Below are 69,266 nucleotides of genomic sequence, written 5' to 3' on the forward strand. Positions count from 1 at the left end.
TGTCAGTGTCTCCTCTGTGCACCAGGTCCTGGTAAAGATTACATGGGTGTCAGGGGCTTGGAAAAAGGCCTGGCGGTTTAATCAGCTCTGCGGGCAGAACCTGCCTGCTGCCCCCACTCCCCAGCTCCATCACCCAGGGCACACATTCCTTTTCAGGAAGTCACCCTGGGAGACTGCACCCCAAACCTGGGTACTTTCTGTGGGGCGGGGGCGGGGCCTGGGCCGCGGGCTGGGGGCGGGACAGGGGCGGGGCCTGATGCGGGGACGGGGCCCTACCGCCACTCTCTGCGCTTGCTCAAGCCGCCATGCTCCGGGTGTCCCGGGCCGGCGCGTCGCTGGCGTTCTGCTGCCACCCGGTGTCACCGCGCGAGCGTGCACCCTCTGGCCCTCACCTGTGGACTTGCAGGAGCGGTGAGTGTTCCTGGGAGGCCAAGTCCGCGGAGGAGCTTCCAGGCACCCTGACGCGAAATGGGGAGAGGGTGGGGGTGAAGGGGAAGCTGGTCCGGCCTCTGGACTCAGCTTTTGTGCCTAAAGGGGTCCCTGACAAGTGCACTGCCACCTGTGACGTGGAACCAGGGGCCCTGCACCTGGGGGGCTAGGAATGGCTGTGCGTTCACGAGCTGCTCTCCTCACTGTCCTGCTGGGGAAACTGAGGCTCCAGAGGCTTCTCTTGTTCAGGTCCTGGGGCCCACCCGTCACTGTCGGAGAGCCTAGGGAGAGCCCCAAAGGTCTGGTCTGTAGATGGAGCCTATACCCCAGTGTGGAAGGCGAATAAAGAAGGAAACAAATGCCAAAAATTGTAACAGTTAACACACCACAGTAGTGAGGAGTTAATCTTTCTGTAGCAACGGGAAGTGCGGTTACTAACAAAGCCAAGGGAGAGGTCGGGGACTGGGGCGCCGCTGGCTTGGACGGGGTGGCGTTTTCCTGGACACCTGAGGGAGGACAAAGAGTGGAGATCACTCCAGGCCAGGAGACAGGGGTCCAAAGGCCCTGGGGCGGGAGCCACTGGGAGGCCATCGCTGGAGTGGCTGTGGGAGCCCAGGGAGCATGGAGGAGAAAGTGGGGTGAAGAGGAAGAGATTCCCAGGCCTCGGGCCATGGCACACATGTGGACTTATTCTAGGTGTGTGAGAAGCCTGGCAAGGACCCAGAGTGTAGCAGGGAAAGGGGTGGGCATGGTGTGATTCCAGAAGTCCCACTCTGGCCAGCACGGGCAGCGAGCAGGTGGGGGCACTTGTTGCCTTCAGGGCTCGGGGAGAAGGCTGAAGGTAAAGCCTGGAGGAGTTGCCGTGGGTGAGGGCTGATCCCAGGTGTCAGTCCCAAATTACCCACAGGTGTGGTGGGAATGGCGCCAGGTGACGTTTTGTAAATGGTGACATTGCATGCATTATCTCATTATTTAGCACAATAGCCCCGGGCGTTCCGCGCCTTATCTGACTTGATTGGCACAAGTACCTCGTGAGTCAGGGTTATTGCCCCCATTTCAAGCACAAGGAAGCAAAAGCCTGAGAGGGACGTGCTCCCAGTTTCCATTGCAGTGAAGGGCTGAGCCGGGCTTTCACCGAGGCTGGGGGTGTGTGTGTGTGCGCGCGCAATTTAAAAACTGAAATATAATTCACATAGCATAAAATTCACTATTTTAACTTGTACAACTCAGTGGTTTTTAGTATATTCACACTGTTGAGCAGCATATCTAAACCCAGAACTTTTTCATCACTTCAAAAAGAAATCCCTCTCCCGTTAGCAGCCGCTCCCCAATCTCCCCTCCCTCCCCTTCCCGTGGCAGCTTCAAGTCTGTACACGTTTGCCGAGGTCCTTCATGGGAGCAGACCTCCAACACGTGGCGTGTGGTCACGGGCTCCTTTCACTTAGCGCTTTCCAGCCTCGTCCATGTCTTAGCAGGTGCCTGCACTGTGTCACTTTTTATGGCCAAATAATATTCCCTTGTAGGTAGTGTGATGTAATGTTTGCAAATCGATCAGTGTAGGCGACCATATGAACAAAGCAGCAAAGAACAGCCACGTAATTATCTCAGTGCCAGAGAAGAATCTGACAGAGACTAGTATCTGCTTCCAATACAAACTGTGGGCAAATTAGGAACAGAGGTGAATTTCTGTCTGTCCCTTCCGTTCCTGTTCGTGTGGCTATTAGTTGCTCTCCTGGCTTTGTCCCCCTGGATGGTAGCTGGCACCCTCGTCCTGCTCGCAGTCCAGGCGGGAGCCTCCCTGCTGGTCTGAGTGAGGGACCCCAGCATGTCGCTAACGCCCTCTGTCTATGTGATGCCTGCAGGACACCGTCCGGATGCGTCCGTTGTTCGAATGTACTGTTTTCCTCTCGGTGTGGCCGGACGGTGCCGTTCAGGTCCTCTTGGAGATCGGGTTCCCATCTGCGGACCTCCTCAGCTTCGGAAAGGGACGGCCTCCAGTCTCAGCCCTGCCGCTGTGCGTCTGTCTACTGTTCCCTTCCGGGGTGTTGTTGTGTGCGTCTGGAGCCGCAGGCTGAGTAAGGGTCTGTCACTCTCAACTGTCCCTCTTAACCTCTGGAGAAGTTGTTTACTTTCGTGTCCACCTTGCGTGACACCACCCTTTACAGGCCATTCGGGCCCTGGCCCGGGTTCTGGCTGTTGTAGGCTGGGGAGTGAGCCTTGTGTCCCTGGCCCCTCATGGATGATTCTAGGATGTATGTTATTTCAGGACATTTGGATAGTTCTCATGGCCTGGCCCATGTGTATGACTGAGCCTGGGTCTGGCCTTTGGAGGCCCCAGGGCTGAACCTCGTGTCCCTGGCCCGGTTCTGGCTGTCTAGACCCCGGTTCTGGCTGTCAGAGGCCCAGTTCTAGCCATCGGGGGCCTGGGTCTGGACGTTGGAAGCCGGGGGCTGAGCTTCCTGTCCCTGGCCTGGTTCTGGCCATCAGGGGCCTAATTCTAGCTGTCGGAGGTCCAGGGCTGAGCCTTGTGGCCCTGGGCCTGATTCTGACTATCAGGGGCCTGGGTCTGGCTGTTGGAGGCCCGGGGCTGAGCCTCGTGTCCTTGGCCCCTCATGGATGATTCCAGGATGTGTGCTATCTTGGGGCATTTGGAAATGCTCACAGCCTGGCCCATGTGTGTGACTGGCCCACGTGGGTGACTAAGCCTGGGTCAGGCCTTTGGAGGTCTGGGGCTGAATCTTGTGTCCCTGGCAGGGTTCTGGCTGTCAGATGCCCAGTTCTGGCCATCAGGGGTCTGGGTCTGCCTATCAGAGGCCAGGGGCTGAGCCTCGTGTCCCTGGCCCAGTTCTGGCCGAGGGCCCTCTTCTGGTTGTCTGTGGCCCTGGTCTGTCCATAAGAGGCCCAGGGCTGAGCCTCACGTCCCTGGCCCAGGTCTGGCCATCTGGGGCTTGGTCTTCCCATTGGAGGCCCAGGGCTGAGCCTTGTGTCCGTGGCCCATTTCTGGCCGTCGGGGGCCTGGGGCTGAGCCTTATGTCTTTGGCTCGGATCTGGTCATTGGGGGCCCGGGTCTGGCCGTCAGAGGCCCAGGGCTGAGCCTCGTATCACTGGCCCCTGATGGATGATTCCAGGATGTGTGCTATCTCGGGGCATTTGGAAATTCTCACGGCCTGGCCCATGTGTGTGACACGTCCTGGGTTCTGGTCAATACCACAGACAGAGGACCAGTGCGGGCCACACTTGCTGTCTGGGGAGGCTGCAGAGCCTCCTCCAGGGTGAGGGGCCATCAGTCTTGGCGTGATTATGGACATGATTCCTTCCCGGTTCCCTGAGTGCAAGCGACCGGCGTTGCCCCGCCCCAAATTACATCTCAATCAGTGTAAAACGGCACTTGACATTTCCCTTGATTTATGTACTAACCTTTCCATCCAGCCACGGTTGCACTGATTGCTTTCCCCGGCTGCGTGGCGGCGGCTCCTCCGGGAGCTTCTCAGGGCTTGGGGGCTCCCTGAGCGGGCTCACGGTGGGAACCCTTGGCGAGACCCCAGCCACCACCTGCCCAGGGAAGAGACGTTCCCACAAGGTCTGGGCCCAGACAGGTGCCACTGCCAGCCAGGGGGTCTGCAGCTGGTCTTGCATAGGTGGCCTGAGCCAGACTTGGTGCAGCAAGTGCCTCAGAGGGCACCCAGGGGGCGGGGAGGGTAGGCAGGGAGTGCGAGTTCAAGAGCACCAGAGAGTCAGGACTGTCTCAGCTCAGACATGGGGCTGAGGGGGCAGGAGGCTGAGCTGGGTGTCTCCATACCCAGCCCTGAGGGTGGAGAGCTGCCAATGTGTGGGGACACACAGGACGCAGTGCCCAGTTCCCTGCCCCCGTCTCCTCCCCCCACCCCCCCGTCTGTGCCTGTCCGGCACACCCCTGCTGGGCTGGTTCTGAGCCACTGGCCCCCCATTCTGGCCCTGCCCTTCCCAGCTGGCTGCCGGGGTCCATATGGTCCTGACCTCAGCAGTAGGGTTCTGTCCTGCCCCCTCTGGGACAGAAGGTGTGGGAGCGTTGTTTGGGCCTCTCCCTGGAGTTGGCAGTCTGCAGACCAAGCCCCCAGCCTGAGGCGGGCCACACGGGGGTCTTGACTACCTGCCTGTGTGCCCTCTTGCAACTGCCCCAGCAGCGGAGAGACCCACACTCTAGTTCCCAAACTCTGATGCATCAGAAGGTGTATGAGAATGCGGATTCCAGGGGCGCCTGGGGGGGGGCTCAGTCCTTAAGATTCTGCCTTCTGCTCAGGTCTTGATCCCAGGGTCCTGGGATCGAGCCCTGCATCAGGCTCCCTGCTCAGTGGGAAGCCTTCTTCTCTCTCTCCCACTCCCTCTGCTTCTGTTCCCTCTCTCGTTGTGTCTCTCTCTGTCAAATAAATAAAATCTTAAAAAAAATAAAGAAAGCAGATTCCAGCATCCTCCTCAGCTGTGTCAACTCAGGACTTGTCAAAGACCCTGCATTTTTTTCCTAGTGGGTTCAGACCAGGTCTAAACCTGTGGACCAGGTTTCCACATTGTGCTTGAACAGGGGGCCTTTAAGCTGTTATGTCGGTTTTACTGGTCATGATTCCACCATTAGGGATATATTTCTTGGGTGAAAGCATTTATCCTCCATTGTAGAACAAATGCTGAAACACTTTTGTATAAACAAGGTTCTTTCAGTTGGGAGTCTTAGAACCGTAAGTCATACTGCCTTGAGCTCAGTGGAGTAGTACCGGCAGAGATAATTGGAAAGTAATGGCTTCAGGCATGGCTGGATCTAGGTGTTATTGTGCTTTCAAAAATCTGTCTCTCCCCACCTTTTGGGTCTATGTCTGGCTGTGCTATTTATTCTCCAACAGGCTTTTCTTAGGCAGTAGCAAGATGGCCACCTACAGTCCCAGATTTCCATTCCACCAGCCCGAGAGTGCTCTTTTCCCCCTGTTCCAGTGGAGACCCTGGGGTTGGGGTTTATTCAGTTGTTTGGGGGTCACATGACCCTCCCTGCCCCAATGTCTGTGGCCAAGGGCAAGGAGTAATCTGACTGGGGAGATTTGAATCCTTTCAAGGATGAGGGGTATGCCAGGTGGCCCTGGGTGGGAGGGTCTGTCCCCAAGGGAACAGTTGGGTGGGGACAGCTGCAGCCACTGATCCCATTTGATTCCCTGGGCAGAACAGACACTATTCCATTGAGGGTGGGGGCTCCTCTGGTTGTCCTTATGCTGGCTTCAGTGGGGGAAGGTCCCATGCCCCTCGGTCTGCTCCTCTTACTGAAGCCCAGGTATTGGGGAAAAGCTCAAGAGGCAAGACCCAGAAAGAACCAACACAGGATGTGAAGGCTCCAACCCGGGGTAGCCCAGAAGCATCGCCTAAACCCACAGACACGTCCAGCCAACCCTTGTCTCGTTGACTGTGATGTGAGACCCTCCGAGGGCTGTTGATGGGGGACACAGAGCCATGGAGGCCCATCTCTTCTCTTGGCTTCCATCTCTCATCTGTGGAATGGGGATCCATCCCCCGCTCCATCATTTTTTTGCTTCGAGCTGTAGATAGTGCCTGGGAGAGTCCCTTGGCTCTGGGACTGGACTGTGGGATCCCTGTGTGCTGACCCTGATGGGGGCGGCAGGAGGTGGAGGGCAGGCATCCTCGGGAGCCCAGTCAGTGCCGGACGTGTCCACATCCCATGTTTGGGGCACTGGGCTCCTTAGGCTGGGCCTGGCTCAGACCCCCAGCCCAGCCCAGACTACCACCTACAGGGGGGCAATGGCTGCCCTTTGTGCCTGGGGAGCTGGAGGTCTGCCTGTCTGCTTCTCTGGGCTGATGTGAGACACTCTGGCCAGGTTCCTGGACAACATCCAGCCAAGTCAGTGATTCTAAACAGAAAACAGTGGGGAAAAATCGTTGCCAGCTTTTCAGAAACTGCAGACACGTGGGGCTTGCTTGTCTCCATGTCTGGAACGTCTTGCTCCGTGGGCCCAAGACTTCCCTGGAGACAAGGACATGTCCGAGATGCGCTGACCAGGGTACCTGCAGGATGTGGGATTGCCAGAAGTCAGAGGAACACGGGGTGGGTGGGGGGCAGGGCCAGGAGCAGTGTGGGCTGGGAGCTCCTGCCTCCTCTGCTCCATCATGTCCCTGCCTCTCTGGGGTGGGCGATGCCAGGGACCCTGGGAGCCCACATGACCCTCTCTGAGCCATGCGGTCCCGGCATGTCTGTCCAAGGCCCAGCTCCCCGCTCTGTGCCCCCATTAGATGCTGATTGTTCCATGGCCACCAACTGAGCCTGGACCAGATAGCCATGTCTGCCCATGGACGCTGGGAGCCTGGACAGAGGTGGGAATTTTGCACCATGATTTGAAAGCCAAATAGGTTTTTATGAGGTCATGAAGATGGAAAAGACGTTGTGGGAGAGGGTGTGACACTTGCCAGGGCATGCCAGCGGCCAATAGGTCCAGCCAGCAGCGCCCAGTGAGACTCCTGTTTCCTGGCTGAGCCTGGAGATGAATGATGTGAGAGTGTGCATTTCACATGCTGTGTGCATGTGTGCAAGTGCCTGTGAGTGTGCGTGTGTCCATGAGAGTGTGCCTATTTGCCCATGAGTGTGCATGTGTGCCAGCGCCCGTGAGTGTGTGTCTGTGAGTGTGCATGTGTGCCAGCGCCTGTGAGTGTACGTGTTTCACTGAGTGTGCCTGTGTGCCCATGAGTGTGCACATGTGCCAGTGCCCATGAGCGTGCATGTGTCTGTGAGTGTGCACGTGTGCCAGTATCTGTGAGTGTGCGTGAGTCCATGAGTGTGTGCCTGTGTGCCCATGAGTGTGCACGTGTGCCAGTGCCTGTGAGTGTGCGTGTGTCTGTGAGAGTGTGCTTGTGTGAGTACATGCATGCACGATGGCCCTCTCTGCTCCTTCCATCTGTGAACGGATGCGGTGGGAATCTGAGGCCCCAGATTTACACGTGGCCATGGCTGCTCCAAGCTATGACCTCTCTCTGAGCTCAGGGTCCCCCTTTATCAGGCCAGAGTGTCCTCTGCCCACCCCTCTGAGGATGCTAAGATGGTGACTGTCAGAGGCCACCAAGGAAAGCTCCCCTCCTTCCACAGGATCTGGCACGGGCACATCTGATGGGTGAATCTCCCTCAGGTGTGGAGATGCACAGGAGGCCAGGCCGCGCGTGGGTCCCCACCCTCACCCAGTACCAGAATTTCCCTTGAACAGACCTCCCTAGGTCTCAGTGGCTCTGGCTCTTGTCTCATTGCACCTGCTTGCCCAACAGAGACAAAGTGGCTTCTCCTGGACTTCCCGGCACCTCCTCTGCACAGGAGCCCTCAGCCTGCACCTGTGTCACCAGGGGAGGCAGCGGTGGGGGTGGGGCACTGATGCCCAGGCTCTGTGGCCCGCTGGGTTCAGCACGGGCACGGCCCCGCCACCTGCCTCCTCACTGGGGAACAGAACTCCCTGCTCTCTGTCCTGCAGGGTTCCTGCCCCTGGTGGCCAATGGCATCCGTGGTCCTTAAGAAGAGGTTCTAGACCAGGAGCCACCAGGGGCCCCGGCTCTAAGGGTATCCATGTTTGCTGAGCGCAGCACGGGGCTCCAACACACGGGGCAGCCCTGGTGGGATAGGGGCGGTGACACAGCTCAAGTCAGGAATGTGTGTGACACGCTGTCTACAGCTAGATCCAGAGAGAGCTGGTTTAACTCTCTTCCTCTGGCTCCACACTTGGTACAGACACCATGGTGTCTGTCAAAGCCAGAAGTCGAGCGACTGAGGGGTGATGGTGGGCGATTCAGGTGTGTCCTGGGCTCATGGGGACCCAGGGACCAGCAGGTGTGGGTGGGGCATGTGGGGATGCACGACGGTTGTTGGAGCATGACAGACCTCACGGCGGCCGCTGGGAGGTACAGGGGTGAGGTGTAAGGTGGTGGCCTTCCTGCAGCGACTCAGTGCCCAGCGAAGTTTCATCGGTTCCCACGTTCCCCCTCAATCTCCTTTCCTTCAGAACCGGTGTGACTGCATGACCATGCTTCATTATAAATCTAATTCCGCTGTCACAGTTGAGCGAGCTTGCGACGACGTGGATGGGGTCGGACGTGGCCTAAAGCTGGGGAGATGCGGCCCCACAGGAGCGCAGGGGCTGGGAGTTTGTAGTCGACTGCCGTGAGGCCTGACAGGCAGCACCTTTCCTTCCAGGAGCCCATTTCTCTGGGACGGCAGGCGCCTGGCTTGCCTGCACTAGACGGACTGGGTATTTTTAACGGGACGAAACATTCATTGTTGCAAATGTTTATGGGTTGCTAATTTGGCTGAATGCAAAGTCAGGTTCCAGGCGACAGATAGCCTGGGCCCCTCAGCAGCCCAGTTCCATTCAACCTCCAGCCAAGAAGGTGTCCCTCCACCTTCAGCCTGGCATCCTGGCGCCTGGGGGGACAGGATGGACCAAGGACCTGCCTCTGCTCCCATGAGCTCTGGGCGGCCTCTCAGAGCCTCAGTCTCCTCCCCTGTGGAATGGATCTGTATGTGACCCCCATACCAGCCCTCAGCTGACATGGCGTGCAGCAGGTGCTGGGGTGTGTGTCCATGTCCTTGGCTGTCACTATAGTAGCCTCTTGTCCAGGGCATGGAGCTAAAGTGCCCCGAGAAGAGGCAGGTGGAGGCAGGTGCCCAGGGAGTGTGGGGAGCCCTGGCCCTCCCCTCTAGCACCTCCCAGAGGGACCCCCCGTGTCACGCTGCTGCCAGGCCAATGACCCTGGGACCCTCTAGATAGACTGTTGACTGGTACGGTTGGACCCCTGTGACCTGAGGATCCTCAGAACCAGAATAGATATGCTGAGGAAGCTGTACATGGGGGAGAAGGAGAGCCCCCCCACACAGTATCCTTCCCACCCTGGAGGCTGCAGATGGCCCCATCCCAGCCTGCCTGGTGGGGAGACAGGAAGCTGGCAGTGCCCAGGGCAGATGTGAGACCCCAGAGAAGGAGAAGGGGCCCTGGGGGTTGCTTCAGGAAAGGAAGGTGCTCTGAGGACTTGCCCAGCTTGGTTTCCGTGAGACCCGTCATAGCCCAGCAAGCCAGGCCCTTCCCTGCCTCCCTTGCTGGGCATGGGCTGAGCAGAGAATTGGGGGCAGGTGGCAGACATGAGAGGGGAGACGAAGTCTGCCTCAGTTAAGTCCCTGGGGGTTCTGTGTGGGGCCCATCCTACAGATGAAGAACCTGGGGCCCAGGTGGGCAGATGGCCTGTCCAAGGACACGCACCTGCAAGGCTCCCAGCCTGGGGCTGCTCCCCGCCCTGCCTGGGAGGCCGGGACCATGGGCCCAACAACCTCTGAGGTCAATCTGGGGCAGCTAGCTGAGGCTTAGAAGATGCCAAGGAGGCCTGGTGCCAAGAGGAACTCTAGAAGACCCTTCTCAACTTTCCGCACTGTCCTCTCTGGCATCACCCACCCAGCCAGGACCCACCCAGCTAGGACATGTGTCTTGGTTTCATGAGCACAGGATGGGATGGTTCAGGAAGAGGGGCTTGAGGACAAGAGTAGGAGACATGCAGCATCCATCATGGAGGCCACATTAACCAAGGTGAAGTGCCCAGAACCCAGGAGGTGATTGTCCTGTAGGAGTTCCATGTGTCAGAAAGGACAGTGACAAACTAAGGCAAATGCAGGAGATGCACTTCAAACCTCAAAGGCTAAAGACATGGTGTTTGTCATGGACTTGGGAATTGGGAGAGTGTTTCCCCCTCCCTGTGCCTTCCTCCAGCCTCAGTGGCCTTCTGCAAGACACCACCCCAACTCCTTCCCCCCTCAGGGGCTCAGCTTACCACCCCCCCACCCAGAATGCCCTTTCCTCTTGGCACATGGGCACCTGCCTGTCCTTAGGGCCTCAGCTTGAAGGTGGCCCCCGGATGGCCCTGTCCAGCCACCCTGTCTGAGTTGATGGTTGTTCCCCGAGCCACCTGCTATCTTGGCTCGCTGGGCACAGGCTTCCTTCCTGGCCTCCTGATGTGTGAGCACTCCAGGCATGCTGGGGGGACACAGGCTGGTCCATGATTGCCCCATAGCACCTAGCATGGGGCTCATGGATGTTTGTTGGATGAATGAACAGAGGCACAGAACCACTCAGTCAAGGAGAGAGGGCATTTGAAGAGAAGGGAGGCTTTTTCTCTGCTTCCCCAGGGACAGACCAGGGGCCAAAGGGTGGCTTGATAGGGAGGACACTGTTGGCTGTGGGAGGCTTCTGTGGGGACACATGGCGATGCCAGACCCTGAGGTCGGACATGCGGAGGGGAGGGCACCGTCCAGGGCTGCTTTGCACCCATAGACCTGCTCGTGCTCCCATCCCAGGGCTGTCTCCCACCTACACAAATGTGGTCATCATGGGTCTCTGGCTGGGGCGGAGCGCCCAGGCCCGGCCAGCTGCTGTGAAGAGGGCACCCTCCCTCGGAGTCTGGTTGAGGAACGGCTCAGCCTGGGCGCAGGCAACTTCACTCTGCACGATGGCGGTTTGCACGAGCCTCCCCTAAGTCCCGCACGGCAGCGCCTCCCAGCTTTGTTAATGGAAACGCGGTGATCCATAACCATGTGGCAGACATCTGCTCGGGGGTAACGCGCGGGTAATGTACGTATCGGTGATCAATCAGCGGATTTGCAAGAGAGGCATAAAGTATTTAATTAGACGTGCGCCGGGCGAGTCTGCATGCTGCTGGTATTTGAATAGGTCAGAGCCGGCCCTCACCCCTGCAATGTTGTTTGGTATGAAATGCCACTCACTCAAAAGACTAGAAGACCTGCCTGAGTCGTGGGCTATCACATTCTGGCAAATTGAAAATGTCCCTTTGCTTTTACAAACATGATTGATATCCTTTGCAAAGCAAATGTTAGACCTCCGAGTACCCAGAGCTCGCCTGCCTGGCACCCCTTCACTCCCCAGCAGCCAGTGGTCACCTGGCCCGGACCCTGTACCCAGGGAGGACGTGCTGGTCGCCAGGCCCCCTCTCGCCCTCTAAGGCCGGGGCTTCCAAAACCGCCCTCTTTACGACATGGAACTTTCTGGTCCATCAGGCTTTGCTTACCACAACACAACGCAGGAACACAGCCAGAACCCAAAAGATAAAATGCAAATTGTATTTGCATGATGGGTAGCAGAAAAATAGATCTCCAACGACTCTGTGTGCTATCTACTTACATACAGCAGTACAACCTGCATTGTACCACCTATGTCTTATTTACTATCGTTTAAAACAATGCTTTCAGAACAACCGGCAAAGGGATGTAAATAACGGGGATGCGCACAGACATCACAGCTACGACACACACAGGCACAGACATGCACACAGACACTCGGAGTCTGCATGAGCCATGGCTTGGAGGGCATGTTAGCAGCCCAGCCCCAAAGCCACATGCCTGGGCCGTGGGCCTGGGTCCACCTGCATGCAGGTCCGCATCTGTAAAATGAGGATGAGAAGTAATGCAGTTCACCAGGGCTGGTGTTGCAGCCATGGAGACAGACCCTATCTGGGGCTCAGCTCCAGGCTTAGCAGTTGGTGAGGGCCCACCGGGGTCGGGCGCTTTCCCAGTAAAGGGTTCTGGTAGCTGGCATTTGCAAAGGAGAGATGTCATCTTTGTTGCAGACTGAGTCCTGCTTTCCAGAGGTCTGTTAGAGGCAGGGCTTGCCTCCCCCCATGAGGCCAACAGGTTGCCCCATTGGCAGGGCCTGGCCAGACCAAGAGAGCGCTGGCGGGCAGGCCGTGGGAACACCACCACCAGGATTCCTCTCTGGAATCGGGGATCAGGCGTTTCACCACATCGCTAAGTAACAGCCTTCTCCCCTCTTCTCAAAACGATTACATCAATCCGGGGAGCCTCTCCAGGGTGGCAGTTTAAGGAAAGGTCAGGTTGTCCGAATCAGAAGCGAGCCAGTCTAAGCGAGTCTCTTGGAAGGCTCTGTCTCTACCTCCTGCCCGCCTTCCTTTACCGGCCTGGGTTTTTCAGAGCCCGAGAAAGCACGACTGTGTAATTCCCAGTCGAGACAGTCAGCCTCCTTGGGTGTGTTTTTGTTGTTTATAAAATTAGCCAATCATTGTCACCTAGTGGATCAGATTAGGTGTAATCCATACTAATGTTCAAATTAAGTCATTGAAAACAATTAACGCCGCAAAAATGGGCTGGTGAAAAATGATAAGGTTGGTCAAATAGTTTCACTGTGCATAATGGTGTTTTTTAAAATGCCCGTCTTCGTGCAGTAATTAAATCATTTACATTTCAAATGGAGTGCACCCACCTCCAACGCTGGTGATTGCACACTCCCTAATTGCACACCTCTCCGGGTAGCGGGGAATCTATCAGCCGCTGCTACGGAATGTCTGCTTCCCCGGGGAAGCCAGCTGCCCCATTGGAAGCGTGTGCCTGGCTCAGAGGGACCCAGAAAAGTGTGCTTTGCCTCGTGTTGTCCCAAATTTGGACCTGTCCCTCCTCCCTCTCGCTCCTCCCTTCTTCCTGCCTTCTTTCCTCTATAAATAAGTACACAGGATTTCTCAAGCAATCGAATCAAATCGAATGGAATATTCTGCCACAGCACAAGATTCACTTACACTTTCGAGCCCATCATCTGTAACAGGGCCACAGTCAAAAACTTTGGGGCGACATCCGCGGGTTCAGCTGATACCCGACTTCTCTTTTAGCCCTTTTAGCTCGAGGGAGGATGCCCACCTGCTTCGCCAGCTGAATACTGACACCCTGGCTCCTTCCCGGGCATGGCTTTCTATGCAGCAAACTCTCAGATGATGGAGGGGTGAAACGCTGCCTTGGATCTAAGCGGACGTGGCCCTGAAGCCATGTTCCTAGTCCTCAGAGGAGGGTTATTCAGTGAATCTAGAGCAAATGCTTCGGTCAGGCAGGACCCCATGGGTCTTCTTGCAAAGGGGACTTGGAGCGATGAAGCCAGAAGACTGACCTCCCATCTCTGCAGCCCAGGGTGTTTTTCAGCCTGGAGCAGGAGGAGTCTGTGGAAGTTAGTAGGATGTGGCAAAACCTTGCTTCTTGGCTTGAGCGGGGGCTGAAATCCTCTGGAAGACCCCAGGCTGCCTGGGTGCCAGCCCTGCCTTATGCTGTCCAAAGGTGGAGGTTCATTTGCTGGGTCCCCGGCTGGGGGTTTCTGCCCTCCTGGGGGCCGCAGGGACATTTGAGCCCCGGAAAAGGGTCCGGTGAGGACAGGATGTAGTCAATGCTGAACTTGATGCCCCTGGGCTCCTCCTTCCCCAAGGCAGCGGGACTGGTGGGGGCCGGGGGCTGGCGGTGGGGGGCCGGCTCAGGCGGCCCCGGAGGCCCCTCCGCGGCCCCTGTATGCGCCTCCCCCGCCCCCTCGCGCTTGGGGCCACGGCGACGGCGTCTCCGTCTGTAGTTGCCGTTCTCGAAGAGGTCCAGCAGCGACTCGCAGCCACCCGCGAACGTCCAGTAGTTGCCCTTTCCCTTCTCGTGGCCCTCCGTTCGGGGCACCTGCGGGAGAGGGAGGGGCTCCACGAGGGTCTGGCCCCTGGTGCGTGCGGCCCACCCCTCTCCGCCTCTAGGCAAGCGCTGGAGAGGTCCCTGTCCTTGCGGTGCATGGCGTTGGTCATGGAGCAAATTGGAGGCACTCCGATTTGCTGAAAACGAACTTTCCAGCAGCTGTTGCTGCAAAACCTGCCCCTACCCCGAATCAGGGATGCCTTGGTCCCGGAGCCCTCAAGCCCGAGACACTCAGGGGCCTTTCCCGGGAGCAGGGCAGCGGGCTGGGGCCGGGGCTCACCTTGACAAAACAGCTGTTCAGGGACAGGTTGTGGCGGATGGAGTTCTGCCAGGCGCGCTGGTTGGCTCGGTAGTAGGGGAACTTGCGCATGATGAAGTCGTAGATACCGGACAGGGTGACCCTGCCCGAGGGGCTCTGCTGAATGGCCATGGCGATCAGCGCGATGTAGCTGCAAATAGGGGCGTATGGGGCCATGCGGGGCGGAGGAGGGGACGCCCCGGAGTCTGGAATCCCCTCCAGCCAGGGGCGGCTCTAGGAGCGCAGGGCTCCTCCGCCCCCAGGGCTCCGTGGTGTGTGGGAGGTGCAGACAGGAAGGGGCTGCTGGGGAGCGTGAACCCTGGAGGCCCCCGCCCGCTTCTGCTCCGACCCAGGAAGCTCATCTTCACACCTGGGACTTTGCTGAGGGAACGCGTCTCCTCCTCTGAATCCCCCCACCGCCCCAGCCCCCGCCCCCCGGAGAAGCAAGCCCTCCCTCCATCCCAGGCTGGCCCTTGAGGAGGAGGGTCGCTGGCGGGGAGGCTCTGACCACGCGCCCCGCGGTCACCTGTAGGCGGGCCGTGTGAGTCGCTTCTCCTCGTCGGAGCTGCCAGCTGGGTAGTCGTCCGCGTCGTAATTGAAGCAATTGTAGGGATACTGCGAGCTGTCAAACATCTTGGCGCGCCAGGCGCCTGCGGGGGCCACCGCTGCCGTTGCCGCCGCCTCCGCGCAGCCCGCCAGCCCGCCAGGTCGGTGCGAGGTCCTCCCTGGCGCCGGCCGGCAGCGTCTGCACTGCGGGCTGCTCCAAGCCCGAACTGGGAACCTGGGCTTCTGGGGTCCCCCGCCCGCGCCCACCCCATTCTCTCGCATCCAATCCCAGCGCGGGGGAGGCCCCAACCACTAGTAAAGCGGCTGAGGGGAGCCAAGCGGGGCTCTTGGTGACCCTCTGACCGCCGCGGACCGAGGGAGGAGGGAATGCCGCTCTGGGTGGTCCGACAGGCTGTCGGGGACGCCACCCCCGCCTCCCGCTCCCGCCCCCGCCCGGTGCGCGTCGCCGCGCTCCCTGCGCGGGGCCCCAGATTTCGAGGCAGAGCCTAGGGTATCCCTCCCACCCCCAGCCCCTGAGCCAGAGCTGGGGCTCCTCCTGGGCTCCCTGTCCTGGTGGATGTTTCCTCGGAGCTCGCGGGTCCTTGCGCCCTGGACGCGCAGGGAGACACTAGCTTCTCCCACGCCCTGGATCCCAGAGTAGACCCTAGGGTTGCCAGGCCACAGGCAGGGCCAGTACTATGGCCTCCTCCACCAGCAGGCTCAGCCCCACCTCCTGCCCGGAGTTGCAGGGTCCAGGCCTGAGAGTTTGGAAACACTGAGTGTGCTCCCAGGACAGAGAGCTCGGTGCCCCTCGCACTCAGGGGCTCCCTGAGTGAGCAGGCTCCTGAGCCCCTCATGGGATCTGGAGGAGGCACCCCTCTGTGCAGTGAGAGACAGTGCGACTGGGTCCCAGGGCCTTGGAGGAAATGCTGGACCCTTTCCCTCTGACCCCGATCTGGTCCAGTGCCAGAAAATTCTGCTTTCAAAGCACGACCTTTAGGTCAGAAATGAGCTCTGTTCCGTCCAGCCAGTTGGCCTCACCAGAGCTTGATGCTGCCCATTGCCGCTGGCGGAGAAGGGTGGGCAGGCCTGACTTGGTGCCTCCAGGTTCCCCCAGCACCACCTGGGAGGCCAGTTTCTGCTGACAATCCGAAGCCTACTGGGCTCAAAGACATTCAGAAGCTCCGTGTTGTCCCCTCTGTCAGATGCCAAAATCAGACGAGCTGGGCTGTGGGAACATAACACGGTGCAGCCCCCATGGAAAACATTATGGCGGCTTCTTTAAAAACTAAACAGGTGGCCAGAGTGTTGAGCAGAAGCTGCCCCCTGGGCCATTTATCCCAGAGAAGCGGAGAAGTGAAGTCACCAGATACCCGCACACACGTGTACATAGCCGCCTTTCTGCTTGCATCCCCAAACCGGATCTTGCCCAGACGCCCTTCCCCAGGGAAATGGCAGAGCAAGCTTCGGTCCCCTCCACGTGGAGGGATACCTCAGCGACGCAAATCTACCACCCACCAATACTCTGGAAGCCTGGATGGAACTCCCACTGAGGGCAAAAGCCAGCCTCAAAGGGTTACCTACTACATGCTGCCATTTATGGACCTTCTCAAAAAGACAGAATGGTAAAATGCAGAATAGAGGAGTAGTTTCCAGGGTGAGGAGGAGGTCCGGGCAGGAGGGATGATTGCAGTGGTAATAGGGCAACACGAGGGGCCCTTGTGGCCTTGCCACGCTCTGCGTGTGCTGCGTCAGGGTCAAGGTCTTGGTCGTGGGATCGTGCGTTGGAGTGTTGCAAGATGTCCCCAAGGGGGGACTGGGTAAAGCGTCCCTGGGATCTCTTTTTCATTTCTCACAACTGCATGGAATCTATGATTATCTCAAAATGAAAAGGTTAATTAGATGACCCTGCAGCTTGGAGACCCCAGATGCCAGGCTTCGAGAATGAGATTGGAGACAGGCCGTCTGTGCCGAAGAGGGAATCCCATCCCCTCAGCTCTACGGGGGCTTTCTCTGCCAGCTCCTGTTCATGTCCTCCTCTTTCCCTCCACATCTTTCTGTCCAGCTCCAGCTGCCTTCTCGGAGAGTCTGGGTTCTGAAGCTTGGCCTCCCCAGGAGCTGCATGGTCAGGCAGAAGTAGTGGGAGCAGGTAGGATGTGTTGGAGCCCTGTCCCGGCCAGTGAGGTCAGCTGGCATCAGGGGACCCTGTGCACCGGGCTACAAGAAGGACCTTGAAGCCTCTGTCACACAGATGATGGACAAGCAGGAAACCACATGGCGGCTTCACTCCAACTTTCCACCCCTTGGTGAATGGCTCCAGTGGCCACGCAACCCTGAACCTCACGAGGAGGGACCCCTGAGCTAGAGTAGCCCAGAGATGCACCTCTCAGGGGAGCTATCACCTTCAGGCCTGGGTCACGCCTGGCCCATTCAGCACCTTACACATCATGTGAGCTGGCCCAGCCCCTGAAAATGGTCCCTTCCCTTGGAAAGGCCACATACGTATGGCCCATGGAGAAGCAGATGACAATAATCCCGAGCCCTGCGCCCCACTGGTGGTGATGATCAGAGCCCAAGACCACTTCCAATGAAGAGCTCTCCTTACAGAAAACTGTGCCCTCCCCCAGGTGTCACTTCTGGGGGCCAATGGAAAACCCTGAATGTCATAACAGCATGATAAGGAGGTGACCTTCCCTCTCAGCTGCAGCTGGGCTCCTTTGCTGGGGTGGGCATTTGGTCCCAAACCCTGTGATGCACTTTGTGACGCCCCTGGTGGAATCCTGCTTCTGTGTAAAGCCAGTAGACACATTCAACAGGATGTCTGGTTCTGCTGGAGTCTGTGTTTGTGGGTGCAAGCTGATCACCTTCAGAGCCGCTGGGTCTGAGACCTTGTCGGGGCGCCGGGTCCCTAGTCTGGTTCTGGCTGATCCCTGGGAGCTTCCTCTGGACCCGGAACCCAGCGTGAGGCACCTGCCAGCTGCTTTGAAACCCACCAAGAGGACAAGCAGCCTGTCCGAGCTGACAAGAGCTGCCTGTGGCCTGTGTGGCACATGGCCAAGGAGGAGGAGATGCTGAAGCCAGGCACAGATGGGCAGGAGAGGGCACAGCCCCCCGGAGAGGTCAGCAGGGGCCTTGGTGTCCTGGCAGGGATTGGGGGAGGGGTGGCTGCAGGGGACAGTCTGGTTGGGCCACCTGGGCAGGGGAGTGCAGGCCGGGTCCCTCACCCCCTCTGAGGTTTCGGTTGATCCCGTCCTGGACTCTCCCAGTGAGGTCGCAGGGGGTGGGCGGGCGAGTGTGTAAAGCATGAAAGGACGGGACCTATACACGGTTCCCTCGGTTCAGTAGGAAGTACCGGTTGGTCGGTTCAGAAACAAGCCTAACGAATTTTAGTTTCTTAGACTTCTGGAACATTTATCTGATTTAATTTAAAATGAAATTATTAATATGGGGCCTGGCAAGTGAGAAGGAAGGCTTCTCTGATTTTTAGCCAGAAACGTCCTTGAAATACTACTCAACACAGTGGTGTCAGTGGCACACATAGTCAGCAAGGTTCTGAGATGTTTTTACGTACACTGACTGGTTCACCTCTCGGGACGGTCCCTCGAGTTGGACACGCCTGGTGATTGCATTGCACTGGGTCTCGCCTGTGTGACACCCCCTGTGTGTGGCAGGGAGAGGATTCGAACTCAGACCCTCCAGGAAGGTGATGGAGACTCCAGGTGTCTGAATGTGTGGCCGGGAGGCTGGGCAGAGATGTGGCACAGGCACATGCAGGAGATCCCCGGGCTGCCAGCCCTCGGGAAGGGTCTCCCCGCCAGCCTGTCGGTGGTTCTCACCTGCCCACCCAAACTGGCCATGCAGTGCCACTCACAGATATCAAAAGGGCAGCGGTGACTTATACCGGTTGGGATGCTTTTCTAAATGGCAAGAAGAAAATTCTGGTCTTGATAAACACTTAATCTGTTTTTATGTTTGGAGCAGCAGGAAAGAGGATGGGGAGAGGAAGGGGACACGGGGCCCTTCAGACACTCTCTGTTACGCCAAGTCACGGCGTGCTCGGACCCTGCTGTGTTGTTTAATTAAAGGCTGTGTCTGTTACAGAAAGTGTATGAAACAGAGAAAGGTATGAAAATAGAAACCACCGGTAATTCAGTCGTTCAGAAGCAGCCTCCGTCCACACGCTGAATATTCACTTTCGATTTCTGAAAGTAGGAACTGTTTGCAAAATGGCTAACATAGAACATTCTTCAAGAATTTGATTTTTAGGGGCGCCTGGGTGGCTCAGTGGGTTAAAGCCTCTGCTTCGGCTCAGGTCATGATCTCAGGGTCCTTGAGCCCCGCATCAGGCTCTCTGCTCCGCAGGGAGCCTGCTTCCTCCTCTCTCTCTGCCTGCCTCTCTGCCTATTTGTGATCTCAGTCTGTCAAATAAATAAATAAAATTTAAAAGAAAAGAATTTGATTTTTAGCCTTACAGGATATTGAACATATCAGAACTCTTTTAGAAGTCATCTTTTTAAATGTAAATACTTTCAGGAAACTCCTTATGTGGATAATCATTTGCTAATTTGGGCATATAGATTTATTAATGCCCAGTTTCCTTAAAAATCAGACCAGAACCCTAAAGAGCAGAGGCCTCCAAGGCTTGCTTGTGCTGGGCTGGCATTGGCGGAGCGCGCCACGTTCCAGACCTTGTAAGAAGTTCTCCAGCTGGGCAAGTGTGCAGCAGCTCCCACAGAGGAAAGGTCCTAGTCTTTTCCCACAGTGATTTGGCTGGAGCTCCCTTTGGAGCTAGGAGGGGGAATTTGGTTCTTTTGCTCCCAAACTTTCCATGAGTGACGCATGGGGAGAATAAAGAAGAAATATAAAAATCACATCCTTGTCACTTTTCCAAAACAACACCATAGGCATTAGAATAAGCTTCTGATGGCTGTGGCTGAGTGTGCGCTCTTGGCAGCCAAGGTAAATGGAGGCAATTAGTATCTTGGGATTTCTTCTTGGCAAGCAATCATAGCTCTTTTAAAATCAGAAGCAAAACAGGGCACTCACAAATATTTAAACATGCCTTTCCAGAACCCTATACTTTGGTGTGATGAATGGCCAACGAAAGAACAAAGCTAATTAGGTAAATCCTGCCCCCGGATGGGGTGGGGAGACTGCCCCCTTAGATTCTGTCCCTGCCTCACACTCACTCCTACCCACGGAGATCCCGTGGATCAAGCCACACAACTGAGGTTCACAAGGGCTTGGGACCCTCTATAGCGGGGCCAAGGTCCTAGTAAGAGGAAGGCCTGTCTCTCGAGGGGAGGCAGGCCCCGGGCAGCAGGCATATAGCACACTGTGCAGTCTGTCTGCACAAACAACATAGGAGAGCAAACCATCCTGTGTTTCCTCATTGCAAGGACCTGAGCCGTAGCTCAGTAGAAACAGGAATAGCTAGGATATAGAAATGGAGTCAGGGTGATCTTCTGCTCCTAGCAAGTGAGCTTTGAGCAATTGTGAATGGATGGAGATGTTCTTGAAGTTCATTCAAAAGTCTTGACAGGTGCATTTTGTTCTGCATGCCGCGTAGCAAGCCACTGCAAACTTAGTGGCTTAAGGGTAAGAGCAGACATTTACCGTCTGGACTGGCTTTCTGAGAGTTGAATTTGGGGGTGGTCCTTGGGCCCTGCGGTGTGGCTCTTGCTTTTCTGGGGCTCTCCTCTAGGTGGTGCAAGTGGACCAGTCTTGGGCAGTGTTTCTGGTGCCCAGCCCCACCCTAGGGGTGGGGTGGGGTGGGGTGGGGGCCTTTCCTGGCTGATGGTGGCCGCAGGACATATCTGGCTGCAGCAGTCAGCCTGGTGAAGAGAAGTTGCCTCTTAAAGCCCTGCGACCCACAGGGATGGCCACACCAGGGGCCTTGGGTGGGCACAGCAGCCTAGCCTGATCTGGGCCGAGGCCCCTGGTGTGGACCCCACCAGACCCCACCTGGCATCTGACCCCTTTCACAGCTTCACCCCATTTGACCCTTTAAAACCAGCAGGCCAGGAGCTGTCCTTACCCTGTGAGATAGAGTGGACGCTGTTCCCACTTCCCAGGTGGGCAGGTCCCAGCCAGCTCTGAACCCTTCCTTCCAAATGCCGAGAAGAGTAAGAAAGTTCCCTCCGTGCATATGGGCAGCTCCTGCCACGTGGGGAGGCTTTGGGATTCTGCTCTTTTGTCTTTCTTCACTCACCACACCCCACACCCAGGCAGAGGTTGCTTGCGACCTCCTTTGCTCGCCTCTTCTGTTAAGGTCCCTCTGGGTGGCGTGCGGGGAGGAGCGGAATTTTCCTCGGAAACTGGTCAGGATTTGGGATGGATGTGTGGGGGTGGCTCTGTGATCTGGGTGACAGTGGAAGCCGCTGGGGTGAGGCTTTGTGGCTGGACTGCCTGGGAGCCTGCCGAAGGCTCTGCCCGGGCGCTTGGCCTCTGAGGCTCTGGCCTCCTCCGTGTGTGCATTCAGGTTCCTCCCAGCTGGCCCGGGGAGACAGAGGGTGCACCTGGGAGGGCCTGCGTTTCGTGAGGCGCCTTTGTCATCCTTCTCTTGAGCCATGGGGGTGTCCTTTGTCCTTCATGCATCTCAGACTTCTGGGGAGGGGCTGGGAAATGAGGGGGTGCCCACCCACCTGCATTGCCCCGCTGCACCCATGTTGCCCCCCGTGGCCTCGGGCAGGGTGCTGCCTGCCCCTCTCCCTGCCCCTCGAGTCTCCAGAAGGAGTTCCCAGGCCGACTGAGGGGGGTTTTGTTTGAGTTCTTGCCCGCACTTTCCCCTAGCCACCTCTGGTGAGATGCTGTCTGGTCTGAGGGCTGGACGGGTGGGTAAGGGTCCCGGGAAAGCTGACTTGCACCAAGAGGAGTTGAATGGGAAGCCCTCTTTTCTCCTGCTTGCTTGGGACCCCCTCCCTCTGCTCTGGCCTCTCGGCACCCCACGAGCTTTCACTGGAGCCCCGGTGGGAAGGCTGGTCTGGGTGTTGGGTCTGAGTTCTCTCCCACAGCTGTGGGTGCGCCGGGGAATGGTTTGGTTTGATTTGACTCCAGGTCCCAGAGACAGGTTCCGACGTGAATCTGGGTGACCACTGTGTGCTTGCTTATGACGCTTTTCCTGGCCAGCCCCATCACTGGCTTCCCCCTGCTTTCCTCCTCCTACCTTTGCTCAGGCAGCTCCAAAAGACCTGGGAGTCCTGTGCTGGGACCCGAGGGAAAAGCCCAGATGTGGATGGCCCACTGAGCCCCGGGCGCTGCTTCGGAGCTCCCGCGCGGGGCCGCGGACACACGGGCGTCTCTTCTCTCACTGTCCGCAGGCCGGACTCTGAAGACCAGGGGCCGGGCTGGCTCCTGGTGATGTCTCCTGCTTGTCCCCACGTGGCCCGCCCCGTGTGGCCTGCCCCTGCATGTGACGGGGGCGATCTGCAGGGGCGCTTCCTCCTCCTGCAAGGACGTCAGTCCTGGGGGATTGCCCCACGGTCAACTTGAATTGCCTCCTTGAAGGTCCGTCTGTGAATGCTGGCACAGTGGAGGTCGGGCCTCCACTCAGGAACCCGGGAGACCTGTCTTTGCATGTGGCCCTGCCCCCGGGTTTCCATCTCCTCTGTCCCTTCGCCATCCCTGTTATTTGAAGCCGCACATGGGAGTTGGCCGTGTGTCCCCCTCACCACCCTGCAAACCTCCAGGGTCTGTCGAGGTCACCAGAGGGCCCTCCAGCCTGCCTCCAGCAGCCGCCCAGTGAGCACTGTTGGACCCGTGGCACATGGACCGGGGGTCTGGGGGGTGAGGACAGCCGCCCTGGCCTCAGAGTCCCTCTGTTCTCTTGGGGCGGCCTGGGAGGAGGCTGGGGTTACGCTGTCCTGGGGCAGAACTGGCTGCTTCTGATCGTGGGACCTCGTCAAGCCCTCCTCCAGGCACTTACCTACTCCCCGTGCAGCAGGGACGGGGCCCAGCAGGAGGCTGGGTGGGGGGGGGGGTATAGGTACCGCAGGTACAGCCACAGGCAGGAAGGGGCAGGGACGCCTGAGCCAGTGGTGTCACCAGGGGAGTGCTGGATGGGAAGCCAGTACCAGGTAGGTTACTGATGGGGGGCTGCATTTGGGGTTCACTTTATCATCCCCCCATTAACTTCCTTTGTAGTCTGAGGTCCCTTTGTGGTTCTGCTGTGGGCCGTACCCCCTCCACCTGGCAGCCAATGGCTTGGCCATTCTGGAAACCTAAACTGACTTTTGTGCTGCATGTCAGCCCCTCCCTGAGCCTCCATGTCCCCACCTGTGAAATGAGGAAAAGATCAACCTTGCTGTTTTGCCTTAGAGACCAGGAATAATTTGTGGTGGCAGCTTTGCATGGGGCCGGGTGCACAGAAACCAGTGGTCCTGGGGCACCAGAGGAGCTGGGAGCCCCAGAGGTGGCCAGGGCTCTGACACCCAGGACTCTCTGCTCCCTGGGACTCTCTGGGGTTTATGTCAGTGCTCAGTGGTGTCCTCCCCTTGGAACCCCTGGGGCTAGCCTGTCACAGTGCCCTGTGCCTACACTGAGCCCCTGCAGGCAACAATCTCGGGGAGCCCCCAGGCAGGGCTCCCAGGAGGATTCAGGCCCTGCAGCCTACAGGGCCAGACTTCTGGCTCCACTGGGCACTCCTGGGCTGTGTAGACATGCTGCTGCTGTCTGGAACTGGCCCATGTCTTCAGGGACCCCCTGCCCAGCTTGGTCAGCCACACCAGGAGTGGGACAGGGGCTTCCCCCACCTCCTGCCTCCCAGCCACAGCCCCTTGGACCTTGGAAGCTGAGCCTGGCTCTGCCCTCTTCCAGGCCTGACCTGTGTGGAGGGAGGCTGGGTGGCCGCTGAGCTCAGGGCGTGAGGGGCCCAGACCCCAGCATACATTTGCTCTATTTTTATTGCACTTTTACCACATTGCAAACTATTCCACAAAAATGTTGCAAAATTCAGCCCGTTGCCGAGGCCCTTGAAGGAGCCCGTGTGATGTCTTTGCACCAATGATCAAAGCGAAGTCAGGAGACGAGCAGCACCCTGGGCCACCGAGGGAGGTCCCAGGCACTGCCAGGTGGCTCTGAGAAACGGAAGACGTGGTCACTGACGTCACTCTGAAACTGGGAGTCTGCCCGCCGACCGGCCTATGGAGCCATCGGGAGCCCCGCCGTGCACTGGGCCGAGACCGTGAGCCGTCTGGCCGCGGGCCTCCCAGGAGGGAGGACAGGTGGGAGTCTGTTTCAAGTTAGGCCCAGAGTGGGAGCACACCTGGTAGGAGAGGCCGGCCCCAGGGGGTGCGGCCCCCACGTGTGCATTTGGTGGTGGTCTGGGGTCTGCAAGGTGTCGCTCTATTTATATACATAGACACCAAGTATAAATATAAAACAGTCAGTAAAGGCTTCCTTCCCATACAGAAGGGTGGGTGGCCCCCGCCGCCAGGCCGCCTTGTCCATGAGCACAGAGCGCCCCCTCCCCAGCCTTCTCCGGTCTCAAAGCGGACACGGTGAGTCCCGTCGGGCCTGCGGTGCCTGACCCCAGGAGCGATCCATCTGTTCCCGCAGTCACCAAATCACAGCGTGGACACGCGTGTCCCTCCTCCACGGCAGGCCGGCGGCTCTCGGTCACTACCTGCCGGGGGGCACTCTGTGCTCGGCATCCAGGTCATCCTCCAGCACGCTGTGCGGCCCGTCCTTCTCCACGCAGTCCCCAATGGCCCGCAGCACGATGCGCAGCCGCCGGTCCAGCGCCTCCAGGTGCGGCCGGTACAGGACGGGGGCCACGCGGTCCTTGCGCAGGGACTCCGCCATCAGCAGGCTCAGCCGGTACTCCTCCTTGGCCAGGAGCTGCAGCCGAAGGTAGGTGGACTTCCTGACCCTGCCGGGGAGAGACAGGTCAGGCCCCAGCCTCTGGGGCCTGGGCACAGGGGACACCGGCGCCAAGCCAGGGGCAGTCCCAGGTGGGTCCCTGCCTGATCCAGCTACTGCCTCCCGGAGGCGCTGCAGTAAGGGTCCTGCCTGGCAGAGCAGGTGGCCATGGGAGGCCTGGCAGTGCCTGCAGGGACCTGACACTCCAGGCAGACGCAGGGCGGGGAGGATGACCCATGCATCCGGGAGACTGAGCCCAGCTCAGCCCCACACACCTTCCCCGGGCAGGGAGCTTCTAGTTCTGCCCCATGGCCTGGTTCCCCACCCATAAGGGAGAGGTGGTGGGGGGAGCCCCACAGAGGGTGGCAGCGAGGGGCACGGAGTGCTGGGGGGGCAGGATGCCAGTCTGAGCCCCAGTGTCTTCATCTGTGACGGGGGCCATCACGGCTGGCCTGAGACGTGCGCCGGGAAGGTGCTGGGCCGCACGCTGCTGGGCCATGGGAGTGGGGCTGGGGGCCTCTGTCCAATCTGTGGCTGGGCTGGGGGCTCCCCGGGGGGGCACAGAGTGGGACGCCATACCTGCAGCACTGCTGTAAAGGCACCAGAATGGACAGCTCATCATGGGAATACTTCCCAAACCTGTCGAGGAAGCACAGAATTGTTGGGGACATGACATGCAGGATACCTGTGTGCAGAGCCTGCAACAGGGCACTCCATGGGGGACCCCAGCCCTGCAGTGGGCAGTGCCCTGTGTGCCCTACTGGAGAACCACGGCCATGGAGATGGGGCATTGTATCCCCAAGACACTGCTGTCCCCCAAGTCCCGGCTTTGTGTCCACAGTGCCCCAGCTAACTGTCCCCATTACCCAGGACTGTGCCCCAGAATCCCCAGCTGTCCCCAGCCCCCTGGCTGAGTGTCCCCAGCACCCCCAGGTGAGTGTCCCAGCACAACCGGCTGAGTGACCCCAGCACTGCCAGTTGAGTGTACCCAGCATCCCAGCACTGTGTCCCCAGCGCCCCTGGCTGTCTCCAACATCCCAGCACTGTGTCCCCAGCAACCTCGGCTGTGTCCCCCACACCCCCAGTTGATTGTCCCCATCACCCCAGCACTATGCACCCAGCACCCCCTGCTGACTATCCCTAGCATCCCTGCTGAGTGTCCCCAACATCCCTGCTGAGTGCCTATCACCAGCACCCCAGCACTGTGTCCCTAGCACCCCCAGCTGACTTTCCCCATCACCCTGGCTTAGTGTCCCAGCACCCTCGGTTGACTGTCCCCCACCCCGGCACTGTAACTAGCACCCCTGGCTGAGTGTCCCCAGAACCCGCTGGCTATCACCAGCACTGTGTTCCCAGCTCCCACAGCTGACTGTCCCAAACACCCCCCGCACTATATCCCCAGCACCCCGGCTAAGTGTCCCAATACCCCTGGCACGGTGCCCCAGCGCCCCCGACACTGTGCCCCACCACCCCTGGCTTAGTGCCCCCAATATCCCAGCACTGTGTCCCCAGCGCCCCCAGCTGGCAGACCTCAGCACCCCTGGCTGACTCTCCCCAGTGGCCGCGACTGTCTCCACCACTCCGGCACTGTGTCCCACACTCCTGGCTGACTGTCCCTACTATCCCTGGCTGAGTGTCCCCAGCATCCCTGGCTGACCTTCCCCAGTGACCCTGGCTGTGTGTCCCTAGGATCCCAGCACTGCGTCCCCGGCACCCCCGGCTATCTCTACCACCCCAACCATGTCCCCAGCACCCACAGCTGAGTGTCCTGCATCCCCGGCTGACTGCATCACCCCAGCACCGTGTCCTCAGTGCCCCTGCCCGACTGTCCCCAGAGCCCTGGGCTGAGTGGCCCCAGCACCCCAGAACTATATGCCCAGCACCCTTGGCTGACTGACCCCAGCACTTTGACCCCAGTGTCCCCAGCTGACTGTCCCCAGAGCCCAGCACTAGACCCCAGCACCCCCAGCTGAGTGTCCCCAGCATCACTGGCTGTCCCCAGCGCCCCCAGCTGAGTATTCCCAGGATCCCAGCACTGTATCCCCAGCGCCCCCGGCTATCTCCACCACCCTGGCACTGTGTCCCGTGTCCCATGCACCCCTGGCTGTCTGCATCACCCCAGCACCATGTCCTCAGTGCCCCTGGCTGAGTGGCCCCAGCACCCCCAGCTGACTGTTCCTAGCACCCCTGGCTGAGTGTCCCCAGTACCCCAGAACTATGCCTAGCATCCTGGGCTGACTGTCCCCAGCCCACCAGCACTTTGACCCCAGTGCCTCCAGCTGACTGTCCCCAGCACCAAGTACTAGGTCCCCAGTGTCCTCAGCTGACCGTCACCAACACTGTGTTCCCAGCGCCCACAGCTGACTCTCCCCAGCAGCCCTGGCACCGTGCCCCAGCATCCCCTGCTAAGTGTCCCCAGCATCCCTGGCTGAGTGTCCCCCACACCTCCAGCTGACTCCCCAGCACTGCGTCCCCAGTGCCCCTGGCTGACTGTCCCAAGTACCCCCTTGTGGAGTGTCCCTAGCACTGTGTCCCCAGCACCCCTGGCTGACTCCAGTACCCCAGCACTGTACCCCAGCACTCCTGAGTGTCCCCAGCATGCTGGCACTTTTTCCCCAGCATCCTGGCACTGTGCCCCATATCCCCTGGCTGAGTGTGCCCATCACCCTCAGCTCACTGTCCCTAGCACCGCCAGCTGTCACCAACACCCCCGGCTGAGTGTCCCAGCATCCCAGCACTGTGTCCCTGGTGCCATGGCTAAGTGTCCCAGTACCCCCGGCACTATAACCTAGCACCCCGGCTGAGTGTCCCCAGCACACTCCCCTGTCACCAGCACTGTGTTCCCAGCACCCCTGGCTGAGTGTCCCCACACCCCCCAGTGGAGTGTCCCTAGCACTATGACCCCAGCACCCCAGCTGGGTGTCCCTAGGACACCTGGTTGACTGTCCCCCGCACCCCCAGGTTAGGGTCCCAACACACCCAGCACTGTGTCCCTAGTACCCCCAGCTGAGTGACCCCAACACCCTGGCACTGTAACCTAGCACCTCTGGCTAAGTGTCCCTCACATCCCACTGTGTCCCCACTGCCCCAGGCTGACTATCCCCAGCACTGTGGCTAAGTGTCCCAACACCCCCAGTACTGTGCCCAGCACCCCCCGCTGAGTATCCCCAGCACCCTGGCCCTGTAACCTAGCACTTCTGGCTGAGTGTCCCCAGCACCTTCACCAGACTGTCACCAGCACTGTGTTCCCAGAACCCACAGATGACTGTCCCCATCACCCTGTCACTGTCTCTCCAGCACCCCTGGCTGAGTGTCCCCAACACCCTAGCGCTATGTCCTCAGTGCCCCTGGCTGACTGTCCCTAGCACCCAGCCCTGTGTCTCCAGCACCCCAGCTGAGTCCCCAGCATCCCAGCACTGTGTCCCCAGTGCCACTGGCTGTGCTCAGCACCCAGCACTGTGTCCTAGGGTGCCCGGCTGACTATCCCCAGTACCCCTGGCACTGTACCCCAGCACCCATGGCTTATTGTCCCCAGCACCCCGGCACTGTGTCCCTAGCACCCCCAGCTGACTCCCCCTAGCACACCTGGCTGAGTGTCCCCAATATCCCAACACTGTCCCCAGCACCACCAGCTGAGTGTCCTCAGCAACCTGGCACTGTGCCCCAGCACCCCTGGCTGTCACCAGTACGGTGTTCCCAGCTCCTATAGCTGACTGTCTCCACCCCTGGGTGAGTGCCCCCAGTATGCCCAGTGGAGTGTCCCCAGCACTGTGTTCCCGGTGCCCCTGGCACTGTGCCCCAGAACTTTGGATTGACTGTCCCCAGACCCCCGGCTGAGTGGCCCCAGCACTCCTACTGAGTGTCCCTAGTACCCAAGAAATATATCCCCAGTGCCCCCTGCTATCACTAGCAATGTGTTCCCAGCTCCCACAACTGACTGTCCCTAGCACTGTCCCCCCCGCACCCCTGGTTGACTGTCCCCATCACCCCAGCACTATGTCCCCAGCACCCCGGCACTGTGCCCCAGGATCCCTGGCTGAGTGTCTCCTGCACCCCCAGCTGACTGTCCCCAGCACCCCAGCACTGTATCCCCAATGCCCCTGATTGTCCCAAGCACCTCTGGCTTAGTGTCCCCAACATCCCAGCACTGTGTCCACAGTGCCCCTGGCTGACTGTCCTCATCACCCCAGCACTGTGTTCCAGCATCCCCAGCTGAGCGTCCCAACACCCCAGAACTGTGCCCCAGTACCCCTGGCTGACTATCCCCAGCACTGTCTCTCCAGCACTCCTGGCTGGCTCTCCCTAGCACACCAACACTAGGTCCCCAGCACCCCCGGCTGAGTGTCGCCAGCACTCCGGCACTGTGTCCCTAGCACCTGGGCTGTGTGGTCTTGTCTTTGCTGTGCCCAGCACCAGACGCAGGCCCTGGGATGAGGCATGTCCCTGAAAGTACCCTAGTGTTCTGGCCGCTGTACTGGGGTCTGAGGCAGGCTAAATGGAGAAGATGCCCCCAGGGTCCGGCCACGGTACTGTCCTTGGCAGTTGGGTGTCCGCAGCCCCCACACCCAACTGTCCAGGTGCCCGGTGCCAACTTGTCCTAGCACCAGCACTAGTAACCATTTGGGAAAGGTAGGTCCCTTTACGCACATCCACCCAGCAGACGGCTCTCCTCTGTGGCCCAGGACAGCCCAGGGCCCAGCCTGTAGTGGCCACAGGCCCTCTTTGTGGGGTAGGGAGGGCCACACGTCCCAGCTAGCCAATCCCATGTGACTATGTGAGGGGCAAAGTGCACCTCACGGCCTTTCTGGGCAAGCAGCCTCTCTGGGCCTCAGTTTCTCCTGGGCAACACGAGAACATCGCAGGACCCAGCACACAGGGGCGACCCTGGGGACCAGGAGGAGTAACACTACCGATGCTTCCTGCCGATAGGAGCTGGAGGCCCAGGGTCAGCACCCTGCATCACACACACAGCATCTGTGGGGGACGGCCACCATCCCCCACTCAGAGCCTGGTCCTCCTGGGTCTGGAGGAATAAGAACACGGCTTACCCTCTTCCGTTGTCCAAGTGGATAATAAACGTCTCATTCCCAAACTTCTCAAAAGTCTCATAGTGATGGCGGTCCATGTTTCCTGTGGAGAGAAGCAAGCTGAAAACTCAGGGGCTGACTCCCCACCTTAGCCTGGAGCCCAAGGGACAGAGCAAAGCAGGGGCTTGGCCGCTGCTGGGTCACACGCAGGGTGGGCACTCCCGGTGCAAGCCCGGGCTGCCGACTTACCCATGAGGAAGTCAAAAATGGTCATGTCCATGATGTCCAGGACGCGGTGGCTGCTATCATAGGGTGGCGTCTGCTTCACCTCCTCACAGTAGTCGGGATCCACTTCCCACCTGCAGGGGACCCCGTGTGAGGTCAGTTTCCTCCTCTGGGTGGACAGGGAGGCCCCGACCAGCTCAGCACAGCGGGATTATTGCAGTGAGGTGGAGGGTGGAGAGAGGCGTCACCACAGGGCAGGGCTGCCAGCTGAGGCCGCATTAACAGGAGCAGGGGGTTGGGAGGTGATCAAGCCATGTCTGGAGGCTGCCGTTCACCCCAGATGCCAGGGTTCTGGAGGGTTAGGACCTGGACACCACACCCCAGAGACCCCTTCACAGCCATCTCTTCAGGGACAAGAAGGGCATGGAGCGAATGCAGAGTTCCAGTCCTGAGAGGCTGTGTTTCCAGCCTGCACTGGGCTGGCCAGCACCACATGGGGGACGCGTCTTGTTCCCAGAATTAGGCTGCCCTTCCTGCCATCTACGCATGAGGGGTGGTGTCGCCTACACTGGGGGCAGGCAGAGCTGTGCGTGCCCCCCTTTCCTGACACTCCCTCCAGCCTGAGGCCGGCAACAGGCCTGAGGCCCATCTGAGCACAGTGGGCAGAAGCCTCTGAGACCCCCCCACGATGCCAGCAGAAGGATGGGGCCCCACATGGCAGGGCCTGCCCGACACTCACTCTGCCTTCTTCCGCTTGTGGTACGAGCGCCTCCAGGGGTTCCGCCACGTCTTCCTCTTGGCTAGGGACAGGTCAGGCAGAAAGGCCGCCAGTGAGCCCTCAATCTGGTCCGGCTTCCCACACAGGGCGTGCTCTGTGGAGCAGTAGTAGGAGCACTCCCCGTAGAAGCAGATGTTGTTGGCTGGGGACACACAGGCACACAGGTGAGGGGGGCAATGCCCTATTGCCAGCCCCATCCACAGTCTCTCCCATGAGGCATGTCCACGCTGTCTGTCCTACAACCCCCTGTCCACACCATCTGTCCCATGGGCCATGTCCACACCATCTGTCCCACGGGCCCCCGTCCACAGCGTCTATCCAACAGGCCAGGCCCCTGTCCACACCGTCTGCCTGATGGGCCCCCATTCACACCATCCATCCGACAGGCTGGGCCCCAGTCCACACAGTCTGTCCCACAGGTCCGCGTCCACACAGTCCATCCTGGGTTGAACCCCCATCCACACTGTCCATCCTGGGCTAGACCGCCGTCCACACCATCTGTCCCACAGGCCCGTTTGCCCAACGGGCCACGTCCACACCATCTGTCCCACAGGCATCCGTCCCACAGGCCCTTGTCCACACTGTCCGTCCTACGGGCTATGTCCACACCGTCCGTTCCACGGGCCCCCCACACCATCCATCCTGGGCTGGGCCCCTGTCCACACCGTTGGTCCTATAGGTCCCTGTCCGCACCATCAATCCTGGGCCATACACCTGTCCACACTGTCCATCCCATGGTCCCCCTCCATACCATTTGTCCCATGGGCCCCTGTCTACACAGTCCATTCGGGGCCGAACTCCCATCCGTACCATCCATCCTAGGCTAGACCTCCCTCCATACCGTCTGTCCCACAGGTCCAGTCCACACCATCTGTCCCATGGGCCACATCCACATTGTCCGTCCTATGGGCCCCCATCCACACCGTCCGTCCCATGGGCCATGTCCACTCCATCTGTCGCACAGCCATCCGTCCCATGGGCATCCGTCCCACAGGCCCCCGTCCACACATCCACCCCATGGGCCACGTCCAACCATCCGCCCCACAGGCTCCCCTCCACACCACCCATCTGGGCCAGACCCCCCTCCACACCATCGGTCCCACAGGCCCCCGTCCACACCATCTGCCCAATGGGCCCCTGTCCACACTGTCTGCCTGACAGGCTGGGCCCGTCCACTGTCTGCCTGACAGGCTGGGCCCCCATCCACACTGTTTGCCCCACAGGCCCCATTCACACCATCTGTGCAACGGGCTGCCGTCCACACCGTCCATGTGATGGGCCCCCATCCACACTGTCCATCTGATGGGCCCCGGTCTACACTGTCTGTCCAACGGGCCTCTATCCACACCATCCATGCTGGGTTGGGCCCCCATCCACACTGTCCACCCAATGGGCTGGGCCCCCACCCACACCGTTGCCCAATGGGGTGGGCTCCTGTCTACACCATCTGTCCAACGGGCTGGGCCCCATTCACACGATCCACCTGATGGGCCCCTGTCCACACCATCCATTTGATAGGCTGGGCCCCGTCCACGTCATCTGTCTGACAGGCCCCCGTCCACACTGTCCACCTGTCTGCACTGTCTGTCCGATAGGCCCCTGTCCACACCATCCACCCAATGGGCTAGGCCCAGTCCACACCGTCCACCTGACCAGCCAAGCTCACTGACTTTCTCCCACTGGATCTCACAAATCAGTGCTGCCCGTGGTACAAACGCTAAGGCCCAGAGAGGGGGGCTGACCTGCCCGAGGCCACACAGCTTGGGGAGCTGGCACTAGGATCTTGGACTGACACCTACTGAAATTCTAGAGTCCGTGCTCCGTGGCTTAAAAGAAGCATTCTCCCCATGAAAAAAGTATAACGCTCCTGGCGGGAGAGAAATCTTGCCAGTCTCAGCTCTGACAAGGGTCTAGCACGCAGCCCACACGAAGAACTCCTACGACCCACTAAGATAAATAGCCCCGCTCGTAAATGGGCCAAGGAGTTCTGCAGATTTTCCCCCCAAGAAACTATAGAAACAGCCAACATGGACATGACCCCATCTTGGTCATTAGGGGAGTGCCGTGGGGACCACAGTGAGACCCGTTTCCTACGCCCCCAGCCAGTTTCAGTAGGGAGAACAGACACTAAGGGGTATCGCTGAGGGCGTGGGGACATGGGAGCTGCTTCAGTGCCACTGGGCTGGACACGGTGTGGCTGCTGTGGAAGCCAGGCTGGTGGCTTGTCTGAAAGCTGGTGCGGAAGGACCCACCACAGAGCAATGCTGCCTTCGAGGGAAGTGAGCACACGTGCATGCCGCGCCCGGCACTGAGGGCCCCACGGCTCTGTTCCCACGGGCCGGGGAGTGCACAGAACCTGCACGTCCCCCCGGGGCTGTCCCACCACAGAACGGGGTACACTGTTTACCCAGGAGGAAGACTCCACCGGGGACAATCCATGCGAACGTGACACTTGGTGACAGAAGCCACATGCTGTCGCATTGTGTGTGTGAAACGTTCAGACAGGCAAAGGCACACAGAAACCCTGGGGGTTCAGGGGCGGGGGGGCGGGGGGGTGATGGCAAACAGGGGTGAACAGAACGTTCTGGAATGGGTGCTGACGTGGCACGTGGCGAATCCACTAGAAGCCGCAGAACTGCACCCTCCAAAATGATGAACTTCATAAAAAAATGAAGCAGAGGGACGCCTGGGTGGCTCAGTGGGTTAAAGCCTCTGCCTTCGGCTCAGGTCCTGATCTCAGGGTCCTGGGATCAAGCCCCACATCGGGCTCTCGGCTCAGCGGGGAGCCTGCTTCCCTTCCTCTCTCTCTGCCTGCCTCTCTGCCTGCTTGTGATCTCTGTCTGTCAAATAAATAAATAAAAATCTTTAAAAAAAATAAATAAAGTAGAGCAAATGTCACTCAATTTAACCAGGCGATATGGGCATGTTACTTAAAAAACAAGAATAAAATGCCTTGGTCATTTAGTTGCTGCAAAAAGAGGGTGAACATTACGGTAAGGGACTCAGACCGCAGGGAACATGGGGCATTTATAAAGCGTGCATCTCCTGCTGCCTAGTTTGCTGATTTGTTGCCAGACGCCTGGCCAGGTGTCCCCTACTGGTCCAGGACGCCATGGCACTTGTGTGCACACAGTGGTGAGGTTCACGTCCTCGTGGTCAGTGACTGTGCATTTGTGGTGGGTGGGGGAGCCCTCAAGAGCCTGAAATGTGTAGGGACACTGCAATCAGAACGGCGGCCACCACACTGAGGCCCCTTCCCAGCGGTACAAACGGCCAGCTTCCCAGATGAGGGGTCTCCTCTCTGGACCACGCAGGGTCTCTGTAGCTGGTGAGCAGCCATCTGGGGGACACGGGAAGACAGCTCAGGGGCTCCCACTGTGCTGACTGTGCACAGTGAGCCCCCGCCTGCTTCACCGGCCTCTCTGCCTTCCTGGGACCTCGAGATTCCAGAACCAGCGCAGCAAGACAACGTGGGATGGACCCGTCTACCAGCTCTACCACGTTCGTCCACGTCCCACTGACACACCGTAAGCCTCAGGCCAGGTGGCGGCCGCTCCACGTTCAGGAGGGAAACCTTTATCTGATCCCCTGGGCTGGAGCCCTGGGCTCTGCCATCTAAGGGTAGAAGCTTCTGTGAGACGGTTAATGCTCGGAGAGAAAGGCGCGTCGTAAGGGCACAGCATCCTCACCAGAGAGCCAAACCTTGTTCTAAAGGAACAGCCGGGGCGGGGCCCCAAAGGCTTCCCAGGGGTACGACCTTGGTGTGGGGCTTCCCCGCCTCGTGCCTCAGTGTCCCCACCTGACCGAGGGCCCCAGCAGCACATGCTTGTGGGCCGAGTGTTGAATATGGTGACCGGGTGGACACTGTAGTCTAGCAAGCGAGTCAGAGGCTGGCGCAGGGGGGCAGTCATTGGCTCAGCCCTGCACTTGGGCAGAAGTAGGCGAGCAGGAGGAAGGAAGGTGAGCCCTTTTTCATCTCAGTGAGGACAATCGAGGCGGTCGGCCGAGAAAACCTGCCTTCCCCGCACCCCAAGACCAGCTCCTCCAATACCTGACCTCGGGGGAAGACAGGCCAAGGAAGGACCTAGCAAGCAGGTGACTCTGCACCAGAACCCTCCACCCGTGAGGCCTGAGGGTCAAGCTCTCTCCACTTCGCACATGCCCGTCTAGCTCCCGGCCAGCGCCAAGCTCCCCTGCCGGCTGCTGGCACGTTCCCCTTTCCCGACTGACCCCAGACAGAACCAATTGGGGCCCTGGAGGTGGAGGGGATGTCCGCCGGCGATTAACGTCTCCAACATGCACCTGGCTCTCGAGCAAAGCTCTGTGGCAATGTGGCAATGGAGGGTTCTAGAAGGGCAGGCAAAGCACAAAGGCTACCAGTGAGTCTGAACAGATTTCATTTTCTAGAACGGGGTCAAAGCTTGCTCCTGCCACTCTGCTGCTTTAGAGAAAACCATGCATCCCCGCGATTGCCATGTGGCACCTGGGAACATGACAGCTGCGGTGCACGGAATGGCACACTGCCGGAGTGGGACAGGCCCGTGCCGTCACCCGCTCACAATGAGAACCAGCTCCGTGGTTTGTGTCTAAAAAGGAATCCACGAGCCTTCAGCCGCCCCTGTGGGACATCAGTGGTGGGGTTCTGGACGCTGCCGGGTGCACAGCCCCTTCCCTGTGAGCCCCCAGCGAGGCTGCCACGCGCCCGGGCGAGCACCTCTGGACCCAGAGGCAGGTGCCCAAGGGGAGCTCCCTCTGCACCAGGAAAGCAAGATAGAGAAGCTTCTTGGTTTGTTTGTCTTTCTTGACATTCGGACTCCAGCTCCTCCCCTTCATTTGGACAAGTCACTGAGTCCCCTGTGTCCAGGGCCCATCAGCAGACGATGGGATAAGCCAACGCCGTGCGTCCGTCCACAACAACAGGACTCCAACGAGCACACGGGACACCATGCAACGACACGGGGGACTCTCGACATGGTGCCATCGGGCACTAGGAGACAAAGTTACACCCGTGTGCCACCCCCACTTGTGCACAACTGTAGGAAAGGCTCAGTAACCCTCAGAGACAGGGAACAGACCGCATCGTTGGGGAGACGGGGCAGGACGGGACCAGGGAGGATGGACCAGTGCACGGCTTCTCTGCTCATCGAAACTCATGGAACTCTGCCCTTGGCTACTAGTGACGGCGTGTCAGCCATGCCTCCATAGAATCACGCACAAGTGGGGATGAGGAGACAGTGTGCCCCCGCACTCCTGCCTAGGAATCGAATGGGGAACCCTCTAGCGGGTACGTGGTAGAGCCTGGTATGCCGCTGGCACTCACTAACGTGCATCTCCCTTTGCTGTGGTAGCACGGCCCAGAGCCTGCCCACCGTGGGATGACACAGTGCCCAGGGCGCCCTGTGTGTGGGACCTCCGGGCGGGCCCCATCCGTGGGGTGTGGGGGCCACCCACATGGAATGGGGTCGTTTCTGGCTACAGAGACGCTCTCCAGCCTGAGTCGCCACAGCACGACGTGCTCTTGGCAGCTACAGGCCGGCTCTTTCTGCTGGCCCTACACCAGTCCCTCAGAGAGCCTCTGAACTAGTCCAAGACAGAGCCGGAGAGCGGCCGTCTCATGTGGAAGGATGCTGGTGACGGGTAACCTGGGGGTGAGTGTTGGGACATGGTCATGTTTTATCTTAACTCTGAACACTGAGCAACCCCAGAAAGCGTGCACTAGAACCTGCGGAAATGGCTGACAAGGCGTGGCGACACGGCCCGGGGTCCTGTGGCGTGGCCCAGCCCCCAGGGGGGCACCCCTCGCGGGGTCAGGATGCGGGCTGGATCACACAAGAATTCTTCCCAGTTTCTCTCCTCCATCTTGGAAAGGGAAGCAGGCTCGTGGTGACATGTGTGGGAAGCCTGGCGAGGGGCAGCTTACCTGGGGAGATGAAGAAGGTCCTCCATAGCTTCTTGTCCCTCGTCACATCCCGGATCTCCTTCGTCATGTTGACCATCCTGCCGGCCACGGGCGGGACCCGGCGGAAGTCCAGGATCCTGGTGGGAAAGGGATGGAGAGAGGATCTCACCTCCGTGCCCCGGCCAGCTCCGGGCTGGTGTGGAATGAAAACCCCTTTCTCTGCGTTCCGAGGCAGGGTCCCCCACCCCCTGGACTCTGGGAACTGACCCTGGAACCAGGCCCATGACTGCCCCAGAGGGTGCACAGCTCTGGGCAGGCAGGGGGGCTGCTGAGAGGCTTAAGACACGGCCACCCACCACCCCCTGCCCAGCTCCCCAGCAGTGAGAGGCGGCGTGGACCCCGAAAGGGCATTCACATGCGGCCTGGTAGGGCTGTCCTAGGAGATGGGTGATGGGGGGAGCGGGTGCGAAACTCGTGTCCCCTGGTTTCACATGGCCCCAGGGCTGACATCCCGAAACACCCTGCCTTAAAACTCCCAGCACTCATACTCCCTCCCCTGTCTCCCTGGTGGGCCGTGCCTGCCCAGGTCACTGGCTGCTCTGGGTCCTCTCCCGCCCGGCACCGTCCTTGGTGTGGGGTGCACAGCATGACTGTCTGGGTTAGGCCATCACAGGGCAGACCCCACCTCTGTGCTGCAGGGGAATGGTTACCAGCACGGCCTGCCTCAGTTTCTACTCTGCACGACGGGGTAATGAGAGGACCCTCCCGGCGGGCTGTTGGGGGGACGGCCCCCTGACGTACGGCGCTTGGACCCAGGGTGCAGGCGGGAGGGCTCACCTGTCCAGGTGGAAGGCAGCGATCTCCGCATTGTGCCTCTCATAATCCGAGAAATAAAAGAAGTCAGGGGGCGTCTCCTGCTCCCTCGTTTGCCTAGAGAAAACGGGACGAAACAAAAGGTTGATCACTGTCAAAACCCTCCAGCAGGCGGGTTCTTGTGCGGCCAGCGAAAACAGGCTGTCACGCTTCCAAGAGTGCTGTGAGCCCGCTGTCCAAGTCATCCTTGAAGACCAACTTGTATAAACACACAACTACGTAAGTCAGCCTAAAAAAGCAATAAACGTTGAAACCTCATCACTTCCCGCTTATTTTACGACACCCTACTGAGTGCTCTTGGGGCCGCTGACACCTGTCGCCTCTGCAGGTGCCAACAGCATAGAGTGAGGGGACGCGTGTCCCCCACACCAGCTTGAAATCAGCCAGCGAGAAAGTGTCTGGACTCCGGGATGGGGATGGGCCAACTCTTCCGGCCAGGCTTGCCCTTAGCAAGGAGCAGGCTACTAAACACTGCGCAGCCCCCCACCCACCAGGTCCCCACCGCCAGCCAGACGCGGGCTCTCCAGGAAGGCGGAGGCTGAAGGCAGCCCCTGGCTCCCAAGCCCAGGGAGCCGGGGCAGCCAGGAATCACCTCACACAGAATGAGGGGACTTTCCTGGGGTGTGAGCTGGGAGCCAGATTCAGGCTGCACAGATGCTCCCTCAGCCCACCCTCAGCCATCTAGCAGTCCACCTGCCCAGACAGCACCCGCCTACGAGGGTTCAAGGGAGGGTCTCTTGGCGCCACTTCTGAGCCCTACAGGAGGTGATCCATTTTCCAAAGTTCTATCAGGGCCCCCGCTGGTTAGGACCACAGTCAGCTCCCTCTGCCCCTTCCCCTTCTCCTGAGCTTGAGGGAGCACCATCTGCTGTCTTCTGCTCTCCCACACCCACTGCCTTTGCTCAACTGTTCCACCTTCCTGGAACTGTGTTCCCCTTGTGTCTCCCAGTGGATAAGTCAGCATTCCCAACTGTGTGTCCCACCTGCCCAGGGACTTGTAGCACAAAAGGAGTCCTCAGAGAGGTTGGAGTTTGGGTAACATGCATACTGGAGCACCCTCTGGGGCCTCAACAGTGCCCAGTAGCACCGTAAAGGCCTCGACAAGACCTGCAGCTATATACTGACTACAGTAACCCATTTTGTTCAAACCACATTATCACACTGAACTTTCGAGAACTGCTGGTTGGCCCCATTTCTGGCTCCTGCTCAAAGGCAAACTCTTTCATACTACTTTTCCTGATGCCACAGCAAAGATGTCCAGGCTCATCCTGGACCCTCCTGGACTGGCAAGCAGACAGGAAGGCTCTGTCTAGAGCAATGCTGTGTGCTCCAGCCCACGATGGCCCACCACAAACCCAGAGCCCGGCCCCAGCCGCTGCCCCACGCCCCTGTAGCACGTTGGGGGTGGGGGGTGGTGAGCACAGCCGGGTCTCTCAGGTTGGCTCTGTGTGCAGCCCTGGCATGACCCATGACCTCCCCGCCTCCAGGTCTCCCCCTCAGGAGACAAACGAACTCTAGGACCCACTTGAGTCTGACATCTATGCCCCACAGTGAGCTGCAGACAGCCCCTCCCTCAGGATTAACATGTGGCCCTCTGCCCTGGCCACCGGACAGGACTCTCTGGAAGGAGGAATATCATTCTGTAAACACAGGTACTTAGCAGACACCCGAGCAGCAGGGACCCATGGCGACAGCAAGTGCTGGACCTCAGCAATCCGGGGATGTGCAAAATCGTGTCAGGGCAAACACGCCCCCAGCACAAAATCCAGGTGTGTTCTGTGCCCCTGCCTGCACCTGTGGGGGCAGTGTCCACAGGAGGCACCTTCCAGGCTGGGCCAGGGATGGAGCTCAGCCTTGACCTGGTAAGGATTTACCAAGTGCCAGGGACCCTCCCCGCTCTGCAAACACAGGATGGGGACAACCAAGGGCCTCACATGGGACGCAGCCCACAAGATGGGGGCTTGAATGATGCCCACTCAGGCCCTGCGGCTGGCCTTGCTGGGCAGCACAGACCTCCCCACCTTGTGGGCTCAGCTATCCTTGCGGACCTCCCCACCTTGCGGGTACTGTCCTGCGGGGCTGAGCCTGCTTCTTGATGCGGCCTCTGTCCCCGGCCCCTGCCCGGCGCTGTCCAAGCACGTTCCGTGGGGACAAGCATGTTCTCCATCTCACCAGCCCACATGCGGCCACAAGGCACTCGAAAGATGCCCAAGTGTGTGCTCCGTTTTGACTGAACGCGAAGAGGTTGGCCTGGCTCTGGCCACTGTCTTGGGCAGGCGGCTTGAGCGGATGAGGCCTTTCTAGTGCCTCTGTCCCTCTGTGTGTGTCTGTCCTCACCTGAGTAGGACACTGGGCCCAGATCCTTCTCTGCTGGCCCGTCTCTCTGGCTTGGTCTCTCCAGGGCCATGTGCATGCACTTGACCCCGGGGGACCCCTGATGTGGCTCTGCCTGCTCTGTAGGTTGGACATTCCTTCCTCCACCTTCTCAGCCAGGTCTATCTGTGGCCACCGCCTCCAGGAAGGCACTCTGGAGTAGTTCTGTCCTTTCAAAGGCCTCTCCCTATCTATGCCTGGGTGGCCCCACAGGGCCACCGATACAGGGCACCCAGTATCCACATCCCCGTCCCCCCAGCTGCCCCACAGAAGAGGCGTGTCCCCAGGCCCAGCTCTATATCTTAATGGGGGAGTGGGAACAGCTGCTTCTTGGGGTTCTGTGGGCGGAGGTCCACTGCCAGCTGTCAGTGTGGGGACACGCACACTAGTAACTGGGGTCCTCAGGCCCAGCCGGGCACACACCTGTAGGGCCCCCAGAGCCTTGTCTTCATAGGTGGGCCACTGAGACCCAGGGAGCGGTGGGCTCAGTGACGACGCTGAGAGTCACTGTGGGTGGGGCCTGCTGCAGGCCACATGCGCACACGTGCACAGACATGCACACACAAGTGTGGGCCCCCGCACCAGCGCAGGCCGTCAGAAAGGTCTCAGAGAGAACTAGGACCCTGTCCACTGCCTTTTCTCCGGCACAGCCAGCCTCCCACAAAGAAGCCTCTGGGGGCGGGAATCAATCTTTCCATTTCCTTGTGGGGGAAGAGACTCCAGGCTCAAGCCGGAGAAACGGGACTGGCCCATCCCACCGCCCCCTGCCCTACTCCTGGCCTAGAGGCAGGCAGGCCGTTGGGGGCAGCCCCACCGCACACTCTGTGGCTGGATCTCGGCTCCCGAATGCTCAGCCCCACGGCCTCCTGGCCAGATCAGCCTGCCGAAGGCCCCTGCAGGAGGGAAGCAGAGGGAGCAGCCCCCAGGTGGCAGGGGTGGGGGAAGCAGGCAGCCCCAGGGTGCTGGCCAGGCTCACCCCAACACACGCCTCATCTCCCCATCTCCTTAGTGCCTACTCCCTACGCCGACTATTGCCACCAGACACCTCCTGGACCCCTCCTCAGCTCTGCCCTCCTCTCTCCTCACCCCTGCCTCCTCCAGCATCAACAAACCTCTCCCAGACCCAGAACCCAGGACTTCTCCACCTCTGCACCTTTCCTGTGCGGGGCTCTGCACCTGGACTTGCTTCCCCCATGCTCCCCAAGATCGGCCTCAGCCCCACGGGCTTTCCCCGGGCAGCCTGGCAGGGCCTCCCTGGCTGGGGCCTTCTGCAGAGGAACAGGGCACTGCTGCCTTAGATTACGGTCTGCAGGGCCTGGGGCAGGAGTGCCGGGCCGCGTGGCTGCTTCAGAGCAGGTGGACGATAAACAAAGGAACGGGTAGAGGAAGGACAGGGAATGGGCACAAATCGGTCTGCGGCCCCGAGCTCTCCCCACCCCCACGTCTTCAGTTTCTACCTTCATCACGATCACCACCACCAGCACCACGTGCAGTGGCGTTAGCCGTGAGGCTAACGAGGGAGCACTTCTCTTTGCCAACTCTGGCTTTTGCTTCCTTCTCCCTCATGCCAGCCCACCCCTCCGATCAGGTGGCTCTGGGCCCTGCCGCTCCAGAAAGAGCCAAGCCCAGAGGCTCTGTGACCAGGTTCCACAATAGTTCCTGGTTCCCTCATGTCTCCCACCTCAGGGCTTTCCAGCGACCTGTGCGCCCCAGCTGTTCACACCAGGAGCAGCTCTGTCTCCCGCCCCGAGGCCACATACAGGCCTCGGCCTGGCGGTCTTAGCTTCCCAATGCCCCTCCCCAAAACGACCCGGAAGGGTGGAGAAGTGGAGATGAAGTGCTCTTTGTGTGCTCGGTGCCCGTCTCCCCTCCTGGAGGCTCCGAGGTGCTCCCGGGGCCTCTGTGTTCTTTGGGCGCATCTCCAGATGTGTGACATGCCTGTGAGTGGCTTTAAGGCTCCTTCTTGTGCTGTAAGCAACTTGGGAAGTTACCCGCTTAACCAGTGCTGGTAAGGATGGAGCAGGGAACTCAGGAGACCCCTGAAGGGGAGGGTGGGCTCCAGCGTGGGCCTCCCCGCTTGCTTGTTGCAGACACTGTGCCTGTGGGCCTGAGCGAAGGGCTAGGTCAGCCCATGCAGACCCGGCTCCCCAAGGCCACCGGGGGTGCTGAGGGACTGTGCTCGGCCCCGACCCTCAGCTTCCCCAGCCTGGGAGGGGGTTCCGTGCTCTGGGCGTGGCTAGCGGACCCCGCTCCTGTCCTCAGAGTGGTCAGGACTCCCACACACGGGGGAGCTTGAAGTAGGAACAATGGCCAGAAGAGGCACAGGACGGGCAGGTGGGGCGCTCAGGGAGGACGAGGCTGGCTCCCTGCTGGTCTTCCTGCTGAGCGTCCGTGCCCAGATCAACAAGGGGAGTGGAAATCTACCAGCTCTGCACCCCTGGTGACACAGGGAGGCGCGCGGGGTCCACTCAGCTGGTTGCCACCTGCATGGTCGGTTGCTGAGACACGGGCCATCAGCAGAACTCCTGCAGGGAGCCCCGACCAGCCAGAGAGGAGAACTTGGGGGGTCTGAGAGCTGGGGGCAGGGGGCACGGGGGACTCTCCTCAGGCCCAGGCCACGGAGCAGGGGACAGCATGGGGGCATCTGTGTGGAGCGGGGACCGGGAGGAGATGGGACATGGTGCCCTTGGTGGCGAGGTCCGCCCGCTTCCTGCCACATCCTGGGTGGTACTGGAGAGCTGAAGGGGCTGCGGCCGACTGGCCTTTTAGGGAAAACCCTTTGGAAAAGTACTGAGCTCGCTGCACGGGGCGGGAGATTGCACTCAGCTGAACCCAGTTACCCGTCAGCCTCTCCTTCCTCCAGGTGTCGTGGAGGAAGCAGCCGGGTGCAGGGCAGATGAAGGGCGTGGCCTGCCTGGGGCACCGGACTTCTTCCTGGAGTGTGGGGCATGGAAATGTGGAAAGAAGATGCTATCAGACACCCCGGGGTTGGCTGGGCACCCAGAGCGTGTGCCTGCCCTGGCAAGGGGTGGGGAGACCGGGCTGAGGACGAGCGTTTCCTAGAACACTGGGTACCTGGGAGCACAGAGCCAGCAAGTCGCCGTCCTTTCCTGCGGACTGAGAGGGCTGGGCGGTGGGGGGGGTGGGGGGGGTGGGCGGCAGCCTCTCCAACGGGCCCAGGGGCAGGAGGAGCCTCCCAGTCTGGTCAAGGTCAGAGTGAGCCCCCTACCCCGCCCTGCCCCAGCCTTGGGCAGGCCTGAGCATCGGGGAAATGGAAAAGCGTACACTCACTTTCCTCGGAAAACAGCGGCTGAGGAATCAGGCCCAAACCACAGCCAAGCGCACAGTTTCAGGGAAAAACCCTGGCAGCAGCGACGGAGGGTCAGGGCGGAAAGACGAGCTGAGCCTGGCAAATTCAGGAGGCCTGGATCCCGGGAAGGTCTCGGTCCTGCTCTCTAGGAAGTTCCCAAAACCTCACACCTCCAGCCGGGAAGATGAGCGCACTGGGCCCCACGGGCCACGAGAAAGCAGGCAGTGGAGGCAGCCTCCAGGGGTACTCAGAGCACCCTACACCAGGCCTGCTAAACCTGGCAAGAGGCTGCTCAGAGCCAGTTTTGGGGACCTCCCACACTTCCACATTCCTTCTCTCCCCGTCTCCAGGGCTGACCACACCCAAACTCTGCCCTTTGCTGGGAAGGAAGCACCATAAAGCTGATCATGCATTTTTATACTTAAGTGAGAATGACCGCTATGTTGGACTCTCCCAGGAAATCTCTGGTCTGAATTTCCTTAAAGGGCAGAAGGAACTTTGCAGATGGAATTACGTCCGGGATCTAGAGATGGGGAGACGATCCTGTACCGTCTGGGGTGGAGGGTGGGTAATGTCATCTGGAGGGTCCTTATAAGAAGGAAGCAGAGGGAGGTCTAATGGCTGAAAAGGCCACAGTGGTGGCTTCAAAGAGAGGCTCTGGGAGACACTCTGTTTCCTCCCCTCCTCCAGCTTCAAGAGGCTGCCTGCCTTCCTTTGCAATGAAACACACGGTCTCCCAGAGCCTCCAGAAGGAACACAGCTGGCAGATCCCGTTGAGATCTGTGACCTCCAAGCCTGAAGGAGGACCATTCATGTGGCTTCATGCCCCTGCATTTGCGGTAACCTGCCGCAGAAGCACAGGGAACTGATTCGGAACCTTTGGCAGCCCCGAAGCAGCAGGAAGGACATGGGATTTAGCAACCTTGGAACGGTTATGAAATCCGGTCCGTTTCCTCAGATCTGGTCATGCCATCCCCGCGATATTTCTGAGACTTTGAGGAACTGACGCAGAACATTTGGGGAGAAGGTGCCTCTGTTTTCCCAGAAGCCAAAGAGAGGCGGAATCCAGTAAGTAACAGGCGAGTCCCACCCCCCCTCCCCCAGGCTCCCATCTCCGTCCCCATTTTGACAAGGAAGTCTGAGGTCAGCAAAGAGGAAAAGGCAGGTGCAGAATCACACAGGTAGAAATGGCCGGTGCTGGGTTCTTTCTTCAGGGATCCCCCAAGGTCAGACACGGCTCTAGCTCCGGGTACTGGGACGGCCCCAGGGGCCCGGAGCCAGTCGGGTGCCCCGCTCCCTTGGGGACTTGGGGAGGCTGTGTGCAGGCTTGGAGGTCTGGCTGCAGGAACAGTCCCCTGGGCCCCAGAAAGGTCCTGGCTCCCAACAGCTGTGACTTCCACGCTCAAGTTCGCCCTCAACACTGCAGAACCCCTCCCTTCCTCCTTTACAAGCAGGCTCCCCACCCCCGCCCAGTTCCCCCGTCACTATTAACATCTCAGTGTTCTTTAAGTTGTGGGAAAACAGAAAGCTTGGGCTTGGTTAAAAATAGAGGAAATTCGCAGCTTTTTACCAAAGCCTGCGGGGGAGGCAAAGCCAACCGTATCCAGCTCCTACTATGAGCTAAGCTGTGTGTGCGGAGTCACTCCCTCCACCTTCATGACAGCCTGCGAAGTGTCCTTGTCCCCCCCAGATCCCAGCCAGTCAGAGAGGTCTCAGCCTGCAAGCGGGAGGCCTGGTTCAGGCTGTGCACTCGGGTCCACAGGCCTGAATCAACCCCATGGCGCCCCAGAAAGACTCTGACGTGGGAGGCTGCATGGGGTGTGGGCTGGGCCCCATTCTCTCCACTGACGCCTGAGAACAGCTGGTGGAGAGGGGTCGGCCTGCCCTGCGTGGCCTCTCCAGGCTGGCCGGAAGCAGGTGCGCCCACAGCCCCCTCGGAGCAGTGTGGCAGGGGAGGCGGCTCAGGGGAGATGCCTCAGGAAGCAGCGACGACCCGTGGTCCTTCCCCCTCGCTGCTGCCGCAGCCACCACCACACCTCTGGGCTGACGGAGAGGGAAGGAGGCATGCGGTCCCGGGAGGGGTGGGGGGAGCTGAACGCTGGCCCGGTCAGTGGGTGCCACATGGCAAGCACGGGGACTGAGACCAGGCAAACGTAGAGCCAGAACAGAAGCGACAGCCAACTGCCAGGTCGGACTCTGGGGGAGGGTCCCCTGGGGGACTGCTCGGGGCACAGACAGCTGTCACACAGCTGTTTCAGGCATCTTAAGGGCCCCCTGAGATCCCTGCAGATGGGAAACTGAGGCCCAGACAGTTTGTGTATCAGGAAACTTTGTGTATCAGGAAATAGCACTGCCCGCCAAACCCTGCAGGACAGAAGCAGAGAGAAGGGAACGCCCGGGAGGAGCTCCCAGGAAGCCCATCTGCAGGTGTCCGGGCAAGCACCCTCAGCGGGAAACACGTGTGTCCGTGCCGGCACACATGGCAGGCCGCCATGGCTCCTGTGTACCGGGCCCCCTGCTCATCAGGGCTCCCCACCAACACCCTCCCCAGATGAGGACCTAGTGTGGCTGCTTGGGTGACCGCCAACCCCCAGGACCTCCTGCCTAAGGGGATCCCATCCAGGGCACATCCACAAGCACGACCCACCAGTGTCTCTTCCCTGATCACCAGGAACAACGCGGCTCATGTCACTCCTGCTCGCCCTGAGGGCACCCCATGGCACCCCAACACACCTAGGATCACGATTTCCCCCCCACCTGCTGCCACCCAAGTCCCACTTCTCACCATCTGTCCACTGTGATGAGAGTTGGCAGAACTTGAAGGAGCCTGTGTTGGTGCCCCAGGCCCTTTGCATGTAACTGTTATCCCTGGAAGGCTCTGACCATTGACTATCTACTCTAAAGGACAGACTCGGCCCCACTCACAGGCTGAGGCAGGAGCTGGCCAGCGGCGGGTGTTGGGACAAATCAGCCCGTCACCCGACTGTGTACAGAGCTTTATGGAGCAGTCCCATCACCACCTCCCTGCTCCCCTCTTACAAGGACACACAAGGCTGCATTCAGGAGCCAGCCGGCTAAGCCAGGTTCCCGGGACCAGGGTCCGATATCCTGGGGGCCCCGGTTCCCATTTCCAGGGATAACTTCGGGGAGGCAAAGCACCAGACAAGGTGAACGCTTTCCCTTTTCCTCCTGAACACAGCAGATCCCTGACTCACCAAATGAAGGCACAGAAGCAAAAATTAGCCTTTCCATCCTGGGTAATTTTCCCATCACTCACACAGCAGAAAACAACCACCTTGCCATCAAGGAGATATATTAAGCTGTTTAATATCAGGTTTTCGGCTGGCGGATGTTCTAGAAGGGGAGAGAGAGAGGCCTGTCCCTGGCAGCTACTTTAGCATGACCTTTCAGCTGTAAGGCCCACTGAGTATTTCCTGCTAATTCTGGCCCCGTGTGGGTGTGGGGGGTCTGTCTGTTTAGTAAAACACGCTCATCGTATTCAGATCCTCTGGCACATGTCCGTCCATCCAGACTCTCTGGATCTGACCAATGTTGTTGGAGCTGCAGCAGCCTCTGTGGGGCTCTGTGGCAGCAAAGGGGGCATGGCCACTCCCCCCATCAGTGCTCACCACACCCGTGGCACATGCACGCCAGAGAAACTTTGAGAGTGAGGGCCACAGAAAGGCCCAGAAGAGTGGGGAGACCCTGGTAGAGTCGTCACGGGGCTGGGGGACCCTGTGTAACACACGCTGAGCAGAAGACACACTCACATGCCCTCAGCCCTGGAAAGCACACCTGTTCCACAAGAATCTGGAGGTGTGAAGCTTACAACAAGAACCTAGGCCAGTCGTGAAGACACGGGGTGCACCGGCCTCTGCGGGGCCTGTTGGAAACTGCTGCCGCCGTCCGTGAACACTGTCCCTGCCGCTGGTACTGGTAGCCCACGCAGGTCATCCCACGGGGGGATGTGAGCATCGAGCAACCCGGAAGCAGCCCTTCTGCCTCAGCCCCCCTGTGAGAGGCCGCAGCCTCCCAACGGTCTCCCCTCAACAGTGGGGCCAAAACCACAAAGAAGCCCAAGGAAGCTGGAAAGTTCCACGAAGAGCCCATGCCTGTCCCAGGCCTCGTTTCCTTCCAGAATGTTCCACGAGGAACCCCACACCCAGCCCTAGGTTGCATACCCTCCAGTTGTGTGGACCCCGCCCCAATCATCCCTCCTGAGGAGGGCTGGTTGACCACACTCCTGCATCCAGCCGTCTTCCTGAGACCGCCAAGCCCATCGCAGCTCCCTTTTCTCTACCAGTTCTCCTGGAGGAGATGGGAACCACCCTTTCTGCATAGACAAGGGGAAGGAGGTGCCTGTGCTCACGGACCCCTGACAGCAGAAGGGGTGGCTTCACCACACCCTGGCGTCGGGCATCTGTCCCAGATCCCCACAGTCCTGGGCTTCCAACCTGCCCGGCTGTCCTTCCTCTTGCCTGTGTGAATGATGTTCTCACCCCCACCTGCTCCAGACTCCAGGCAGCCCCAATCCCAGACAGGATCCTCAGGGAAGACCCTGGCAGGACGTTGGTCCCAAGGAAAGGGAGCAAGAGTCCCAGAAACACCCTGGACCCAAGATCATACCTTCGGTCACAAGTTACCAACTCGCAGTTGTATTCTGTGTGGTCTCCAAGGCATTTGGGATGCTTCTCCATTAGTTACCACCATTTTTGAAATTTGAAAGTTAAGCAGAAAAAGAGAGCCATTATTAGGAAAAGACAGCTTATCCTAAAAATTGCATATCAGGACAGATGGCCAAGATCTGGTGAACACAGGCAGCTGCCCCTTCCGGTGGAGTCCGTGCCGGGCAGATCGCCGCCCCCCTGCCAGCGGGCTCACACAACTTGCATGGTCCTTGTGGGCACTGGACCCACACTTTAAATGCAATGAACTCCCTCTAGCCACCACACAAATGGCTTTGTTGGGCCTCCCAGGAGACGGAGGAGCAACCTGGGCCCCAATGGGATACCCAAGCCCCGGCATCATCAGGATGGGTCATCAAGAACATGGATGCTGGGTGGCTCAGTGGGTTAAGCCTCTGCCTTAGGCTCAGGTCATCATCTCAGGGTCCTGGGATCGAGCCCCACATCAGGCTCTCTGCTCATCAGGGAGCCTGCTTCTCTCTCTCTCTCTGTCTACTTACTTGTAACCTCTCTGTCAAATAAATAAATAAAATCTTTAAAAAAAAAAAAGAACATGGATGCTCCTCGTGAATTTTCTTGAGGTGGCCTGGCTTTCAAATACTCCTCCACCAGGAACAGATTTTCATATGCCACTGAGGGCCTTAATTATTTTGGTAGCATGGTCTCTATTTTATGCAACAGGAAACTACAGTCAGTGAGGGGGTGGTGGTCAATCCAGCTCCTGCTAGTTTTATAAATAAAGCTTTACTGACAGATAGCCATTGTTCGGCTGCTTCTGGGCTCGGACAGCAGACCCAATGAGCTGAGAAACAGACCATATGGCCTACAAGACTTAAAATACCTATCGGCGGGCCTTTTATAGAGAAAGTCGCCTGATCTCTGAGCCATGCAGGAGAGGCCAAAGTCACCTTCTTTAGGAGCATTCTTTGGTGTCCGTATTTGGGTTCCTTGTTTACAACACTAAAGCTCACCGGGGTAGGAATGATCTGATGAGGGTGGGGAAGGGGAGGACTGGGGATACCAGGGAGAGGAGGGACTGAGGGGGCCGGACCCCTGGATTGCTCACTTGCCTCGATGGAGAGAAAGCCCAGAGCAGTCCCCCACAGTTCAGCCCACAACACCTCTGGGAGGAAACGCTGCATTTTCCGCCAGAAACCTGGTGCCGCTCCCTCCAGCACAGACCCGTCTCAGCACCCGGCACCCCCGTCCCAACTGGTCCCCAGCACTTACTTCATGGGTTTGAACAGCGCCTGTCCATAATTCTGGAATGTCATGATGAGTTTGAGCTGCGTGCCCCCCGACTTCATGGCTGCAAGGGAGAGGGAAAGAGACACGGGGTCACTTGCTGCGTGCAGACTCCCCCCTCTGTGGGCAAGTGAGACCAGCTCCCACCCTGGTCCCATGGCCCCACCTGGGCCTCTGGGTGTGGCTGAGGGCCCCCATGTTGCCTGGGAAGTTTGGGGTTTCCTGCAATGATGCGGATACACACTCCCACCTGACATCAGGTGCTGGGGCAGAATCTCTCAGACGGTCTGAGCCACAGCCAGAGGGCGGCTTCCGGGAAGGTTGGCCAAGTACATGCACCCACCAGCAACACCTCCCCTGCCCAGACATCTGCATGACCTACTCACCCACCTGCCCCCCCCAACACCACTGCTTGCCCAGTCTGAGTTTCTGGGGTTCTACAGGAAGCCTGAGTGGGGTTAGTCTGAGGAGACCAAAGACCCCACTCATCACAGGGGGCTCCACATGGATGCTATGGGGGGTGGATGGCTCCAGAAGCATCATGGTGGCTTCTCACCTGCCACACCAGCTTAGAGGCTAAAGAATTCCTGAAAATGCCTGCTCTTCCCCAGACTGTGGCTCTCCTTTATGCTGATGGAGCTGAAGGAAGGAGCACACTCAAGGGTTTCCATGAGCTGTGGGGTGAGAGGCCGGGCCTGGCCTGTGGCCCCCTCAGGAGCTGAGCTGGCTCGCCCGCCGCACCTCCGCGTGGTGAGGGCCCCAGACCATGGGAAACGGGCCACATGGCCTGTTGCCTCCACACCAGGCACCAGCTGTGCCACTATTGCCAGAGGAACAAGGGACAGGCAAGGTATCCCCACCAGAGTCTGCACCCGTGTGGCAGGACAGACTGTAAAGTGTAAACATGGAGATGACCTCATTCTTCTGTGCAAGAGGGCAACAGGCTTGAGGGGCCCTCGGAAAGGCCTCTCTGGGGAGGTGACACTTACTCTGCTCTCAGCGAGGAGAGAGGCTGGCCTGAACACACAGGATTTGAAGAAGGAGGGAGCCAGGTGCATTCACAGCCTGGAGGAAGGTCCCGAGATCCACCCGGCCCAGCGGGTAGGAAGGAAGTGGGTCCTTCCCACAGGGAGGGAGTGGTTGGCGCTGGGCAGCAGAACGGCCAGGAACCAGGCCCATGCTGTCCCCCACCACAGAGGGGGCTGGCTGCAAGGGTGGAAGGTGGAAGCCGGGGGAAGGAGGCTAAGGCAGCCAGAGCGGACACCAGTGGCTTGGATGGCAGAGATGGGGGAAATGGAAAAATTAAAGAAATACCAGGGGGTCCAAGGAACCATGTGGGAGTAGGTGTGGGGTGTGGAGGGAAGAGGGGAACCTAGGTTGACTCTGGGACTCCAGCCGGAGCAGTGACGGATGGGGAGGAACGTGCATGGAGGTGAAGATCGAGGCCAGGCGAGTAGCGATGAGTGAAGGGCGCCATGCTGGGGGAGCCTCATGGCGGTGGGTGCCTGCCCAGCCCCCTTCATGGCGCCATGGTGAATGTCAAGACATGTAAGGATAATGCATGACTTGATCTGTCAGTTCTACAGGTTGACCATATGCAGCATGAGCAAGCGGAGCTGGGGTGGGGGGACAATCACATTTACCTCGAGCGGCTGCCACCACCAGCAAGTGGGTAATGCTCGTGAAGCATCCAAAATGGGGCATGGGGCAGGGCCCATGGCCTGTTCAAGACTGTCACGGGACTGCAAAGGAGGACCAGGCGCCCTGAGCTCCCTGAGCATCCTGGGTGGCTCTCGTGGCCTCTGGGAGGGCCAAGGCCCAGCTCCACTCCTGGGCTCCCGACCCAGCCACTTGCTCATTCCTTCCTCTGCAACGTCTGTGGCTGGGACAGCCTGGCTGCCTCTGACGCGCCCTGGTCTCGGGGTCCAACAGGTGGAGCTGAGGGCACCGTTGCCCCAGACCAGTGTGTGACTTGGGTCTGTGGGAGGCTCTTGCAGCCTCAGAAAACAACCCCCCCCGACAAATTCCACTTCGCTCCAGAACACTGGAAATAAGGTAAAAATGCGCAGCCCTAGGGGGCAGAAGTACAATGCACGGGGAATCCCACGGAGGGAATGCTATGTAGCCCTCATAACGGTACCAGAGACTCTCGAACAATGTGGCAAACTCCTCATTATCTTATTATTAAGCAGAGCAGCTTAGGAAGTGTGTGTGCTGTGTGAGCTGCCTTTTTTGGAAGGTGTGTAGTAAGCGTGTGAGAAAATCTGGACGCCCAGGTAAGAAGCCCCAGTCCCAGCCCAGTGCTCACCCGCCACGGGCAGAACCACAGAGGGTTCTAATTTCCTTTTTTCCCTTATCTGTGCTTTCTAAATTTCAACAATGAACATTTATTACGTTTTTAATAAGATGAAAACAGAAGTGATCATTAAGAAAATTAGTGGCCTGATTAAGCCCCATTCGATGTCCCCATTTCCATGTAATAACTGGGGTCACACATGTGCTGTCGGGGACAGCACATCAGCTCTCTCCAGGGCCTGCAATCCTGGTTTTCTTGAATAATGAATTATTATGCAAATCTGGTCGGTTGAGTCATTCTTGTTCAGGAGGCAGATCTGAGTGCCCTGCTGACCTGTGTTTTCTGCTGCGTTACCAGTTCCTCTCCACGGACCAAGCAAGTAACTAGAAATTAATGGGCCTTAGCATCTCTGGGTGATTAAGGGACTCTGGAAAGGCCAGGGTTTTGCTAGCTGCCCTAGACACCACCTTTCTCTTGTCTGGGGACATGTGCCTTCCCATCCGGGGTCACTATTCACTCTGCCAAGCTGGGGTCGACAACTTGGAGACACCTGGAATTCCACTTGAAAATCAGGTACAGGCAAAACCCACATGCAAACGGCCAGCAGTCATGGAAAAGGCCAAGTGTTCCTCTGGGATGGGTGGGAGGCAGATGCCCCCACACGTCTGTGCTTGGGGTAAATGCCCTGGCTCTGCTGTCACCAATGGGCCTGGGGAGGGGGTCAGGGCCAAGGGCCCTGGTGGCAGAGCCTGGACACTAACCAGCCCTTGAGAAGGAGTGTGTGAGTTTGGGGTTTCTTTCTGAAGTCAGACTTGAGAAATCTGGCCTGCACCCTTCTAGGAGAGAGGCCGTGGGAGCGGAGGCCAACTTCAGGGAGAAGCCAGGTGTGCAGCAGGGGTCCCGTGCGAGAGCCGGTGGACAGCCCCTCACCTGGTTGGGTCTCCATGTTTCTCAGGGGACAGAGGCCTGTTGAAACCTGGCTAACCTCCACCCTGGGAGGCACCTGACTGAGCAGTGAGCCCACTGTGGGCTCGTGGACGCGCTAAGGCCGCCAGTGGCCATGTCCCCAGAAGACACTCACCCCAAACAAGCCCCATCAGCCAACTTCTCTCCATCTCCACAGCCCCACCCAAATCTGGGCCTCGCTGTCCTCAAATCACTAGCACCCACGAGGGGCACCTAACTGGGGCTCTGGTTCCCTCAAGCCCCATGGAGGGCACCTGTCATATACGCTCTCCCCTCCCCTGCTTGCCTCCTGCAGGCACGTCCCACCATCCAGACCACGGACGTCAGCTCTGTCTTTCCTGCTGTCCCTCCAGAGCCGTATCCGCCAGCTACGCGTTCACATATGGTGTCAATTAGCACGGACTACTGATCATTAATGACACGCACCAGTAGTTATACACGCTCACACACACTAACAGAACAAATATGCTAATGTTTGCATATTTGTATGCCATGAGCACTAAGACACCTGGACACCAGGGGGTTTGCTGTCTTTCCCCAGAACACAGCTCCCCTCAGAAGACCAAGAATGGGAACTGCATTTCTTAGGGTCCTCCTGGGAAGGGTCGAGTAAACCAAGCACCAAGAACAGCCCCAGGAGGAGAGAGACAGACCTGAAAGGAAAAGGGGTGCCATCCTGGCCAGGGAACCCGATGGCACCACACCAAGGAGGTGTGAGCGCTGGGAGACACGGGGTGCTGGGCTCTATCCTTAGCTCATACCGTGTTGCACACCTCGGTGCTGGAAGGGACAAGTCACTTGGGTCACTCAGCAACTGGTTTCCCGTGGAAGCCAGGATCAGCACCACCAGGCTCCCCGTTTCTAACAGGAACCCCGAACCCATGTTTTAGTGAGCCACCTCCTGACTTTTAAAGGAAAGAAATCTGCTTAAGAGACTGGTGGCCCACGCAAACATGCCCACGGGTAAGGCACTGCCAGGCCACCCGTGGGGGCTTCTGTCACCTCCTCTGAGAAGTGTGAGCCATGCCTGTCCTCAGGGATCATGGCCAGGCAAGTGGTCTGAATTTTTTCCCAGCCCTGCCTTGTCTCAAGGCCCAGGATGGCTCAGATCTGAGGGATGTGATGCCAGGAGCCCTTAGGTCAGCCGTGGTCTTCCTTGCCCACCCCAGACACCTCCCCCCGATCACGGTGTTCTAGAGCCCTGGGTACCATGCAGAGCCCCTTCTCCTGCCCCTGGGCATCGAGGGACGTGGGCCCTCAGAGAGCAGCACGGTGCGTGTCCATCTGTCCGTCATCGGGGGACACCCCGGGGCTGGCCTTGAGAGGGCTGCTACGAGCCAGGGACTGGAGGAGACTCTGAGGGCTGGGGTCCTCCTGCTTGGCCTGCTGTGAGACCTTGTCAGGCCTCCACCAGACGTCAGTCCCTCACATGCACGCCCAGGATGCTGGAGCATTAACTGCACTGCGCCCCCTCCCGCCCCTCCCAAGACTGCTGTGTGGCGGCTCTTGGAGACCGCCCACTTTTATCAGGATAATTGAACTGACTTAACGGAGAAAAGACCGCACTGCCCCAGGCGGCATCCGGCACCCTCCCTGGAGCTAGAAGGAACGCCACGGGAACACACCCAGCGGAGCCCAGCTGCTGTCTGCTGGAGATGGAGAAAGCAGGTGCCCGGGGCCCTTGACTGGGCTTTTGTTCTTGATCTTGGACTAGACAGCTGGAGGGAAAACTGAGGAGGGGCCCAGCTATTTGCCACCTTCTGCCTGCCTTGCCTGCAGTCTTCCCTCTGGGGTGGTCTGCGTCCTACCTCCCAGAGGACCCAGTGCCTCCGGCAAACTGAACATTTTCAGTTGTTGCCCCCCACCCCCCAACGCGGGAGAGCCAGGACCTGGAGACTGGGACCCACTGCCACTACCCAGGGTGGGAAGGGGTACTGTGAGCTCTCTGGGGCTGGAACTGCCTCTCCGAGGAACCGGCCTCTAACCAGTTAGGGCGGCCCCCTGGGCCCTCAGGCAGCTGCCCGCCCTGGGCTGCCCCAGCCGCAGCCTCTGTCCCCGGGATCTCGTGACCGTCAGTCCTGGATGCTAGCTAGATGGGTGAGCGCCCAGGACTCGGGTCCTGGGGAGCGCAGCTCCTTTGTTCAGGCCCTGCCACAGCTGTGTCCCAACCCGGGGGGAACAACGGTAGCATCTCTCAGCCAGAGGCCGTCTGAGTCCTCTCCGTGTCGGTGTGACTTCTTTTCCCTTTTCAGCAATCCCTGCTACAAAGCAGTTAATTGTGTCATTTATCCTTTGCACCCGTAATTGTGCACGAGAGCTACTTAATGATCCCCAGCCGGAGCCGAAGGCGCCGCGTGCCTGATCTCAGGCTGAACAGAGGTAGATAACGTCCCGAGCCTGTTTAAAGGCAGTGAACGGCCATTACCGAGCAGCCAGGAGTCCGGCTATAAATAAACCCGCCGGCAGCGGCTGCTGTACCGGAGGCCACACGGGCTTCGCCACGCGGATCCAGTGGCTCTGAACGGGGAGAGTGAGCGGGACTCTTCCGGCAGGAAGCTCTGGGAAACTTGCAGGCGCCATTCCGCGTCCCAACGGTGTTTCTGGGCTCGCCTCTCCTAAGGACCACTGTAGCTGGACGGCGAGGGGACAGAGACCTGAGCTGGGAGCAGGGCCTCCCTTTCCAAACCGGCCTGGCCAGCTCTGCTAAGCCAAGGGCCCACCAGGGGCTTCTGTCTCCAGCAGGGGCTTGGGTCAAACATCCGACCGGACGCGGAGGCAGACACAGCCTGGAAAGCATGCATGGCGAAAGGATGCCCGCAGCCCAGCCCAGGGCCGGCCCCTCCCCTGCTGCTCCCTGTGGACCAGGACCTTTTCACAAGCGCAAACTCACTGGGGAGCTCACCGAAGCAGCAGGGAGAGCGGGGTAAAGCCCTCCACAGGCTCGTCCGCACAGGCTGCTGCGGTCAAGGAGGCCCTGGCCCGCCCCTGAAACCCTCCACCCTCCCCGCACACCGACACCTACTGGCAGGGACGCTCCTTGGGCTCTGTTTCCACCTTCCAAACAGCTGGAGGTTGTTTGTTCCCTGAGCGCTACGGTGAACTTGGCCAGGCTTGGTGTCCACCCCAGACCCTGCCCTTGAGTGGGGACCCGGCATGCACAGGGTGCAAAGAGCTAGTTACTACTTATAAGCTTGGTCACGGGCACCGTCTTACCAGAACAAATGCAAGGTACCCGAGCAGCCACAAGCCCACTTGACAGATAGGGAAACCGAGGCAAAGAGGGGTGCCACGGACAGCCGTGGAGCGGGATCTTTTAACATTGTACTTCCCTAAAAACCATTTCTAAATTTTCAAACATTGCTCTCGTTTTCCCAGAAAGCCCAGCCCTCCCAGCCGCCTTGCATGACAAACGCCTACACTTTGTTTAAGCCCCGGTCAGACGTCTTTTCTTAGACAAGGGGCTCCATACTCCTCCTAGAACCACGTGAATCGTGTTCAAGGCATTTAGTCTTCCCTACCGCGTCTCCGTTCCCTGTCCCCCCCGCCTGGGCCTCTCAGGTCAGCAGGGCCTAATCTTACTGAGGCTCATTCATCCTCATACCCACGACCCAGAAAGGGGTCTCAAGGGCAGGGGGTGTCCGAGGAAAGCTGCTGAACGGGTGAACGAGTCGTTCAAGTCCCTGGATACTTCTCTAATGGCCTCGTCTACTCTCAGGAGTGAAGGGGGCACCCTGGCCTAGGCTTTCCACGGGACAATCTCTGTCGTGCACACGGACTGCTTCCCAGCACCCCTGGAAGACTCTGGCATCTGCAGGGAGGGCAGGAGGGGGGCTGGCCTTCACACGGGGAGGGCCGGGGACGGCTGGGCTCTGGAGAGCTGCTCAGACCCCTCCTGTGTATCAGCTAAGAGAGGATACCCCGGCTTGTTCCTGCGCGCTCCCCTTCACGAAGGGGGGCGATCACACGCTAGACAGAAGCCACATAGCCAGGCAGGTGCCCCAGAGACAGCTCAGTACTGGGCAGAAAGAGCCAAAAATAGTGCTGAGAGACGTCTGGAAAACCCACTTGCCAGCTGCACTCCCCTGTCTCAGTGAGTAGACGGAGCCCGGGGACACGGGGACCCGTGTGGCATCGGTGCTGTTTAGAGGAACACCAAGGAGATGCAGTCTGACTGCCCGCTCCACACATTGGGAGGGGAGGGGAACTACCCTCACGTTACCCCGGCTGGCCTCCCTCCACCCCACTCCCAGCTGTGTGTCCCCAGGCCAGCTCCCTGCAAAGCCCCTAGGACTGTTCTTTCCACGCCAGGCCCTCAGCCCGTCCCTCACTGCCTCCTCGAGCCACTGGTGACTAATGCGGACCTTCACAGGCAATCACCTACAGGCCCAGGAACAATGGCACCGAACCTCCACGCTCCGAAACCACTGGGGACACACTTCCCTGAAATTAGTAATTGGATGCCTTTTTTCTGTCCAGTTCAGCAGATCTCAAAGTGCTCAGCAATGTGGCCTCTGAATTACTAAGTGAACAGGCCTCCGCCCGACTCAGAGCTGAGCTCTGATCCCCGCCTGTGCTCAGGAAGTGGCAGGAGCAGCTGGCAGAGCTCTGCCCTGTCTCCCTGCTGTGCTGAGGGAGTGGCCCCGGCCTCCAGGGGCACGAGCCCCCTTTTCACCCCTGGGGCGGAGACCTGTGCTCCGGAAAGTGCCTCTCCTGGGGTGGGTAAGCAGAACGCAGCAGGAAGGGCTGTGCGGCACCTGTCCCTCCTTCACCAACCTAGCGAGGGCAGCGGTAGCCCCTGGACCACATGGACGGCATCAAGGCTGTCCCTCCCCTCCCTTCGAGGCCCTGCAGGCGTGTCCCTCTAGAAGGCTGCCCATATTGGTCACTCCAGAGATAATGTTCCATCAAGGTGCAACGGCTTCCCAGCTGCCCTGCAAAGGACAGCCAGCCCCCAGCACCCCTGACGCCCTCGGGAAGCTCAGGGAGGACACCTACCAACACTGGTTATCTTCTGAGCACCGAGGTCGCGCAGGAGGGCTTCGATGGCTGGGTTATGCCTGGAGTAGAGTTCATACCGGTTAATGCCGATGTGGAACTTGAGCCAGTTGGGGTAGGAGTCCACGGCCGCCTCCCCCGTGGGCAAGAAGTCTTCATTTTCAGTGCCTTCACGTGGCCTACAGGACACGCAGAGGACCCAGAATCAGCAGGGAAAGAACGGAGTCATTCCAGAGCCAAGGTTCTAACTGTGGTTCCAGACAAACGTGGATGTGTTCACAGATGCCTCTGCCCAAACAGGACCTTGCGAACGTCCCTACTTTTTCTGCGGCTGTTGTTCCACTAACTAATAACATATCTAAACCGTAATTCTCACTTACCATCAGGAGACGTCCAGACAGCTATAACTAAAATCAAGACCGAGCCCAGAGCGTCCGTGCCAGGCCCTACCGCGTCTGCCCTGGGGTCACGAAACAGCCCAACAAGTGTGATGTCAGGTTGGGGTGTGAGAGGCTGTCAGCTCTTCCTGGGGACAGATGAGCGAGCCATCTTTGACCACGAACCGTGTGCACGCCAGAGACACACCCCGCCTGTCAGAAACCTTCCCCGGGTGCTCTGTTTTGCTTTCAACAACCAAGGGGAGAAATGATGCAAGAAGCTAAATTTGATTTTAACGAAAGCAGTCTTGGGTGGGGAGCGAGGAAAGAGGTAGGCACTCGTTCCAGCTGAGACCCAAAGTCAGGACCTGCCGCCCACATGGCCCTGACATCTCTGGAGGCAACGGGCCCATCTGGGGGAAGACAGAGCCTATTTGCTGCTGGGCCAGACGGAAAGTGGAACTTGTCTCAGCTCCAACCCACCTGCAGACGAGACCCTTCTGGCCCCAAGTCCTCTCCCACAGGGGCCACATCCTGGGCCCCCAGTCCTGGGCTCTGTCTCTCCTGTGAGGAGCCCTGAGCCTGAGCCACTGCTCCGATTCTCAAGTTTCTGAGCATTTCCTTGAACCTGGCCAGCACACAAAGCTCAGAGGCCACCAAACACCTTGTTGTATTTAGACAGAAAAGCCTGGGTCTGGTCAAATTTCAGGGTAGAAAGGATTTTTATGTGACGGCCTTCCCCCTGCGTGGCAGGGGTGATATCTACCTGCAGGCAAGTATTTTGTTCTGGCCTTGCTGCTAGTTAATATTTCACTCCGGGCTGCAGCATGGGCTCATGCTGGTCTGTGGCCCTCTGAGGAGGGCCCGGGGGGGGGGGGGGGAGTGGTTTAAGCCAGGACAGTTTAAAGAGATGCTCCTGAGGATGCTTCTCCCCTTTTATGAAGATGTCACCCAACAAAGCTGTCAGGGTTCCAAGGGCAGCTGCTTTGGGCACCCCGGTTGGGAGAACCCTTTTGTTATGCCTCACTGGGGCCAGCACGCCTCTCTGCTAATTTTTTTCTCAGCCACTGGTTTACAAGGCTCATTAGGCTTCTGCAGACTCTCCTGACGTGTCCACCAGAGTAATGTCCCCGAGCATCTGAAAGCTTGGCGGCCAGCAGCTCCCCAGGGTAAGGTTAGGGGCAGGCCCTCCCATTCACTCCCTTGCCAGCTTGTACATGCACTGCCTGACTTAGTTTCGGGTGCCAGGAACCGGACCCCGCAGGCCACCCTGCCCTCCCGCAGAGTCAGCACCCACCCTCCCTGGACTCCGCAGGGAGCAGCTCCCAAACCACCCAGCAGCCCTTCTCAAGGAGGCAGTCGTTCTGGAGACAAAGGCACTGCCCTGAGCAAGAGGCAGCATGCTCTCCCGCCCCACAAACCTCCCCTTGCTGGAGAGGGGTGCTGGGGTGGGGGTTGAGAACTCTGCCAGGGGGGTTCCTGCCCCCTGGGGTTCCCAAGCCCCTGGGCCTCTTTAAACGAGGCCTGGGATGTGCAAGGCCATTTCCTGGGAAGGCGAGCACAGGTTAGCGGCTGCTTGACGGTTTGGGGCCTGCCAGCACCCACCCTGAGCTTCCCTCCGCCTCACTCACCATTCAGGATTCTCCGCGGCAGCCTTGGGGTTGAACCTGATGTCGCTGTTCACATTGAAGAGGACGTCGTCCTCCGTTAGCGGTGGAACCGGCACCTGGTAGAGTGGGTGTTCAAACAGCCGGGCCAGGAGAGAGCTGTCCCCGCTGGGGCCAGGGGGCGGCGCCGACCGACGGAGTCCGGGGTCTCGGAGCAGCGGCCGGTGCGCGGGATCGCGGGGCCGGGGACCGCCGGGATTCTGGCCCTGCAAGGCGCCTTCGGCGGGTTCGGCTGCCGCGGGCAGTTTCTCCAGCGAGTGGGATGTGAGATTGGAGGAAGGGTCGGAGCTGAAGTCCTGCAGGATCCGCAGCGTGTGTTTGTTGGGCCAGCCCGCGTCGCCGGCTGCGGAGGAGGCGGCCGGGGGCTCCCCGGGGCGGCCCCGCGCCTTGGCCCAGGCAGGCGCCGCCGCTTCGACCGCGGGTTGCGCGCACGAGCAGCCGGGCTCCCCCGAGGGCCGCACGGCGCGCCGCTCCAGTTTGGGCAGCAAGTCCAGCACGATGTGCAGCGCGCAAGCCACCAGAAACACCATCAGGATGAGCACGCGGAACCTGCGCACCAGGATCATCTTCATGGCCGCGCCGGAGAGCGCGGCCTGGGACTCCCGGCGCCCTCCCAGAGCGCGCTCCGCCCGTGCCCCAGCTAGCCTCGGCTTGGCACGAACGCAGTGCCGAGGCACAGGTCAAGGTCCATCTGGCGTCGGACAGCTACCAGCTCCAGGGTTGTCCCCCCGCCCACACCACGTGTAGGGCGCCCACCACCAAAGAGCCCGCTCGCCCGGCCATCTCCGGCCGTTCCCTCTCGCCTCTCCGGAGTGGCCGCGCCCTCAGTGGCCGGGCCCAGAGGCCCTGGTCCGCGGAGCTGGGTGCGCAGCCGGGTGAGGCCCCGCGCACTCAGCGGTCGGCTTGGGGTCTCTGCGCTCATCCGGCGCGCAGGGGTCTGACGCGGCGGCCCATCTAGGCCAGGGCGCGGCGGCCTGTGGTTGGCGGTGGAGATGGCGCGGTGCAGTCCCCTCCGCGGCTCCGTGGGCCACGCCAGGCGCCGGGCCGGCCAGGCGGAGAAGGGGCGGCTCCTTCGGGCAAGGCTCGTTTCTCTCACGCAGCGGTCCGGAGGCTGGGACCTGGAGGGGGAGCAGGGCGCAGAGCCGCGGGGACAAGGAGGTGGTGGGCACGGGGCTGGGGGCGCTCGGAACGGCCGGGGAGGTCCCCGGGCAGGTGCAGCGGCCGTCCCCGGAGCGCAGTGCCCGCGCGGCCGAGCTTCTTGGCGCCCCGCGCCCCGGCCGGCAGATATCCGAGAGCCGCGGAGCCGCCCCCCCCGCGTCAGCGCCCGCAGATTGGCGGAGACGCAGCCCCGCGAGTCACGGCCAGGCCTGAGCCGACTCCGCTCCCTCTCCTTTCTCCTCCCCTCGGCCGCGCCCCGCGTTGCCTCTGCAGCTCCCGGCCCGCTAAGGAGAGGGCGCCTTCTTCCCTTGGTGGCCGAGAGAAGACGGAGAGACCCAAGAGACAAAGGCCGGAGGGCTCGGGCGCGGCGAGCCGGCTCCGGCAAGACGGGGAGCGCGCGCGGACGCTGTCGAAGGGGCCTCTCCAGCCAGGCCGCGGGATGCGGGACCTCCGCCCGCCTGGGGCCGGCCGCCGCCAGCTGCAGCCTCCGGGCTCCTCCCCAGATGAGCCGAGGGCCGGAGTCCAGGCCAAGTCCCTCCCCGGAGCCGCTGGGCGTCTGCGCCGCCGAATGAGCTCCCTGCCGGGCGGCGACCTTGCACCCCCCACCCCGGGAGGCCCCCCGCGCGCGCCCCGCACCCGGCGTGGGGGAGGAGGGGACGACCGGCCGCCGCTGCGCCGCCGTAGAGACGAGAGGAGCTCGGTATTTCGCCCAAACAGCAAATCCGGAGGCGATGCCGGAGCGGCTCCTGCTCCCGGCTGGGGCCCCACCCCACCAAGGGGACACGCCTGCGCCTTGACTCTGGTGGCGCGGGCGCCCCCGCGCTAGGATTCACTTGGCACCGAGAGGTACCTGGTGTTTGCAGAGGCCGCACCTCGCTGGCCTCTGTGTGTGTGTGTGTCTCATTTGCTTGGCTAGGTGCCAAAATCAGCCACCCAGGCCTAGGGGCGTGGCTCTTCTACGTGGCCTCTTCTGGGCCCTCAGCCCGCAGTAAAGAATATTAATGTGAACGTCAGTCTAAAGTTCTGGTGAGGAGGGTAGGTGACCCTGGCCAGCGAAGGCACTTCAAACATATCCACGGCCCAGCAAACAGGCTCTCTGTCTGCCCCATGCCCTGGAGGCCCTGCCAATGTTCAGCCTCTCTGGCAGGACTGAGTGGGGGGGCCTGGGAGTGAGCCCCTGCTTTCCTGTACACTTGCTGTGCTGCCCTCTCTGGACGCCAGTTTCCTCTTACCTGCATTCAGGGTGCTTCACCCCTGGGACTCATGGACTCTCCGTGTCTGGCGCGGGCCCTACCCTGCATGCAGTAGGCACCCACCAGATGCTGGTGACGGAGAAGTGTCCCAGCCCAGCTGGCCAGAGAAGTGAAGATCTCTGAAGCCATTTGAATTAAGTGGAAAGGTCACTGGGCCCCATCTGGAGCTGAAGATAGAGCTGGAGGTGGGAGGGGGCGGGAAGGGAAGGCGGATCTGACCTGGCAAGAGCTCCTCCTCTCTCCCACACTGCACCATTTGTGTGCAGAAGAGGTAAGTTTGGGCAAGGTTACCTGGACAGGCCAAGGAGATGATGTCCAAGATGAGATGGAGGTTGGTGAAGAGCCCCTTCCCCTTACACTGGGAGAGCAGAGCCATGAGCCCCACAATGTGTCCCTTGGCCTTGGGGTTCTGCAGCCTCTGGCCCCCTCAGCCCTCCCCTGGACTGTGGCCTCAGGATGGCCGTGGGGAGGCCTGACCCCATGAATCATGGAGAGCATGTAGGGGGCCTCCGTGGGTCTCATGCCCAACCCCCTTCCCCCCATGGATTCTTAGGAAAGCTGAGGTGTTAGTTGGACTTCTGTTCACCACTGGATGGCTCCCTTGCCTTAGTTCTTGGTTCACCTTAACCATCACCTTGAAGAGTCATTGTCTTACTGACCGGATGGTTTCAATGTCCCACTACTCTGTTTTCCTAGCAACACCCACCACTACCTGAAAGTAACATCTTCTGTTCTTGTCTATGGCTGGTCTCCCCTAAAATGCACAGGCCTCACTACGTAGGAGCCTCCCAGCATGCCTTGCTCACAGCTCTACCCTGGAGCAGAGCAGGTGCTCAGGGCCCCTGGGTTCTCTGAGGACGCCCCAGCGGGAGTGTGGTCCCCAGAGTGCCATCTGAGGCAATCTGCTAGGGAGGGGGATGGTGTCCCAGAGGACTGTGGAGGGAGGGGTTTTCCAGGCAGAGAGGGGGGGCAAGCACCCTGGGCCCTGGATGTAGATGTAAGGCCTTCGGGTTCTTTGTGGCTGGTCCCTGGGGACAGGCAGCACGGGGAGATGCCGCTTGCTCTAACGTGCTTAGGATAACCCAGAAGTCCGCCAGTCACTCCTCGGTCTTGGTTAAAGCACAAAGGAGGCGAGCCTGCCACCCTGAACCTCGCCTGGGTGTGTGAAGCCCCCAGCTGGGCTGGCCGAGGAGGTGCCCTGAATACAGGGCTCCTTTAGGAGAGCAGAGGTGAGGCCAGGGAAGAGTGCCAGTGTAGGAGATGCACAGTGCTGGCTGTGGAGTGAGGGATGGGGGAAGCAGAACAGTGGTCGTCTGTGATGTGGGACCCCACCACAAGGAGACTTTGGGGTTGGTGTAACAGGTGACGAAGCAGAGCTGCTGGGGAAAGACTGTCCTGGGAGCTGCAGGCCCAGCAGCGGAGGATGACTGGTTTTCCTGCCCAAATGGCTGGAGAACATTCCAGAAGGGCCCAGGAGGGAGGCCCAGAGGGACCCACCCACAAGGTCCTGGCACCGACATGTCTCAGTCCCTTGATGTTTTCCTAAGGATTACTCATCCAGGACCCAGCAGGGAGGCTTCTGGGGCTGTTGACCACAGGCCAGTCCTGGCCACAGGCTATTCTGGGAGCTGGGGGCAGGCAGGCAGCAGGGAGAAGGTCATGGTCTTCACCTGGGACCCGTGTCCAGGCATCATGTGGTGTACGGTTCTAACCCTTGTCCACTGGCACCAGGCAACGTGGAACTGGACTTGGTGGGCAGGGGGACAGGCTCATGGGCCTGGGCAGTGGAACTTACACAGGGAAGGCCCACCACCGGGAGAAATGCCCCCACAGGAGACAGTGAGCTGACACCAGCATCCTCTGTGCTGGCTTTGAGCCACTCCCCCTGGAGCAGGGGGGACAAGGTGGGGCCTCTGGCTCATTCATTCTCCAGCCACCAGGCCATCGCCTGAGGGGTCTTTGGAAAAGAGAGCTTCTTTGTTCTAATTTAAAGCAACAGGTCAAGAAGCCAAAAATGAACAAATAAAACCATAAAAAAGCTTGACTTTACTTTGGAGATTTTGGATCGTTTAAAATACATGATTTATATTCTAGCATACATGGAATAGCCACGAAAACTGACCATCTGTGGACCATAAGGAAAATGTTAAGAAACTGCAAAGGCAAATGTCTACCGTCTGTTCACGGTGTGTGTGCATGGACACACTGACAGAGAAACGCAGATACACATGACCTGTGGTCCCTTCATTGAACACAACGCAGTTTAACAGAAACAAGAGCTAAGCTTTAAAAATTTTTCTACCTCGAGATAAAGACTACAAATAAAAACTCGTATGTATAATTTGGGGGGTCATGAAGGAAACCAGAAGAGAAATTACATACTCTTTAAAATGAAAGCAAGTGGGTGCCTGGGTGGCTCAGTGGGTTAAGTCTCTGCCTTTGGCTCAGGTCATGGTCTCAGGGTCCTGGGATCGAGTCCCGCATCAGCTCTCTGCTCAGCAGGGAGCCTGCTTCTCTCTCTCTCTCTCTCTCTCTCTCTCTCGCCTGCCTCTCTGCCTACTTGTGGTCTCTCTCTGTCAAATAAATAAATAAAATCTTCAAAAAAAATGAAAATGAAAACAAGTGAGAAGAGCACCCATTAAAACCAAAGGGTGCTCAGAGGGAGGTTGGGGTGATGACTGCACTCACTAGAACACAGGAATGACCACATGTACGTGAACTGAGTTTTCCGTCCAAGAAACTAGAAGAGCAATTTAAAAAACCCCAGATAAAGAAGGGATGAATTAACGCAGAGCAAACCAAAAGCAAGTGCATTAGAAAGGGAACAGGGCTGGAGGTGGCTAAGAAGATGGAAAAGTCCAGCGGGAGAGACAGTGAGTGGTGAGGCCAGAGTGAGGGATGGGAGGGGACGCAGATGAGAGCCCTGGAGAGAGGTGTAGGGCTGGGCGGAGGTCCCTGAGGAGAGAGTGCCTCCATGCCAGCTTGATGATGCAAACAGAAGAGGTGTTTTTAAAGAAAAGTTCAAATGGAGGTCTAGAAAACAGGGCTAGACACATCATCGTAGAAGTTGAAAAACGGTCAAGTATTTATCCCTAAACACAGAAGTGTTAGCCAGACCTTCATCAGACATTTGAAGAACAGATATTTGGCATGTTACAGAACTTGCTCCCGAGTGGAGGAAAAGGGTGGAAAGTCATCGGCCACTTTAGACACTGATGTCCCCAGATAAGGCCATCCCACGTCTAAGCAGCGAGCACGCCACTCCGTTTGCTTCATAGAGAAAGGAGAGAATCCTCTGATTGTTCGACAGGTGCTAAAAATCCACTTTGTAAAATTCAGCCCTTGTCGGTGTTAACATACCCAACAAACCATGAAGGGTAGGAAATTGCCTCTCTCCGACGCACCCTGCTGCTCCAACCACTCACCAGAGGCTTGTTACAAACACTCTACGCAGGGAGGAAGCACTTCTGAAACACACATGCGCCCATGTCCTCGTGGCTTGGGGCTTCCGGGCCCCCCACTTCCCTGGCTCCAGCCCTAACATCCGAACCACTGAGGAGATCCCAGTCCCCTCCGACCCCCACTGCTCCTTCTCGGCCGCCCTCGCTATGCAGTCTGATAACCCGGCTCCTGCGCCTGGAGATGAGAGCTCAGACCCAGAACCCCTGTCTCCACGTGTCCCCGGTGTCTCCTCCAGTCCCACTGAAAGTCACTGGTGCACTCCCATTCCACGTCCGCAGGCCGAACGCCAGCTGGCTTTCTCCACTCGGATGGCTGATGAAAATCTCAAACCTAGCATGCCCTAGACCAGAATCTGCCTGCCACCCCTCACCACCGCCCCCCACTACCCCAGGACCCCTCCTGGTCAAATCTTTGCATGGGCCGAGACATCTTGGAATTATCCTGGATATAAATCCTGTTAATGCAGTTTTCCAAAACTCGTCCTTACCACCGCTGCTGCTGATTGAAGCCGGAGTCAATCGCCTGGACTGTTGGGATAACCTCTTCCCTGGTTTCCTGTCTTCCATCCTTGTCCTGCCCTCCCACTCCCACTGCGTGCTGCACAGGACATCGGAGTGATCCTACTAAGACAGAGAGTAGGTCAGTTTTCCCCCCAAAGCCCTTCAGTTACTCTCCATCCAAAGCACTGCCCACGACCTGCAAGGCCATCCAGGATCAGCCTCCATCCCACTCTCTGACTTGTCTTGTACTTCCCTCCTCTCCTTCCTAGGCAAGCAGGTGCCTACCCAGGACCTTTGCATGCACTGTTGAAGGACTATGGCCAGATGTCTGTGGGCTTGTTCTCTCATTTCTTTTAGATCTTCACACCCTCGCTTGCCACCCTTCACCCTGCTGACAGAACTGCCCTCAGCAGACTCACTTGGGGTCAGTGAAGCAAAAAGCAGCTGTAATTTCTAATCACAGGGCAAAAGCAGCACTAGGGGACCAGTCGGAGACTGGGCCTCCCAGTGAGGACCCAAGGTCACATGCAGGCGGTAGCCCAGGGCTTTTTGCTAAGCTCCTTGGAAGAGAACAACTTGGAGTCCCAGAAGATTCTTATGGCGTGTCACCCTTTGGTCATGGGAGCCATGCTTAGTGACCAGTAGGACACTAGTGGGGAATGCGTGATCCTGTGGAGAATCCCAGATTTCACATTGTCAGCCGCTGAAGATGGGAAGGAAGGAGGACGTGTTTGAGCATCTGGGCTGGCTCAGTTGGGAAGACCCTGGTGGGTCAGTGGGGTGACCCCGCTCCTAGAGGTCACCGCATGCGGCCTTCTTTCCTTCTCCTGAGGTTTGGGCTTGAGCTTCACCTTCTCAGGATCCTCTCAGTGAGCATCATTTCCTGCCATGACTTGCACCAGCCTCTGCAGGAGGCTGGGTCCCAATTGCTTCATGTCCCTTTTGTCTTGTCACCTCCCCCTACCCCCACATCCAGGGTGCTCGGTGTGGTAGGGACAGGGGCAAGGGGGTAAAGGTCACCCAGACCTGTTCAATTCAGCTGCTGTTTGCTGCGGACATACCGCTGTTTGCTGAGGACCTGCCACTGTTTGCTGAGCACCTACTGTGTGCCAGGCCCTCTGCTAGGGATTCAGGGGAGAGAAGGAGTGAGCCAGACAGGGCCCTGCTGGAAGGCCTGGCATTATCCTGTCACCTGGAACTCCTACCAAGAAGCCACTTAGAGCAATGACTGAACTTTGAAAATAGCAAATTCTAATAGTTTGAAACATTTCCAAAAAATGGCCAGGGTCTCTCCTTCCTGAGCATTCGGCAGGACCAGGCAAACCCTGGGCATAATGGGAAGGGGCCAGAGGCACTCAGGCCCCCTCCTGGTGTCAGGGAGGCAGGTCCTTCCTGGGGACCCACTTGAAAGAGCCCACAGACATAGCCAACCTGGCCTCAGGGGTAGGAGAGGGATCTTTCCCCTGCAGACCCTGGCCTTAAAAAACGAGGGGGCAGACCTCCACGGGGGCCACATCACCAGTTCAGAGGGGACCACAGTTGGAAGGATAGAGGAGCTGGCTGTGGTGCCCCCCAATAGCCTCCCATAGCGGCCACATAGCGAATCGCCCTTACAAAGCATGGGGGCTGTTACTACTTCTTATAAGGGAGAAGACCCACAGCTTCCTCCCACAGTGGCCTGTGCACTGCGGCTGGGGACTGACCCCCGGGACAGGGTGCTTGGGGCGGGGGGACTGTGGACACAGCTGAGCAGGGAGCCCTGAAGACCTGGGTCTAGTGGGGTTCATCGCTCACTGCAAAGTAATGGTGAGCATGCGGATACATTTCTGGGGCCTTGGTTTACCCTGCTGTGAAAGTAATGTTTACGCTTTGCCCTGTGGGTCAGTCCATACCTGGGGAGCCACACTTCTTTGCCTCGGTGGGTCATTAGGGACAGGGCTCCGGGTCAGACTAGCCAGGTTTATATCCAGCTGCGGCCACGTCCCACCCACGAGGCGTGCAAACTTGCTTGCATTTCTGAGCCTGGCTTCTGCCCTGAGCAAGAGTGGACGGGCGTCCCCTTCCTCCTCCCAGGGCTGTGGGAAGGACCCTGGAGTGTAGAGTCTCCGTGTCCGAGTTGGGAGCCAGAGCTCCAAGTGGTCAGGGCTCAGGCCTGTGCGCAGTGCAGAAAATGCTCAGTAAACCCAAGGAACTGTTTCTGGGTCTCTTCTGTAAATGAAAGCTTTCAGCCGAGTGCAGCCTGGTGGGAGCCAGCCACAAGGAAGCCCGTAGTGTGTTCTTGGTTCCGCAGAGGCTGGGGCCTCCTGGAGATCAGAGATGGTAGACACAGAGTTGTGAGAATCTGGGGGCAGATGCCTCCAGATCCAGACGGCAAGGCACTTGGGGCGCTGCTTTGGGACCACCAACCACTGGAGCCACGCCCCCTGCTAAGGGGAGAGTCTGGGGGAGGACAGGGACAGAGTGAAGGAACGTGGTATCACTTACATTGTCTCCTTCCTCTCAACAACTGAGGACATCAGTCCGATGTCCATCCGTGTTTGCTCCTCTGAAGAGAAAAAGCCAAAATTGGTAAAACTTGCAAAACACTCTCACCTCCAAGTTGCCAGTGACATCATTCTGTCCTTTCCTGGGTGGAAGGGAATAATTTTAGAAAGAGGCATTCTGTGAAATTAAAAGGCATTCATCAAACGTTATTTTATGCGTAATGTAATCTACGGCTTTGCGGATTAGAGATGAAAATGCAGATATTAGACAAGTAAGTTCTGATATTTGGAGGCAAGTGAGAGACTAAATTACAGTAAGACTTCTTATACAAAGCCCTAGAATTTCCGGGTCTGGGGCACATGTTCCTTGCCGATACCCTGCCTTGTATGGGGATGTCAGGTTCCCCAGGGGATCAGCTGTGCGAAGAAGGCCATTGACCCCAACAGCCAGTGCTGACAACCTCCTCAGCCAAATCATGAAAATTCCAAGTCTCGGGGCGCCTGGGTGGCTCAGTGGGTTAAAGCCTCTGCTTTCGGCTCAGGTCATGGTCCCAGGGTCCTGGGATTGAGCCCCGCGTCGGGCTCTCTGCTCTGCAGGGAGTCTGCTTCCTCCTCTCTCTGCCTGCCTCTCTGCCTACTTATGATCTTTGTCTGTTGAATAAATAAATAAAATCTAAAAAAAAAAAAAACCTTAAAAAAAAATTTCCAAGTCTCCTCTGTTTGTTGGGCACAAGCTCCAAGGGAACGCGAGCAGGTTTTCGCAGGCCTGTCCTCCCGAGGCTCCCTGTCCTCTGCACACCTCAGGCTCTGCCCCGGGCCGTGGTCAGAGGGCTCCTTGCCAGGGAGGATGCCTGCCCTCCTCCAGCCCAGACAGAACTGGCTGTTCTTGCGTTACCGTAGAAACAGATTCAGTAATGGGCTGAACTCCTCCCCCGGTGACTGGGAGACCCCAAAGCCAGGCGTTCCCCAGGCCCCCGTGTGCCGATGCATCCGACGGCAGAGGGCACGGCTCGTGGGCACGCATGGCCACTTGTCCCCCAGGGGACAGGATCCTGTGCTCCC

At 59.1% G+C, this 69,266-nt stretch overlaps 2 protein-coding genes across 2 annotated transcripts; both read right to left on the minus strand.

Annotated features, from left to right (window-relative positions):
• Window positions 1-13,528: 13,528 nt before the first annotated feature.
• On the minus strand, window positions 13,529-14,861 carry FOXL3 (forkhead box L3). Its single transcript, XM_032872324.1, has 3 exons — window positions 14,755-14,861; window positions 14,211-14,379; window positions 13,529-13,921 (listed from the first exon to the last, which is right to left on the minus strand). The coding sequence occupies exons 1-3, from the start codon at window positions 14,859-14,861 to the stop codon at window positions 13,529-13,531; spliced, it is 669 nt and encodes a 222-aa protein (XP_032728215.1).
• Window positions 14,862-23,656: 8,795 nt separating this feature from the next.
• FAM20C (FAM20C golgi associated secretory pathway kinase) lies at window positions 23,657-59,920 on the minus strand. Its single transcript, XM_032872861.1, has 10 exons — window positions 59,313-59,920; window positions 57,305-57,483; window positions 49,033-49,111; window positions 37,399-37,491; window positions 36,583-36,698; window positions 30,624-30,804; window positions 29,909-30,018; window positions 29,681-29,762; window positions 25,212-25,271; window positions 23,657-24,642 (listed from the first exon to the last, which is right to left on the minus strand). The coding sequence occupies exons 1-10, from the start codon at window positions 59,918-59,920 to the stop codon at window positions 24,393-24,395; spliced, it is 1,758 nt and encodes a 585-aa protein (XP_032728752.1). The 3' UTR covers window positions 23,657-24,392.
• Window positions 59,921-69,266: the final 9,346 nt, after the last annotated feature.

Source organism: Lontra canadensis, unplaced genomic scaffold, assembly GCF_010015895.1.
Source record: "Lontra canadensis isolate GAN:19392208 unplaced genomic scaffold, GSC_riverotter_1.0 scaffold45, whole genome shotgun sequence".
Classification (NCBI taxonomy): Eukaryota; Metazoa; Chordata; class Mammalia; order Carnivora; family Mustelidae; genus Lontra; species Lontra canadensis.

Coding starts and splice junctions, on each gene's coding strand:
- FOXL3 (XM_032872324.1), bottom strand. CDS start 14,861: ATGTTTGACAGCTCGCAGTATCCCTACAATTGCTTCAATTACGACGCG. Junction 14,380..14,754: donor CTCACACGGCCCGCCTACAG/GTGACCGCGGGG, acceptor CCCTATTTGCAG/CTACATCGCGCTGATCGCCA. Junction 13,922..14,210: donor TGAACAGCTGTTTTGTCAAG/GTGAGCCCCGGC, acceptor CCTCTCCCGCAG/GTGCCCCGAACGGAGGGCCA.
- FAM20C (XM_032872861.1), bottom strand. CDS start 59,920: ATGAAGATGATCCTGGTGCGCAGGTTCCGCGTGCTCATCCTGATGGTG. Junction 49,112..57,304: donor TCAGAAGATAACCAGTGTTG/GTAGGTGTCCTC, acceptor TCTCCCTTGCAG/CCATGAAGTCGGGGGGCACG. Junction 36,699..37,398: donor GCTGCCTTCCACCTGGACAG/GTGAGCCCTCCC, acceptor CTTTCCCACCAG/GATCCTGGACTTCCGCCGGG.